This window comes from Loxodonta africana, chromosome 24, assembly GCF_030014295.1.
Source record: "Loxodonta africana isolate mLoxAfr1 chromosome 24, mLoxAfr1.hap2, whole genome shotgun sequence".
NCBI classification, from domain to species: domain Eukaryota; kingdom Metazoa; phylum Chordata; class Mammalia; order Proboscidea; family Elephantidae; genus Loxodonta; species Loxodonta africana.
In genome coordinates, this window is record NC_087365.1 from 26,358,538 (window position 1) to 26,427,394 (window position 68,857).

General features: G+C 51.8%; 4 protein-coding genes across 7 annotated transcripts; 3 read left to right on the forward strand and 1 right to left on the reverse strand.

The window, feature by feature from the left end:
* The first annotated feature begins 3,386 nt into the window (after positions 1-3,386).
* CENPB (centromere protein B) lies at positions 3,387-5,665 on the forward strand. The gene has a single exon (XM_064275824.1). The coding sequence runs from the start codon at positions 3,421-3,423 to the stop codon at positions 5,230-5,232; it is 1,812 nt and encodes a 603-aa protein (XP_064131894.1). The 5' UTR covers positions 3,387-3,420; the 3' UTR covers positions 5,233-5,665.
* Positions 5,666-5,690: 25 nt separating this feature from the next.
* On the forward strand, positions 5,691-12,595 carry SPEF1 (sperm flagellar 1). Its single transcript, XM_064275826.1, has 7 exons — positions 5,691-9,035; positions 10,390-10,501; positions 10,840-10,996; positions 11,193-11,232; positions 11,318-11,378; positions 11,585-11,708; positions 11,806-12,595. The coding sequence occupies exons 1-7, from the start codon at positions 8,927-8,929 to the stop codon at positions 11,911-11,913; spliced, it is 711 nt and encodes a 236-aa protein (XP_064131896.1). The 5' UTR covers positions 5,691-8,926; the 3' UTR covers positions 11,914-12,595.
* A 17,794-nt stretch (positions 12,596-30,389) lies between these two features.
* Positions 30,390-42,935, forward strand: ADISSP (adipose secreted signaling protein). 4 transcript variants are annotated; one of them, XM_023550052.2, is made up of 8 exons: positions 30,390-30,563; positions 30,980-31,184; positions 36,219-36,427; positions 36,870-36,986; positions 38,342-38,484; positions 40,910-41,048; positions 41,883-42,005; positions 42,267-42,935. In XM_023550052.2, the coding sequence occupies exons 4-8, from the start codon at positions 36,968-36,970 to the stop codon at positions 42,365-42,367; spliced, it is 525 nt and encodes a 174-aa protein (XP_023405820.1). In that variant the 5' UTR covers positions 30,390-30,563; positions 30,980-31,184; positions 36,219-36,427; positions 36,870-36,967; the 3' UTR covers positions 42,368-42,935. The 4 variants fall into 4 exon arrangements, with proteins under 4 accessions (XP_023405820.1, XP_023405821.1, XP_064131897.1 ...); XM_023550053.2 differs by lacking the exon at positions 36,219-36,427; XM_064275827.1 differs by lacking the exon at positions 30,980-31,184.
* On the reverse strand, positions 42,931-58,483 carry HSPA12B (heat shock protein family A (Hsp70) member 12B). Its single transcript, XM_003411609.4, has 12 exons — positions 58,233-58,483; positions 55,543-55,640; positions 54,370-54,494; positions 51,294-51,480; positions 50,785-50,889; positions 50,355-50,471; positions 48,337-48,511; positions 47,269-47,355; positions 46,760-46,864; positions 46,416-46,674; positions 45,827-45,930; positions 42,931-45,145 (listed from the first exon to the last, which is right to left on the reverse strand). Exons 1-12 carry the CDS (start codon positions 58,273-58,275, stop codon positions 44,490-44,492), a joined length of 2,061 nt encoding a protein of 686 aa, XP_003411657.2. The 5' UTR covers positions 58,276-58,483; the 3' UTR covers positions 42,931-44,489.
* Between the last annotated feature and the right edge of the window lie 10,374 nt (positions 58,484-68,857).

Genomic DNA, 68,857 nt, shown 5'->3' on the forward strand with positions numbered 1-68,857 from the left:
ACACTTTTCATAAAAAAAGTCTGCAAGGATATACTCTGAGTGGTGAAATTAAAGGTGATTAAAAGTTTTTACATTAAAAAATGTCTGTATTTTGAAAAAGTTTCCAAAAAACAGGTATAACTTTTAGATTAATTTAAAGAACGTATTCTATAGGAGGTTTCAGGAGAGATGAGGTATTTCTTTTGGTGATCTTGGGTCTAAACCATTCTAGGGATGTCCTCAGGTGGCTGGACACCCTCCTTCCTCCTTACTGTGTCTGTCCCCCATCAACATGCCTCAGTGTCTTCCACTCCAGGCCCATCCTTGGGGCCATGCAAAGGACATTAGCAGGGTCACTTCCAGGACAGAAGAGAAGCCACATATATGTGCTGATGGTATAATGATTTCCAGACACATGGTATATCTGCTGCCTGTATGGGGCCTGTTTCCATCCCATCTCAAGTGACCATTTTCCCCCCACCAATTCACCTAGGGCTCTGGGGTCCCTAGCCCACCCTCTGTGAGTCCCATCTTTCAAATTCTTACTTGAAAGAAGCCCATGGTCCACCCTCTCTTCTCTTGGCCCAGGCTGTTTGAAGCTACCCACCAGGCACAGTACCCATTCCACTTACCTAACTACTGTCCCTTAAGCCCCTCAACAAGCTTTCATTATTTCTTTCCATTTTAAAGGGCCTGTAAAAACCAAACACCCAACTAATTGCTGTAGAGTCAATTCTGACTCATAACGACCCCATATGTGTCAAAGTAGAACTGCGCTCCATAGGGTTTTCAATGGCTAATTTTTTGGGAAGTAGATTGCCAGGCCTTTCTTCCAAGGAGGCTCTGGGTGGATTTGAACCCTCAACCTTTTGGTTAGTAGTTGAGTGTGTAACCATTTGTACCACCCAGGGACTCCTTAAAAGGCCTGCCAACCATTGTTGTCCAGTCGATCCCAACTCATAGCGACCCTATAGGACAGAGTAGAACTGCCCCATAGGGTTTCCAAGAAGTGGCTGGTGGATTCAAACCACCGACCTTTTGGCTACTAACCAGGGCTCCTAAAAGGCCTGTAGTACTTGCTTATTAAAAAAAACTTGGAAAATTCAGCAAAGTAAGAAAAAAAAAAAAAAAAAGCCCACCCACAATCCATTCACCCAAATAGCCAATGATTATAAGCCCGGGAGGGTGAGAAGGCAGGAGGGAAACGCACAAGGATGAAACCTCCAGAATACAGACATAGTTCCTGAAGCTACGTGGCAAGGGGTCCTCAGCCTGGTGGTTCTTCATTCTCTCTACACAGTGATCATACACCCATCATGGGCCAGGCACTGACCTGGCCCCTACAGCAAAAGTCTCCCATGTTTTCTTCTAAACCTGTGATTAGAAGAATATTTTCTTTATATCTTCGGTGTGGGAAAGGCCTCTCTAAATAAGACACAAAAGCCAGAAGCGATAAAGGAAGAGGATTGACAGACTTACCTACTTAAGGATGAAAAATTTCTCATATCCCAAAGACTCCCTAAGGTAAGTTAAAGGACAAGTGGTGAAAAGGTCAACGATTACTCAAAAACAAAAATGAAAAGATAAGGGGACAGGGAAACTATAGTACCAGACACAGAACAATCGTGTGCAATTAAAGAGAATGTTGATACATTGTGAAAATTGTAACTGATGTTGAAAAACAATTTGTGTAGAAATTGTCAAATGGGAACCGAATTTGCTTTGTAAACTTTCACTGAAAGCACAATATTAAAAAAAACACGCAGGATAAGCAGTGGACTGGGAGAGAACACATGCAACATACTTAACAAAGACTTTATATTCAGAGCCTATGAAGCGCTCCTAAAGATTGAGGAAAACACAAATGTGGGTAAAGGACACCAAAACAAAAGCAAAAAAAAAAGGGGTTGCCACTCAGTAGATTCTGACTCATAGCGACCTTACAGAACACAGTACAACTGCCCCATATGACTGGAAAATTCACACAATTCCAACAGCCAATAAATAAATGAAAAGATGTTTCACTTCACAAGCAGGGGTGCTTTCACTTTCTTCCCATGGGGTCCAGAACCCCACACTGGCCTGATATTCCTTCTATCACATCAGCCCCTCCTCCCGAGTTTCTTGTGGTCCTTTCATGAGCCCCTAACCTTAGAGCACCCAGGACTCCACCCTTGGTCGTTTTCTTCTCTGTCAGTTGCTTGCAGCCAGTTGCTTGCAGCCTCATCCACCCCGGATCCTCTCCCTGGCCCCCTGTGTCACACAGCCTTTCCCTCTGCCTACTGCTTGTGTTTTGCTGTTTGCTCTAAGAGATTCTTAAAAATACCTTAATGCATTAACGGTTTTAAGAATTTATCATTTTTATGTGTTTTGAGCAAGAGGGGGAGGTTTCCAGGATTCATGCCTATATGTGCTTATGTACGCACGTGACATTTCTGTAGGTCCAGACACATACAGTTCAAGGGTACGCGCATGGAAAAGCCCGGAAAGTGACACGCTGAGATGTTACCAATGTTTCCGATTGTGGAATTACTAGATCTTTTTAAAATGCAATTTAAAAGACCATTAAATAAATTGAAAATTGTAATGCTGCATATAAAAATAACCTAAAGTATAAAAACAGTTGCACCGATTTTACAAGATTACAATATATCCATAAACTGGAACATCATACAACCATTAAAAATCATGTTGGCAATCATTACCAATATGGCAACATTTCATCACTTGATGCCAGGTAAAACAGCCCGAGGTGCCAGTTAGTCGAGACGTCTGATGCCAGTTTTATACAATAAATTAAAAAAAAAAAAAAAAAAGCTGTATGCGCCTAGAGAAAAGACTGGAAGGAAATGTATCAAAATGTTACCTGCGCACCTCCCAGGTGCTGGAGTGAAAGGTGATTTTTAGCTTTCTGTTATTTCTCCGTTTCCTCAATAAACGTGGGTTATTTTTACCTTAAAAAACAGAGCTGCTATTCTTTTAAAGCAGCAGTCCATGCAGTTGCCCGGCGGCCGCCGGACACCGGAGCCTCGGCGGGTCCCGCAGGCCGCAGCGCCCCCACCCGGCGGGTCCGAGCGGCGGCGGGGGGGCGCGGAGGGCGGGGAGGCGGTGCTCGGCGTCCGCGCGCTTCCCGCGAGATCCCGCTCCGCCCGCTCCGCCCCACTCGCCGCGCTCCCTGCGCCCCGCGTCGCGCCACTTCCTGCCTTCGGTGCCCACCCGTCCGTCCTCGCCTGCTGCCCGCTGCCCCCGGCCGGCGCCGCGCCCGCCGGCGCCCCCGGAGGTGCCCCGGCCCGGCCGGGTCGCCGCCCCGCCCGCCGCCCCCCGAGCCGCTTTGTCTCGGGCGGGGTGCGCGGGAGCGGCCGCCAGGTGCCCCCCGCCGCGGGCCCGGGTCCCCCGCCCCAGGGCGGCGGCGCCGGGCCCCGGGGCGGGGGGCGCGCCGGGATGGGCCCCAAGCGACGGCAGCTGACGTTCCGGGAGAAGTCGCGGATCATCCAGGAGGTGGAAGAGAACCCGGACCTGCGCAAGGGCGAGATCGCGCGGCGCTTTAACATCCCGCCGTCCACGCTGAGCACCATCCTGAAGAACAAGCGCGCCATCCTGGCGTCGGAGCGCAAGTACGGCGTGGCCTCCACCTGCCGCAAGACTAACAAGCTGTCGCCCTACGACAAGCTCGAGGGGCTGCTCATAGCCTGGTTCCAGCAGATCCGCGCCGCCGGCCTGCCAGTCAAGGGCATCATCCTCAAGGAGAAGGCGCTGCGGATAGCCGAGGAGCTGGGCATGGACGACTTCACCGCCTCCAACGGCTGGCTGGACCGCTTCCGCCGGCGCCACGGTGTGATGTCCTGCAGCGGCGTGCCCCGCCCCCGGGCGCGCAACTCTGCTCCCCGGCGCCCGGCGGCGCCTGCCAGCCCGGCCCCCGTGCCCTCGGAGGGCAGCGGCGGGGGCGCGGGCCGGCACACTTGGGAGGAGCAGCAGCCGTCGGTGGTCGAGGGCTACGCCTCGCAGGACGTGTTCAGCGCTATTGAGACCAGTCTGTGGTACGACTTCCTGCCTGACCAGGCCGCAGGGCTGTGCGGCAGCGATGGCCGGGAGCGCAGGGCCACCCAGCGCCTGAGCGTCCTGCTGTGCGCCAACGCGGACGGCAGTGAGAAGCTGCCCCCTCTGGTGGCGGGCAAGTCGGCCAAGCCTCGCGCAGGCCAAGGCGGCCTGCCCTGCGACTACACTGCTAACTCTAAGGGCGGTGTCACCAGCCAGGTGCTGGCCAAGTACCTGAAGGCCCTGGATGCCCGCATGGCCGCTGAGTCTCGCCGTGTCCTGCTGCTGGCCGGCCGCATGGCCGCCCAGTCCCTGGACACCTCGAACCTGCGGCATGTGCAGCTGGCCTTCTTCCCATCAGGCACTGTGCAGCCGCTAGAGCGGGGAGTGGTCCAACAGGTGAAGGGCCACTACCGCCAGGCTATGCTGCTCAAGGCCATGGCTGCGCTAGAGAGCCAGGATCCCTCACGCCTGCAGCTGGGCCTCATGGAGGCCCTGCACTTTGTGGCCGCAGCCTGGCAGGCCGTCCAGCCTTCAGACATAGCCTCCTGCTTTCGTGACGCTGGCTTCGGGGGTGACCCTGATGCTACCATCACTACTGCCCTCAAGAGTGAGGGGGAGGAAGAAGAAGAGGAGGAGGAGGAGGAAGAGGAAGAAGAGGAGGAGGAGGGAGGGGAGGAGGGAGAAGGCGAGGAGGAAGGAGAGGAGGAGGGTGGGGAGGGTGAGGAGCTGGGAGAGGAAGAGGAGGCGGAGGAGGAGGGCGATGCTGATGACAGTGATGAAGAGGAGGAGGAAGACGAGGAGGAAAGCTCCTCTGAGGGCTTGGATGCTGAGGACTGGGCCCAGGGAGTAGTGGAGGCTGGTGGCAGCTTCGGGGGCTATGGTGCCCAGGAGGAGGCCCAGTGTCCTACCTTTCATTTCCTGGAAGGTGAGGAGGACTCCGAGTCGGACAGTGAGGACGAGGAGGAAGATGAGGAGGAGGATGAGGAAGATGAAGACGAAGAAGATGATGATGAGGAGGATGGTGAGGAGGTGCCTGTGCCCACCTTTGGGGAGGCCATGGCTTACTTTGCCATGGTCAAGAGGTACCTGACCTCCTTCCCTATTGACGACCGTGTGCAGAGCCACATTCTCCACTTGGAACATGATCTGGTCCATGTGACCAAGAAGAACCATGCCAGGCAGGTGGGAGTGTGGGGTTTTGGGCATCAGAGCTGAACCACTGGGTCTAGCCATGCCCCCAATCCAGATGTGGCAGCGCCAATGCAGAGAGCAGCTGCTGTGGATGAAACCAGGGTGGGGAGCTCCCGATCCTTTAGTATTGCTTTCCCTGCCCTGTGACAGACCCAGTTTACCTGGGTAGGGTCTGGGCTGGAGCTGGGGTCAGCCTCACTGCCTGCTTGTTGCCTCTTTCTCAGAATCCTCTTCCCCCCTCTTTGCCCATGGGCCTGGGGGACCAGGTGAAGTGGGTGGGGAGCTGTCTGGTGCTACCACACCATGCCATCAATGGACTAGACCATAGCAGCACCCAGGGATAGGCCCTGGAAGCTCCTGGCCAGAGAGTGCCTGTCCCCTCTGCCATCCACACCAGGTCCTTGGTTGGGGGGGGACCCCAAAGCCATTCTGGGAAGGGCTCCCAGAAGAAGGTCCAGCCTAGGCCCCCCAAGGCTGGTAGCCCCACCCCGACACGCCGCCTTGAGAAGCACAGTTCTAACTCACTGCAGGCTCCTGAGCCTGCCTCTGCCTGCTTTCCCACCTCCCCAGTTCCCTTTCTGGCTCAGTCCATGTTACTTTGGCCTTTGGTTTTCTTTCCAGATTGGAGATTCCCAAGAGGCCCTCTAAGGGAGCGATAATGGGTACTTCCCAAGTGGGCAGCTACAGGCCCCATGCCTCTCATCCCTCTCTGGCAGGGCCCCATCCTGGGCAGAGCAGCCTGGGGCTGGGCCCAGAGTCCGGCCTTCAGCTGCTTCTTTCGCAGTTTGAATTCAATAAATCTGTCCACCGCCCTTTTGTGGGGGGTGAACATTTTAACAGCCAAAGGTGCATCCTTCATGGTCTGGGCTTGCGTCTGTTTTGGGGGCACGTCCTTTCCTGGTTCCTTTTGGCCCCTGCTCTGGTGAGATGTGGAAGCAAGTGTTGAGAGGGTGGCCAAAGTCTAGGTCCTGACTGGGGTGAGGGGCAGCGGGAGCTGTCAACATTGTCTCTAAATATTATGTGGGGCTTGGGGAGGAGTCTCTGGTACACCGGAGTTGGGCTTGCTTTGGAGTTAGAAGGTTGGGGTCATTTGGCTGGGATTGGAGGGAGGGCACTAATAGTCTCTGTCGGGCCAGATCAAACAGCACTTATCTGGGTACCAGGACTGCCAAAACCAAAAACTAAACCCGTTGCCGTCGAGTTGATTCCGACTCATAGTGACCCTATACGACAGAGTAGAACTTTGCTATACAGTTTCCAAGGAGCGTCTGGCGGATTCAAACCGCTGACCTTTTGGTTAGCAGCTGTACCTCTTAACCACTGTGCTACCAGGGTTTCCAGGCCCGCCAAGGCTGGCTAAAGAAGGCCCTTGCAGTAGGAGGCCAGAAGGACAGAAAGAAAGGGGTGTTGGGGCAGCAACTGTGGTCCAGATTATATAGCTTGGTGGGTCAGTGTTTAGTTTACCTTTAGTGCTTTACCAAACCAAAAAACCAAACTCCTTGCCGTTGAGTCACTTCCAACTCATATCGACCCTCTAGGACAGAGCAGAACTGCCCGATGGGGTTTCCAAGGAGTGGCTGGTAGATTCATACTGTCGAGCTTTGATGAGTAGCTGAGCTCTTAACCACCGCACCACCAGGCCTCCTTAGTGATTTAGGAAGGAGCTTTTTAGGCCTTTCAGTGATGGCATCTCCAGTCTGGTGGCCACTGTTGGGGGCAGTGACAGGAGAAAGGTGAAAATGCTGGCCCATGAAATTGGGGGGGAAAGATTACACCCCCAAGAGGCTGAGGATGAGTTGGCAATTCCCTGTGCAGTGTCCTCTAGGTGAGGGCCAGTCAAAGGCTAAGACAGGCCTTTCTTATCCTGGCCCTTCTGCTATTCCACCCCTGCTTTCAGACCCAGCCCCTCCCCTCCTCACCCTCCCTCAGCGAGGCCCTCAGCCCAGTGGTTCCAGCCTGGGGAGGGCCTGAGCCTGAACAGAGCAGGCAACTCTGGGCCCCCAAACCGGTTTTCCCACCTCAGCTGGGGCTGGCACGTGACCCCTGCAGTTCCTCCTCTCCCCACCCTGGAATGTTAGGAAGGGGGAAAGTCTAGGTCATCTTTTGTCCCTTGCCTGTGCTGGGTGTGTTCTCTTTTAGAAAGGCAAGGCCACCATGCATGACTTTAGAACAAGAATGTGGGTGATTGTCCCCACACCGAAAGGCCTTCCACATTTCTGGCACTTTGATCTCCTTCAGGCCTTCAAGGCTTCAAGACTAAATGACTGCAAAGCGCAATTGGGGTTCACTGAGCCATCGCCAACACCACCAATTTGAGCCCTGGGAGAGCAAGAAGTCAATGCAACCTAGTCTACCCCGTGACCTGCTCTGGAATAAGTAGGTGAGAACAGTGGCCTCCTCCAACCCAGGTCCCTCACCTCAAATGCCAGCAAGGCACATCCCTTCCATTTGTCTCCTGCCAATAACCCTCGTGCTGGAACTGAATGATCTCATTAATAATGGCAGCTGATGTTAATAGGACCCTCGCTGCTGTGCTAAGCATTTTAAGTGGATTGGATCACAAAGCCCCCATAAGGTAGATAAAACCATGAGAAAACAGGCACAGAGAGTTGCTGTAATGTGCCCAAAGCCACACAGCTAATCTGGTGGAAGAAAGTTTTCCACCCAAGCTGGCCCTGGAAGTGCTGCTAAAATTCTGTACCGTTTCTTCACTGAGGGGTCCATATTCCTAACCCTCATTAAGTGTAGTGCTGTTTTCAAATGGAAATGATTGATTCCAGTTGATTCCAAGTTGATTTGAATCAATTTCTAATCCACGAAGTATTGCCCTTGAAGGGGAGATGAAGGTTTTGGAAGTGAGTACAAGAGCTCTTGAAGTTCTTCAACCTTTAACCAACCCCCATTCTCCCAGTCCCCACACAAATACAGGTCTTCTGTAAAATACCAACACTTTTGTGGTTTGTAAAGCTCTTTTATTACCCCATTGGGACAAATAGGTAAGAACCATCCTCATTTCACAAAGGAAGAGCAGGGTTGAGGAGTTAAGTGACCTGCCCCCGGCACTAGCTGTGTTCTCTCTGGAAGTCTGAATGGCCTATTAAATACCCTACCAGGACACAGCTGGGAGGGAGGTGGCCACAGCCCTATGAGCACAGAGCTTTGGGGAGGGACACAGCAAAGAGGCATTATAGCAGCCTAGCACACAGTCCAGATTATTAACAGCAGATCTCGCCCCCCACCCCCCGCCACGCCCCGAAAGACAATCATGGGAATGTGAAGCTGCCTTCTCTGACTGCTAAAGGGCCCAGAAGGGAGATGTTTGCCCTGGCTGCTGCTAGCGCAGGGGTTCTTGGGGCCTTGTAGGCTTTGGCATGTCGCAGAGCGGGCCAGTGGCTGGACAGCAGGTGGCTTGGGCATAGAGGTGATGCCTTCTTGGGGAGGAGGGAGAGACAAGGACCCCTAACCACCTTTTCAAAGCTGGGGCCTGGGAGGAGGTAGCGGGAGAAAAACTACAACTCCCAGAAGCCCCTGCTCCCTGGCGAGTCGGGTGGTTGCTATGGTTTTGCAAAACAATATGGCCGCTCCCAGCTGGGACTCGGGTCTCTGAGTCTGGGCGAGTCTGGACGCCCGCAGCGGCTGAAGAAGAAGCGCCTGAAAGGTTGCGAGGTTAAGGCTGGCCACTGTACGGCTGGAACCCCCTGGCTTTGCCGGGGCGCCAATGGCGGGCAGTGTGGACGAGGAAGCACTGCACCAGCTGTACCTGTGGGTAGACAACATCCCTCTGTCCCGGCCCAAGCGAAACCTTTCCCGGGACTTCAGTGACGGAGGTGTGCGCCGTTGTGTGAGTGCTCGCCTGTGTGAGTGTGTGCGCCCGTGTGTGTGCTGTGTGTCTCCGTTGTGTCTACATGTTCTGTCTGTTATGTACGAGTGTAAGAGGTCTGTGTGCATACGTGTCTCTCTGTGCTTGGAGGGTGCGGAGAGATCTGACTGCTTCCTGGGACTTCAGTTATAAAGCTGTGTGTGTGTTTTCTTTGTGTATCAGTCGGAATTTGGACGTGTGTATTGAGACATGTTCTATCTTGTATGCATGTGTGCTGTGTGTGTACATATGTGTCTCTGAATGTGTGACTCTATGACTCCTTCCTGGACTTCAGTGACTAAGATGTGTGCTTGTTTTGTCTTTGTGCTTCTCTGTGTGTGTGCACGTGCATAGCTGTGTGTGTGTTGTATGCCTGTCTTGTGGAAATCTAAGTATCTGTGTATCCATATTTGTCAGCACGTTCTGTCCTGTATATGTATGTGTGGGGGTCTGTGGGCATATATGTTTCTTTGTGATTATGTGATTGTGTCAGCGTCTGTGTGTTTGGGTGGCTGGGGATTTCTTTGGGCATTTCAACGAATGTGTCTGTGTGTGTGTACATTTAGGGAGGCTACGTGCATATGAGGGAGCCCTGGTGGTGCAGTGATTAAGCCTCAACTGCTAACTGAAAGGTTGGCAGTTTGAACCCACCAGCCACTCCAGGAAGAAAGATGTAGCAGTCTGCTTCCCTAAAGATTTACAGCCTTGAAAACCCCATGGGTCAGTTCTATTCTCTCCTGTGGGGTTGCTATGAGTCGGAAGAGAGTCGATGGCAATGGGCTTATGTGCATATGTGACTTTTTGTGCTTGTGTATGTGTGTCTGGGCATATGTGTGTGTCCTGTGTCTACACATCTGTCCTATGTGTGTATCTGTAGGAAGGTCTCTGCTTGCATGAGTCTCTCCTGGGACTTTGGTGTTGGAGTGTGTGTGTGTGCATGTGCACACACCCACACACACATATGGGTGAATGCCTAGGTGGGGCCAGGATCCTGAAGGGCTCCCTTGGATACTCATTCTCCGCTAGCTGACCAGAGACCTCAGCTTCCCCCTGCTCTCAGTTAATGGGGGAAGGCATGCAGCTTCTCTGGGGTATGCTGGACCCTTTGTCTTCTCCCCCTGATCACTCCTTTTTTGTCCCCCTCCCCTCTTCTCCTCCACACCTCCCTCCCTACTGCTCTCCTCCTTTCCACATCTCCACCTTTCCATTTGGCCCCACAATGCTGCCACCCCTAATTTTCCCACTCCATCCTTCTCTTTTCCCACCTCCTTCTCCCTCATCCATCCCCCCACCCTCCATGTCTGCCCCACCCCGGCTCTTAGTCCTGGTTGCGGAGATCGTCAAGTTTTACTTTCCCAAGATGGTGGAGATGCACAATTATGTCCCGGCCAACTCTCTCCAGCAGAAGCTCAGCAACTGGGGTCACCTGAATAGGTAGGAGAATACTTGGGTCCCAGGTGGGAATCTCCAGCCCCTACTGCTCTCCCCAAGAAGGACCGCCCTAGCAGCTCCGCCTTCTGTGGGGGAGGGTGTTGATGGCAGGGTGGGGAGGGCCAACGCTGACAGAATTCCTCTGGTAACAAAATCAAGAGACGCTTCCACTGGGGAGGCAACAAGGAACCTCGGGACACCCAAGTAGAACGGCTCAGATGTGGCGTCCTTCAGCTCCCCCAGGGCTGCTTGCATAGGACTGAGACTGCTGCACCCACTCTCCATCCCCTCCCTTCATTACCCCAGGACCCAGTCCACCGTCCCCCCTGTCTGCCCCCCAGGAAAGTGCTGAATAAGCTAAACTTCTCAGTACCGGAGGACGTGATGCGCAAGATCGCGCAGTGCGCCCCGGGCGTGGTGGAGCTGGTGCTCATCCCGCTACGGCAGCGCTTGGAGGAGCGGCAGAGGCGCAGGAAGCAGGGCTTGGGCTCCTCGCAGGTGCCACCCCGCCTCCACATCTCCAACAGCTCAGCCTGGGGGCGGGGGTGAGAGGGGGCTTAGCAGGCTGCGAAAAGCCCCGCCTTGGTGATAAGTGCCTGGTTAAAGAGAGCCTGGCCTGGGGAATCACATAAGGGGCCGGGGCTCCTAGGGGATGGGCAAGCTCGGGCTCACAGTGGACCCGGGGTTCTTTCAGGAGCTGGCTCCCCAGGATGGCAGCGGCTACATGGATGTGGGTAGGCAGCCTCACTTTTATCACTCGTGAAAGGGGTGGGGCGGAGGGAGGGCAGCAGGGTCACTCCTCCACGTGCCTCCTCTCAGATTTGTCCCAGAAGGCCCGAGGAGAAGGTGCCCCAGAACCACAGGGAGGAGGACCACTCAAGTAAGGGCTGCTGTGGCTGGAGGTTCCTGACTTCACCAGCCCTGGTGGTCTCTGGGGGGAGGGGAGCCGTGGGGGGCATGCTGCGCCTGGGAGGAAGAAGGCAGGAAAGAGAGAAAGAGGAGCAGCCGCGGAGGCACTGGATGGGTGAGGGCGGGGGCCAAGGTCCAGGCCTCCGCTTAGCTGCTTCTTACTTGACCGCACCCCAGGGGGGGCCGGCTGCCTGCGCCCAGGCCTCCGGGATACAGCCAGGCGCTGCAGGGCGACCCAAGCTTCATCCTTCAGATCGCTGAGAAGGATCAGGAGCTGTTGGCCTCGCAGGAGACGGTGCAGGTGAGGGCGCACTGGGAAGGCACGGGGACTGGGGGCCAACAGAGGTGGGGGCAGGGGCAGTAGGTCGCCAGGCTTGACCTCTGCGTTCGTGGTCCAGGTCCTGCAGATGAAGGTGAGGCGCCTGGAGCACCTGCTCCAGCTCAAAAACGTGCGCATCGACGACCTCTCCCGGAGGCTCCAGCAGGCGCAGCGGAAGCAGCGGTGAGCGGTCGCCATGGGCAGCGCAGGGATGCCGGTACCGGAGCCAAAACACCAAGACCCACCCACTCACAGGCAGACGGATGACTGGGCAGGCGGAGCCAGTCGCTCGCACTAGCGTCCTGAGTCCGAGAGCCCACTTCCTTTGGGTGGGGTGAGGGTGGGAGGCGGCCAGACAGTAGCCTTTGGAGCCGTGCACCCGGACTGATCCGCCTCCTTCCACTCCGTGTGGGCCAGGAGAATAGACCGCTTTCTAGAACCCAGAAGCTGCGTGCAGAGACCTGGCACGCCCCCCAAAGCAGTGCCTGATGACGTCGGGGACGCCACCTTGGAGCTCCCGGCACTGGGCCTTGTAAGGCGGCCCTCAGGTTCAGTCCTTAGCCCCAGAACCGGGTTCCTGCCCAGCTCCGAGGACGGCAGTGTCTCCATCCAGTCTGGTTCTCTATGCTCTCGGCCATGCGGGAAGCTGCCCCTGGTAGCCAAGGGTCTCCCTCGCCCCTCCTGGGCTCTCACCTGGGGCCCAACTCGCAGCTGGAGACATCAGAGTTTGGAGAGGAAGGGGTAAGGAGTGGGCTCAGCCAGGAGTGGGGGAGACATGGCTGCACCTATGCCAATAGCCCTTCCCACCCAATGGGTACACTTGGGAGTGTCTAGGGGATGTGAGACCAGGATGCCTCTATTAAAGGTGGTGTGCTTTCTTTCTTGTGCCTGCTTTCTCTCTCTGCAGCTGTTCCTGTTCACCCTTCCAAGGCCCCCCCCCCCCCCCCCCACAGTGAAAGAGCCTTGTGTGGAAGAGCCTTATGAGTAACCCCAGATTGGGTCTCACTTGTGCGGTGACTAGGCCTGCGTGGCCACTGCCTGTTGATTGATGATATCACCAGGCATCAAGCCTTGTGCACTCTGACAGCCTGACTTCTAACCCTGGCCCTAGACCGATCCCTAAACCCATCCTCACAGTGACCTCCAATCCTGTCCAAATCCTGCCCAAAGCATAGGCTTCAGACTCTCCTCAACTGTGACCCCACACTCACCTTCAATATTGCCCAGGGACTGATCCCTCACTTGCCCTGTGTGTGGTTTCCGACCCTGCCCACAAACTGATCCCAAGTTCTATGGACTGAGGCCAAGCTTAGCTTCCAACCTGACCAAGACACTATGGCCACGGTGTGACCTTAACTCATTGTTTGCTGGCTACTAGTAATGTTGAATCCTGAGACCAAGCAGTTTCACTCCTAGACATATATTCAACATATACCCCAGGGGAAACTTAAGCTTTGCATTCTGGGAGACAGGATTGTTCACAGCAACTGTGTAATAGCAAAAGAATGGAAAAGAACCTCTATTATCTATTACTGTGTAACACATTACCACAAATGTAGCAGCTTAAAGCAACACACATTTATTGTCCCACACTTTCTCTGGGTCAAGAGTCCTGGCATAGCTTGGCTGGGCCCTCTGCTTCAGCGTTTCTCACAAGGCTGCAGTTAAGGTGTTGGCTAGGGCTGTGGTCTCATCTGAGGACTCAGCTGGGAAAGGAGCCATTTCTAAGCTCACTTGGCTGTTGGCAGGATTCAATCCCTTTAGGACTGTTGAACTAAGGGTCCCAGTTTCTTCGTGGTTGTTGGCCTGTGGCTGTCCTCACTTGCCATGTGGCCACCTCCAACATGACAATTCACTTCATCAGAGCCAGCAAGAGGGAAAGTTAATAAAGTCTGTGAGCAAGATGGTGGTTAACAATCTTCTGTAATATAATCATGGAAGTGATATCCCATCACTTTACTGTATTTATTTGTTAGAAACAAGTCACTAGGTTCAGCTTACCCTCGTGGAGGATTGGGTAGGGGAGAAGGAATGAAAGGATAAGAATCTAGGATCCTGGTTACTTCTGAGGAGAGGCAGGGGGCAGAGATGCAAGAAACACAAGCATTTTTTATTTTTCCTTTAAATTTTATTTATTTTGTTGTTGAGAATATACACAGCAAAACATATACTAATTTAACAGACTATACATGTACAATTTAGGGACATTGATTACATTCTTCAAGTTGTACAACCATTCTCACCCTCCTTTTTGAGTTGTTCATTAACATAAACTCACTGCTCCCTAAGGTTCCCTTTCAGCCTTTTGAGTTGCTGTTATCAATTTGATCCCACATAGATAGTTCTTAAAAGAGCATAATGTTCAAAGCAGACTTTTTTTTTTTACTAGTTAAGCTAAACTATTGTTTGGTTTTAAGAAGACTTCAGGGGATATTTTTGGTTCAAGTTTCAAGGATTATCTTGGGGCAACAGTTTCAGGGGTTCATCCACCCTCCATGGCTCCAGAAAGTCTAAAGTCCATGTGAATTTGAAAATGCAGAAATTCTGTTGTTCATATCCCCCCTTTTGATCAAGATTCTTCTGTGGAATCCTTAATCAAAATGTTCAGAAATGGTAGCTGGATCATCCAGTTCTTCTGGTTTCATGGCAAAGGAGGCAGTTGTTCATAGAGTCAATTAGCCAGACATTCCATATCCTCCTCCTATGACTCTCCTTCTTCCTGTGTTGCTCCAAGTGAATAGAGACCAGTTGTTGTGCCTCGAATGGCTACTTGCAATCATTTAAGACCTCAGGCACTACACAATGAACTAGGAGGTAGAACAGAAACATTAAATATGTCATTAGGCCAATTAACTGAGATGTCCCATGAAACCATAACCCTAAACTGCCAAACCAAGGAAACAAATCCCATGAGGCGCTTGGTTGTACATAAGCAGCCTCAGCAACTTCCCCCCCTCCGCCTTTTTTTTTAACAAATGAATTTATTCTCTCACAGTTTAGGAGGTTAAAAGCCCAAATCCAGGGCACCCACCCCGAGGGAAGGCTTTCTTTCTCTATTGGCTCTGAGGAAAGGCCCTTTTCATCAGTTTTCCCGTGAATCTAGGAGTTTCTCAGTGTAGGAACCCTGGGTCCAAAGGACGTGCTCCTCTCCCAGCTCTTCTTTCTTGGTGGTATGAGGTCCCTCTCCTCTCTGGTCCCTTCTCTTATATCTCTAAAGAAATTGACTCAAAATACAACCTAATCCTGTAGATTGTGTCCTGCCTCATTAACATAAATGCCTGTAATCCTGCCTCATTAACAACATAGAAGTTAGGATTTACAACGCAGAAATATCAGATCACAAAATGGAGGACAACCACACAATACCGGGAATCATGGCTTAGCCAAGTTGGCACACATATCCAGGGACACAATTCAAACCATAACACCATGTGACAGAGTAGAACTGCCCCATAGGGTTTTCTTGGCTGTAATCTTTACAGAAGAAGTCCTGGTGGCAGTGGCGCAGTGATTAAGTGCTTGGCTGCCAACCCAAAGATTGATGGTTCAAGCCATCAGCTGCCCTCCATAAAAATTAAAACAAAAAAAAACAAACAAACCCCTTGCCATTGAGAGAACCCCTAAGGACACAGTAGAACTGCCCCCATAGGATTTCCAAGACTGCAAATCTTTACCGAAGACTACGACCTTGGAAACCCCATGGAGCAGCTCTACTCCATCCCATAGGGTAACTATGAGTCAGAATCGACTCAATGACAATGGATTTTTTTTTTTTCCTTAATCCCTATGGGATCACCAGGTCTTTTCTCCCTTGGAGCCGCTGGGTAGGTTTAAAGCGCAATCTTTTAGTTAGCAGCTGAGTAACTTAACCATTGTATCACCAAGACTCCTTACAAGATGTACTAAATAAAACAATAGAAGACCCTCAAATAAAAAGCAAAATGTGGTCTTTGCTGGAAAAATGAAATCAATTCCGGGTTTGTGCTATCCACAATTCCTTGATATGAACTGCTGCTTGTAAGCAAAAGCATAAGCGTGACAATTTTTCAAAGGATTAAAATACATACTTTTAAATTTTAAGGAAAGTTGTTTTGCCAAATAGAGATAAACTACATGTGAAATCAAAAGTGATATACCAATAAAATATAAGAAAATTAGAGCAAGGAAGTGAAAGTGTTTTCATGATCTCCAAGGAGTAGATTCAGGGACAAATAATCTCAAAGTAATGTTGATAGAGATGATTTTCCAATCATTGTAGGTCAAGATATGGCCTTGATTGTAGAGAGAGTTGAACAAAGTAAGTACCATATTGAGGTTTTTGGTTTTCTTTAACCTAGCATTGGAAAATTTGAAAGATCTTAATAAATACCGCATGGATCTAAATATTACTACAAGCAAACCCAGCAAAAACCTACAAGAGATTGTAAAAATTATAAGTGATAACGATTTTTATGGTAAAAGTAAAATGGAGTATTTTCTGCAGTAACAATAACATCAAATGTGACCATTACAATATTTGAACACAATATGTAAAATTCATGTTTTATTTCTAAGTATGAGTATTGCTTTAAGAATTTTATTATCACTTCCAGCTCTCAAGTAGAGTGAAATTTCTTCAAATTGAAATTAGTTTAAAAAAAGACCTAAAATTATAATGAATCAAAAACAGTTATCCAAACAGTTATTGTATGATGCCAATTATATGGGATATCTAAAATAGGCAAATACATAGAGAGAGACAGTAGATTAATGGTGATCATGGGCTAGGGGTAGGGAAGAATAGGAAGTTGTTGCTTGATGGATGTAGTTTCTGTTTTGGGCTACTCTTTTTTTTTTAAAATAATAATGCTGAGCATCTTTTCATTTGTTTGGTGGCCATTTGGATGTCCTCTTTGGTGAAATGACTATTCTTATTCTATGATTGGGTTATTTGTCTTTTTGTTGTTAAATTGTTGAAGTATTATATATATTTTGATTATTAGATTCTTACTGGATATATTGTTTCCAAAGATATTCTCCCAGTTGGTAGCTTGTCTTTTCACTTTTTTGGTAAAGTCTTCTGATGAAAAAAGTTTTTAATTTTTACGAGGCTCATTTATTTATTTTGTCTTTTGCTGTTTGTGCTTTTGTTATTGTACTAGATAATCCATTGTTTAAAGCTAGGCCTGACAGCATTGCCCCTAATTTTTCTTGTAAGAATTTTATGGTTTTAGTTTGCACGTTCAGGTTCTTAATCCACTTTGAATTTGTTTTAATGTATGGTGTGAGGCAAGGATCCTGTTTCACTTTCTGTCTGTGGAAATCCAAATTTCCCAGCACCATTTATTGAAGAGACTCTTCTTTCCCCAATGAATGGACTTAGTGCCCCTGTCAAAAATCAGTTGATCAGAGATGTGTGGGTTTATTTCTGGACTCTCAATTCTATTCCATTGGTCTGTGTGTCTATTGTTATACTAGTACCGGGCTATTTTGATTACTGTGTCTGTTTATAATGTTTTAAAATCAGGAAGTGTGAGTTCTCCTGTTTGTTCTTCTCTTTCAGCACTGTTTTAGCTATTTGGGTCCTCTTGCCTTTCCATATAAAGTTGTGGATTAGTTTCCTATTTCTGTAAAGAAGGTTGTTGGAATTTTGATCAGGGTTGCATTGAATCTATAAACTGCTTTGGGTAGTATTGACATCTTAACAATATTAAGTCTTCCAGTCCATGACCATGGAACATCTTTCCATTTATTTAAGTCTTCCTTAATCTCTTTCAGCAGTGTTTATAGTTGTCATTATTTAAGTCCTTCATGTCCCTGGTTAGGCTTGTTCCTACATATTTTATTCTCTTAGATGCTATTGTAAATGGAATTGTTTCCCTAATTTCCCTTTCAGATTTCTCATTGCTGGTGTATAGAAACCCAACCTTGCACCCTGCAACCTTGCTAAATTCCTCTATTTGCTCTAGAAGTTTTCTTGTGGACAATTTGGGATTTTCTATGTATGGGATCATATCATTCACAAAAAGATAATTTTACTTCTTCTTTTCAAATCTGGATATCTTTTATTTCTTTTTCTTGTCTTATTGCTCTGGCTATGACTTCTGATACAATATTGAATAGAAGGGGTGAGAACGGGTACTCTTGTTCCCCATTTCAAGGGGAAAGCTCCGCTTTTCTCCATTAAGTGTAATGTTGGCTGTTGGTTTTTAATATATGCCCTTAATCATATTGAGGAGTTTACCTTCTCTTCCGATCTTCTTGAGGGCTTTCACCAAAAAAGTGTGTTGGATTTTAGCAAATGCTTTTTCTGCATTCATAGAGATGATCATGTGGTTCTTTTCCTTTGATTTGGTGTATTACGTTTATTGATTTTCTAATGTTGAACCATCCCTGCATTCCTGGAATAAATTCCACTTGGTCATGGTGTATGACTCTTTTAATATGCTGTTAGATTCTGTTTGCTAGTGTTTTGTTGAGGATTTTTGCATCTATACTCATAAGAGATATTGGCCTGTAGTTTCCTTTTTCTGTGGCGTCTTTGATTTGGGCATCAGGGTCATGCTTGCTTCATAGAACGAATTAGGGAGTATTTCTTCCTTCTCTATCTTTTGGAAGAGTTTAAATAGTACTGGTGTCAATTCTTCACTATCTATTTGGTAGAATTCCCCAGTGAAGCCACCTGGTCCTGGACTTTTTTTTTGTTGAGAGGTTTTTGATCACCGATTCCATCTCTTCATTTGTTCTTGGTCTGGTAAGACTATTTCCTCTTCTGTCAGTTTGGGTAGGTTGTGTGCTTCTGGGAATTTGTTCATTTCATCTAGGTTATTGAGTTTGTTGCTATATGGTTGTTCATAATATTTTGTTATAATTCTTATTTCTATCAGGTCAGTTGTAATGTCTCTTTCTTTATTTTGGTTATTTGCATCTTTTCTTTGTCAGTCTAGCTAAAGGTTTGTTAATTTTATTGATCTTTTCAAAGAACCAACTTCTGGTTTTATTGATTCTCTCTATTCTTTTTCTCTTTTCTATTTTATTCATTTCTGCTCTGATCTTTGTTATTTCTTTTCTCCTGTTAGGTTTAGGCTTAGTTTGCTCTTCTCTTTCTGGTTCCTGGAGTTGTCAAGTTAGACTGTTAATTTGAAATCTTCTTTTTTTATGTAGGCATTTATTTCTATAAGTTTCCCCCTGAGTACTGCCTTTGCAGCATTCCATAAGTTTTGGTACGTGGTGCTTTCATTTTCATTTGATTCTAAGAAATTTGTAATTTCTTCCTTGACTCTTTGGTAGTTTAATAGTGCATTATTTAATTCCATATGTTTTTGTATTTTCACACTTTTTTTCTGTTACTGTTGTCTAGCTTCACTCTGTTGCGGTCAGAGAAAATGCTTTGTATGAGTTCAATCTTTTGAAATTAATCAGGACTCACTTCGTGATCTAAAATATGGTCTATTTGGTAGAATGATCCATGTGCACTGGAGTAGAATGTATATTGTGCTATTTTTGGGTGGAGTGTTCTATATATGTCTGCTAAGTCTAGTTGGTTTATAGTGTCACTCATGTCCTCTGCTTCCCTGTTGATCTTTTTTCTAGATGTTCTGTCCAGTATTGAAAGTGGTGTATTGAAGTCTCCAACTATTATTGTAGTACTATTTCTCCCTTCATTTCTATCAGTGTTTTATATATTTAGGAGCCCTGATGCTGGATACCTATATATTTATGATTGTTAAATCTTCTTGATTAATTGACCCTTTCACATATAAGTTTTCGTAATGTTCTAGTTCTTGAAGAAAGTGGTGGGTTCACAGGTGTTCATAAGTGAGATACTCGTAGACAAATGGGATGACAGTGTCATGAACCAAGGATTATGTTTAGTCCAATTCTGTGCCCCTGAGTTCCTAAAATAATAAATAATAAAAATTGATGACTAATCCTGACCCTGATCTGATCCTCCTTTCTGCACTTAGCATGGTCTCAGGGCATCACTCACTTCAGGCTTATCCTCTACCTATCCCAAACTAACCACTAGCCCGGCCAGCTCTGGCACCATTATTTCTCCATAGTCTCCAGGGTTCCTTTCTCCATAGTCTCCAGGGTTCCTTTCTCTGAACATTTCTTCCATGCAACCACAGCTGTGGGCTCCTATGTGTGAAGCTAGTAGAGATGACTTGTGGAGGGGTCTGGGGACGAGGAGGTGGGGCAGAGCTTGGTTCTGCCTGGCAGGAGCACGGTGGGCCAGAATGTAGGTTCAGAGGCTGGGGTCACTCCCTCTAGAGTCTGCTGACCTCCTCCACCACAGAGGCTGGGCCAGATCCTGAAAGTTCTTCTTCCTTAAGCCCCCTATTCCTGGAAATCCAGGCATGACTGAGTCATTTTCAACCCATATTCCAAAACCCTACAAATCAAACTCCAAAAACAATGGAGAATTTCACTGAATGTTTCTTGGGAATATGAAGGTGGTTTACATCTCACATTATAACTCTATGATTCCTCTTTAGACATCTCTTTTGATCCCTGAACTTCCTTCTGACAGGTGCTGACATATTTCTTCCCTCCTGCTGTCTAATCCCCTCTCTCTTTCTGAGTCACACTAAATCTGATTTCCTCTGGTCCATTCATTCATTAATTCCTCAATTAAGAAAAAATTTTTTCTTGTACTTTAGATGAAGTTTTACAGAACAAACCAGTTTCTCATTAAACAGTCAGTACACACATTGTTCTATGACATTGGTTAACAACCCCATGAATTGTCAACATTCTCCCTTTTCAACCTTGGGTTAATTCCTCAAATGTTTATTGAGCATCTACTATATGCCAGGCACTGAACTAATGCCAGGAGCACAAAGATGAATGAAAAACATGATATCTATCTCCCCAGGTGTTCACAGTTCTAGTGGGGGAGACAGGCATATCAAAAAGTACTTAAAATTTGTGTTACTTAATATGTTTTCAATTGATAAAACATACACACAATTTAAAAAATAAAACACATATAAAAAGTGAAAGTCTCCTTGCCCTAGCCACACTTCTAATAGGTAACTTCTATTTTCAATTTTTCTGTTTCCTTCCAGAGTGTCTTTATGTAAATAAAAGCAAATATGCGCATTTATTGTTATCCAACCTGCTTTTTTTTCTTAGATAAAGGGCAGCATCTGTACAGTCTGTTCTGCATCATCTTGATTTTTCACTCAGCAAGATCTATTATCGACCTTTATCAGTACATTGAAAACTTCCTGTTCTCTCTTTTTTTTATGCTGTATAAAATTCTATTGTCTATATCAAATTCATTTAGCAAAACCTCTATTTTGGGGCACTTCAGTTGTTTCCAACCTCTTATTAACAACAGTAATGCAACAATGAATAACCTCATACATTCATGATTTAGTATTGTATCCAAGCACATCTCTATAATAAATTCCAGAATTGGGGTTGCTAGGTCAAAGGGTTCAATTGAAACATCTTGCTTGCTGAAAGTGAAAAGGACTTGAAGCACTTACTAATGAAGATCAAAGACCACAGCCTTCAGTATGGATTGCACCTCAACTTAAAACAAAAATCCTCACAAACGGACCAGTGAGCAACATCATGATAAATGGAGAAAAGATTGAAGTTGCCAAGAATTTCATTTTACTTGGATCCACAATCAACACCCATGGAAGCAGCAGTCAAGAAATCAAAAGACACATTGCATTGGGCAAATCTGCTGCAAAGGACCTCTTCAAAGTGTTGAAGAGCAAAGATGTCACCCTGAAGACTAAGGTGCGCCTGACCCAAGCCATGGTATTTTCAATCACATCATATGCATGTGAAACCTGGACAATGAATAAGGAAGACCGAAGAAGAGTTGACGTCTTTGAATTGTGGTGTTGGCGAAGGATATTGAATATACCATGGACTGCCAAAAGAACGAACAAATCTGTCTTAGAAGTATAGCCAAAATGCTCCTTAGAGGCAAGTATGGCGAGACGGCATCTTACATACTTTGGACATGTTGTCAGGAGGGATCAATCCCTGGAGAAGGACATCATGCTTGGCAAAGTACAGGGTCAGTGGAAAAGAAAGAAGACCCTCAACGAGTTGGATTGACACAGTGGCTGCAACAATGAGCTCAAGCATAGCAACGATTGTGAGGATGGCTCGGGGCCGGGCAGTGTTTCGTTCTGTTGTGCATAGGATCGCTATAAGTCAGAACCGACTTGACGGCACCTAACAACAACAACAACAGGTCAAGGAGTATATGTATGCGTAATTAAATATATATATATATATACACACATATATGTTATAGATTGAATTGTATACTCCCCAAAATGTGTATCAACTTGACTAGGCCATGATTCCCAGTCCCATGTGGTCATCCAGCATTTTGTAATCTAATGTGATTATCCTCTGATGTAAACCCTAACCTCTGTGATGTTAATGAGTCATGACTCAATCTACAGGATACGATTGTATGTTGAGTCAATTTCCTTTGAGATATGAAAGAGAGAGTCTAGCAGAGAGGAGAGGGGCCTCATACCATCCAGAAAGAAGCTCTGGTAGCAGAGCGTGTCCTTTGGGCCAGGGATCGCTGCACTGAGAAGTTCCTAGACCAGAGGAAGATTGATGACAAGTACCTTCCTCCAGAACTGACAGAGAGAGAAAGCCTTCTTCTGGAGCTGGCACCCTGAATTCAGACTTCTAGCCCCTGGACTGTGAGAGAATAAATATCTGTTTCTTAAAGCCATCCACTTGTGGTATTTCTGTTATTGCAGCACTAAATAACTAAGACAAAATTTTATTATGTTTTTGGTGAAAGTTTACTTAACAAATTTTGGTCCCATTTGACAATTTCTACACAAGTTTTTCAGTGACATTAGTTACCTCTTTCACAGTGTGTCAACATTAATTGTATTCTGGTTGTTCTATTTCCAGTGCTCTAGTTTCCCTGCCCCCTTATCTTCTCATCTTTGCTTTAGAGTGATTGTTGACCTTTTGGTCTCATGTGGATGGTTTTTTACTGAAGCACTGTACTCATGGGAAATATTCTTTATTTTGTGTGCCAATGTGTTAATTCACTAAAAGGTGACCTCAACGGATAGTTTTGTTTCAAGTTTTAAAGAGTATCTCGGGGTGATAGTCTCAGGGAGTCCTCTAGACTCAACTGGTCCAGTAAGTCTGAACTTTTTAAGAATTTGAGTTCTGTTCTGCATTTTTCTCCTATTCTATCAGGGTTCATCTATTGCGGCCCTGATCAGAATGGTTGGTAGTGGTAGCCAGGCACTATCCAGTTCTTCTGGTCTCAGGGTAGATGAGGCTGTGGCTTATGTAGGCTATTAGCCCTGTAGACTAGTTTCTTATCTGAGATTTTGGTTTCCTTCTTTCTCTTTTGCTCCTGATGAGTAGACACCAATACTTGTATCTTAGATGGCTTCTCACAAGCTTATAAGACCCCCGATGGTACTCATCTCACTAGGATGCAGAATATGAACTTTGGAACTATATTATGCCAGTTGACTGAGTTGTCCCATGAGACTACGTTCCTACCTAAGTTTTAAGATCCAGAAAAGCCATCTCATAAGGTGTTTGGTTGTATCTGAGAAGTATCTTTAACTGTGTCCTCTATGAATATACATGTGTGCACACTCTTATCTGTACTTACACGCACATATAGATATTTCTATCAGTACACACATAGGCACTCACCTGTACTTTCCTGTACACATATATGCCTACACACTTACATATGTGGCCATACACTTATGTTTTGGTTATTGTTGGTGTTGTTGCCAAATTATATATGTCATATTCTTTAGCATAAACATCGTTTTCTCTTGTGTGCCTCTTAGTGGCATCGTTTATTCTGGTCAAGCTGTGCTTATTACACCCACATTCTGTGCCACTTTTCCAAAAATAACAAGTATCTATTATCTAGAGAGTGATTTCGCCTCCCCCCGCCATCCCTGGTAACCACCAATTAACATTGGTCTGTGTGTATATATATATATATATATATATATACACACACACATATATATTCTTGTCTTCTTTAAAAGTGGGGTTATACAATATTTGTCTTTATGTGATTGATTTACTTCACTCAGGATTATGTGCTCCAGATCCATCCATGTTGTTTCGCGGACTCATCATTGTTCTTTACGGTTGTGTAGTTCCACTGTTCGTATGTACCATATTTTGCTTATCCGTTCATCTGTTGAAGGGCACTTAGGCTGTTTCCATTTTTTTTTCTATTGAGAATAATGCTGCAATGAACACAGATGTCCACATGTCTGTCTGTGTCTCCTTTATTAGGTCTCTAGGGTATATACCTAGGAATGGAATTGCTGGATCATAAGGTATTGTATTTATTTATTTTTTTTTTTATTGTACTTTAGATGAACGTTTACAGAACTAGTTTCTCATTAAACAGTACACATATCGTTTTGTGTCATTGGTTAATAACCCCACAACATGTCAGCACTATCCCTTTTTGACCTTGGGTTCCCTATTACCAACTTCCCTGTCCCGGCCTGCCTTCTAGTCCTTGCCCCTGGGTGGTGTGTTCTTTTAGTCTTGCTTTGTTTTATGGGCCTGTCTAATCTTTGGCTGAAGGGTGTACCTCGGGGGTGACCTCATTATGAGCTAAAAGGGGGTCATACTCTCAGGGTTTCTCCAGTCTCTGTTTGGCCAGTAAATCTGGTCTTTTTCTGTGAGTTAGAATTTTGCTCTACATCTTTCTCCAGCTCTGTCCAGGATCCTCTGTTGTGATCCCTGTTAGAGCAGTCAGCGGTGGTAGCTGGGCACCGTATAGTTGTACTGGACTCAGTCTGGTGGAGGCAGTGGTAGATGTGGTCCCTTAGTCCTTTGGACTAATCTTTCCTCATACAGTATTTCTATTCCTAGTTTTTTTGAGGAAGCACCATTCTATTTTCTATAGTGGTTGTAGCATTTTACATTCCCACCTGCAGTGGATAAGTGTTCCAATCTTCCCACATCCTTGCCATATTTATTCTTTTTTTTTTAAATCAGTGCCATTTTAGCTGGGGTGAGATGGTACATGCATTTTAAATTTCGATAGATATTGTGAAATTGCCCTCCACAAGGGCGTGGCTCAGAGCAGAGGCTTAACACTGGTGGCTTCTTGCCCTGCTTCGTTTGGTTTGCACAGTGCAGTGTTCTTTTTGTTGCTGTTTTCAGTTTAAGGTATCTTGAATTTATTGAGCTTAAGGTATCTTTGAGACTTACCCTTCATTTTCTATATGACTTCTCATTGCTCTTAGGATAAAGACCCAAATCCTTGACTTACAAGGCTGACTCCTCTCTGTATGTTCATTCTCATTTTGTCCCATACTCTCCTTTGTTCTCTGTGCTAAGTTATCATCTTCAGTTCTTTCCATCTTTCATGCTCTGTCTTTAGCACATGCTATGTTCTCTCCCTGGGCTTGCCTTCAGCACCCTCTTCACCTAGTTAACACTTTCTCTTTGTTCAGATCTCACTGCAGTCATCAGTGCTGGGGCATATTAATTAGAAGGAAAATTATTGAAGTATTGGAAGGAGAACATGCCGTGGGTTGGTTAGTAAAAATAGAGTATGTTAAGTCAGTGAATTCAGCTGCTGGAAAAAGTTAGACAAGTTGAGGAGGAAGAGACTGCTGGGTATTTATAATTTGGAGACCTGAAAAGTGAGATTTTTATGAGAAACTAATTTGTGTGGTAAACCTTCACCTAAAGCACAATAAAATAAAATATCATTGAGAAATAAAATTTACAGATCTTGGTGACCAATTTAAAAAAAAAGTGAGCTTTTTGTCAATAACAGAATTCTAGCAACTGGAACAGAGTGCCAGGTTAAGGTGGAACTAACCAGGTTGCACAGTGCAGGGTTCTTTTTTTTATGTCGATTAGGATGTGAAGCAATTGAAACTCTCATAGTCTGCTGATGGGAATATAAATTAGTACAACTATTTCACAAAACTGTTTGACAGTTTCTTATAAAAAAATTAAATATGCCTATGCTATTGTACCAGAGTTCAATCAGAGAAGAATAAGGATTTGTTACAGGGATTTAACTTCATGTAATTGTGGGAGCTGGTTGAACATTCTCTGTATGGCTGTTGTTTTTGCATCTGATGCTGGAGCTTAAAGTCCACAATTGACAAGAGCGGATGGATATAAATTTGTGGGAAGAGAGGACAAGTTTGAATCCATGAGCATAAGCCAAACCTCTGGAGGACAAACTGGAACCCATGTTGGGTCTCACTGACTCCAACCTCGGTGGTGTAGGTGTCCTACAGGAGAAGCTGGAAGCCTTCATCACAGAGCTAAACACATATCTGGCTCAGGAATCAGGTGGAGTAGTTGAAGGCCCAGCTACTACCCCAAGTCAATGAGGTTAGCCAGCTCACCAGTAACAATATGCCTGGGCCACAAAGCTTCTGCCCCAACCTTACAAGTGTAAAAAACAATATGCCACTGCTTTTCTTCTACTCTCCAAATCTCATTCAAGAATGTCTCTTGTGATCCGTCCTAAATAAAAAACATACATTAAAGGGCATTCTGGGAAATGTAGTTCACTCTACTCAAGATAAATGCACACACATTCACTTAAAGACACGTGCTAGAATGTACAATACAGTATATATTATTTTTGTGTTGGACTTCTTTTGCTTGATATTATATCTACAGAAGTCATCTATGTTGTTGTATGTATTCAGTAGATTGTTATTTGTTACTATTGTATAACATACCTGTCTTAGCCAGTGCTACTACGACAGAAATACCAGAAGTGAGTGGCTCAATGAAGAGAAATGTATTTTCTCACAGTTTAGGAGGCTAGAAGTCTGAATTTGGGACACTGACTCTAGGGAAAGGCTCTCTCTCTGTTGTCTCCGGGGCAATATCTCTTTCTGTTTCTGCAGCCCCTGCATTCCTTGGTTCCCTGGCAATTTCCACGTGAACCTACCTTCCCCTTCATTTGTGCTTACTTCTCTGTGCCTAATCTGCTCTATTCGTGTCTCAGAAATGGTTAGATTTCAGATACACCCTACACTGATAAGAAAACTCTATTCCCAAATGGGATTACAACCACAGGTATAGGGGTTAGGATTCCAAAATTTATTTTGGGGGGACACAATTCAATCCATAACAATACCTTTGTATGGATTAAAACAAACAAACAACCCCATTGCTGTCAAGTTGATTCTGACTCATAGCAACCCTATAGGACCAAATAGAACTGCCCCATAGGGTTTCTAAAGAGAGTCTAGCTGGTGGATTCGAACTGCCAACCTTTTGGTTAGAGGCCGTGCTCTTCACCACTGCACCACCAGGGTTCCAAGTATGAATAGAGCACAATTTATTTATTTTCTATTGTTGATGGATATTTGGGTAATTTCCAGTTTAGGGCTATTACAATAGCACTGCCATAAATACCTGTATACATGTGTCTTGCTGTATACTTAAGAGTGGAATTGCTGGGTCATAGGATTGGTATTTATCAGCTTTATTAGGCACTGCCAAACAGTTTTCCAAAGTGGTCATAGTTGTTTTTTATTATTAAAAGTAATAGAATCCAGAATACCATGCGTTTACAGCTGGGGAAGATGTCCTGTATGTGCTCAACTTACTCTCCTAACTCGGAGTGTTCCTAATTCCTTACCATACTGCCCCCATCTCAAGGAAGCCTGGCAGAGGCCTAGGGCTTCCCTCTAGCAAGGCCCTTTGCACAGGAAGTCCCAGGGCCTCAGCATCACGTTGATGTTGACACACCCTCTTCTGGGTACACAGGCCCATTGGGCAGCAGTGGGGCAACCATGTACATTAGACCCTGCACAAAGAGGTCATTTCCTTCCTTTTCTTTCTTCCTCTGGAGACTTTCCAGAACTATCCGTACCCACTGTGGCTCTGGGGACTTCCCTGGGAGCCTGTAGTATCCCCAGGCATGGGGAACTCAGTATTGCAGGTCCTTCCAGTTGGCCAGTGAACCAGACTGCCCACCACTTAGCAGTATGAAGAGTACTTGGAAGGGAGAATACCACGGCTGTTTTTGTGGGGTGTGCCTCCCACACGAAGCTGTGAGTGCTTTCAACTCCATAGAGCCTAGTACAGTTGCTTGCTTACCATATACACACAGTAAATATTTGTTACAAGGAATTGCCAGTAAGGAAATAGCCCCAGGCTGCTAGTCTGTGTGTTTTCCACAGCCCACACCAAAGATGGTTGTGAGGAGAAAGACTTCATAAAAAAAAAAAAAAAAAAGGTAGGCGTTAACCTGGATTTGAAGGAAGGGTGTTTTGTGTATGAAAGGAGAGTGGGAAGGGCATTCCAGGTGGGAGGGTAGTAAAAGGAGGAGGGCAGGATCACAAAGTGAAATGCCTGCACAGACCTGGAAGGAAAAACAAAGGTGAGGAACAGGGAGTGGTAGAGACTATACAGTAAATTGGGGGCCCATAGGGTCACTGTGAGTCTGAATTGACTCCATGGCAGTGGGCTTTTTTTTTTTTTTTTTAAGGTGGTACAAACTGTTAAGAACTGGGTTATTAGCTTAAAGGCTGGCCGTTCAAACCACCCAGAGGTACCTTGGAAGAAAGGCCTGGTGATGTTTCTGAAAGGTCACAGTCATTGAAAATTCTCTGGAGCACAGTTCTACTCCGATACACATGGAGTTGCCATGAGTTGGATTAGACACGGCGGGTAATCAGTTTTGTTATATAATAAATTGGAGTGCCCCTACCACTCAGGGCCAGAGTTTGGTGCAAGGGCAGAAAGTGAACCTGTGTTGCTAAATCTGGTATTTCCAAAGAAGCCTAGAAATCTGGAATCCAAAAAAAAAAAAAAAGCTCCAGGTAGGCTTAACAAAATCTGCAGGCTACTTTGGGCCCACTGTCTACCAACTTTAGGACTTGAGGAAAAGAATAAAAACCCTTTGCCATTGAGTCAATTCTGACTCATAGCGACCCTACAGGACAAAGTAGAACTGCCCCATAGTTTCCAACGAGCGCCTGGTGGATTCGAACTGCTGACCTTTTGGTTGGCAGCTGTAGCTCTTAATCACTACACCACCACGGTTTCTGAAGAAAAGAATAGAGATGGGAATACAGTTGGGGAGCACAGCAGGGCCCATGGGACAGGGGTGTAAGAGGGCAAAAGCGTCTGGCAGGAGTAGGTCACTTGGGATCAGGCCGTGGAAAGCTCCCAGTGTCGGCGGCGCTGGATGCCCACATCTCAAACGCCAGAGTGCGCACGATTTACCCAAGGTGCTGCTAAAAAGTTTGCGAAGCTCTGCTAGCTAGAGACAGTCGGGGGACTGTTTGGAGCCGGGGAGGGTGGCGGTGGAAACAATAGCTCAGGAAGATTAATTTGCCAACTGCATGCAGGCCGGAGATTGGGATATAGATTAGGGGCCGCAGCGAGCCAGAGATCCAGAGGGTGGAAGCCTTGAGGGCTCTCCAAAGGCCGCAATCCAGGCCCTACTGAAAGGAAGCGGGGCCCCCAGCCGCCCAAGCCATCTCCCCCCTAGTCACGTTGGAAGGGGAGCCCCAAGCTTTGCGCAGCTCCCCGCGGGCTCTTGGGAACCTGTCTACAGCAGGCGGAACCGGAGGGCGGGGTGGAGGGGTGGGCTCACGGATGGGCAGGTGGGGCTGCTGTTGGGACCCCTGAAGATCCGAGAACCACGCCTCTCGTTCCCTCGCGCGGTGGAGGCGCCCACATCCCACCCCACGGCGCCGAGCTAGGCGCATCTCGCTGCCATGGCGACTGCCTCCATGGAGATTGAGAGCAGAGGCTGAGGTCCCCGGGGGCGCCTGCACAGTCTCTTCCAACCCCCACCCCCACGTGCTTTCTTTGTTCTGAAGCTTATTCCGGGCCGGGCGGGGCTCCGAGGACTTGTGTCAGGTCCAAGCAGGAGCGCCTCCTCCGAGGCAGGTGTATGGGGTGGAGGAGGAAGAGGCCGAGGGTCACAGGGGGAAGAATGGAGGGTTCCTCAGGGCCTGGAGGAAACCCTGGTGGTGTAGTGGTTAAGTGCTACGACTGCTAAACAAAGGGTTGGCAGTTGGAATCCACCAGGTGCTCTTTGGAAACTCTAGGGGCAGTTCTACTCTGTCCAATATGATCGCTATGAGTCGGAATCGACTCGACGGCGCCGGGTTTTGGTTTTTCAGGGCCTTTTGGGACAGGACCTAGTGATGCCCGTATCAGTTGCCGAGGAGGGCGTGGGAGCCTAGGGAGAAAGGTGACCTGCCTCTGAACCTAGCATTTCGGCCCAAGCTTTGTCCGACTGCCGCCCGAGGGTACAGGGTCCACGGAGGGCACCTCCCAGGTGGAGGCCAAGGCAGGAGGTGCAAGCTGCACCGCCGGAGGTGGGGCGGGGGCGGGGCCTACCGGGAGGCTCCTCCCACCTCCCTTTCCTTCTGCCCCTCCGGGCCCCAGGCCTGGTCAGGACGGCCCGGCTGTCTTCATCGCGAGAACTCGCCGGGCCTTGGTTGGCTCGGACTCGCAAAGCGCAGTCGCGGCGCCTCCGGCACGTGACTCTGGCGGCATATCGCCTGTTGGCGGTTCTCTGGCGCCTGCTCATTGGTCGGCAGAGGCTCTCGCCCAGCCCCTCGGACCGACCAATGGGCGTAGGCGGAGGCGTGCCGGTGAGGCGGGCGGCGCGGCGCGGGCTGTCTGCTAGTGCTCTGCGCTGGGCCCCCGCCGCTGCCGCCGCTGTTGCCGCCGCCGCTGCCGCCGCCGCTGCTGCCACCGTCGCTGCGGCTGTAGTCCTGGCCCAGCCCAGCCCCGGGGTGTGCCCCGCTTGGCGAGACTGACCTTTCTCTGCCGCCTGCCGGTTCCGCCTCGCTCGCCGAGATCCCCTCCCGGTCCCGGCCCCGTCCTAGGCAGAAGGTACTGGGGACCCCGTCGGCTGTCGGGGAGGGACTGGGGCGGGGGGCTCCATTGGGGGGGCCGGGCTCTGGAGAGCTTCCCGGGCCCCTGAGGTGGGGAGATGACGGAACCCGGAGACGTGAGTGACCGTTAGTTGGTGGGGCAAGGGTGTTCTCCGCGGGGCGCTGTTGGGGGCAGGGGTGTCACAGTGAGGGCAGGGGCGTAATGGGGTCAGCCCCGACACCCCCCCGCCACTGCCACCGCCTCTTTGTGTGACCTTGGACGAGTAGTAACTCTGAGCCTCCGCGGTCTCGGCACCCCTGGGAAGGGGAGCGGTGATATCGGGGGACGGGAGCTCCCAAGACTCCTGCGTCAGCCGAGGTGAAGGTGGGAAGCGCCCCGGGTTATCTCTGAGGGACAGAACCTCTACCTCGCAGGGGTATAATGAGAGGACGTCCAGCGATTCTGTCTGCGAGAAGATGATAATGGGGCTGAATGGGAGCGCCACACCCACCAGGATGGCGGCGGGAGAGGCAAGGATACAGGGTCCTACGTCCGGGGCTCCTGGTGCCACTGCCGGCTCCTGGTGCCACTGCCGGCTCCCTGTGTCATGCACCAGAAGGGATTCGAACCCGTGTTGCGGTTAGTTGAGCAGGGGTTCTGCTGGACGGAGAAGATAGGCTTTAGGTTCCTTTCCTCTTGAATCTTGGCACTGGGGAATCAGGAAGGGTGTTTCTCTGCCCCAGGGGCTGAGGAAGGTCAGAGGCAGCTGTTTCCCCCTTCCCCTGACCCCTGGCCTGGCCTCTACTTGGGTCCCCAGGACCACAGGCCCAGGGAGGGGCCTGGGAGGGGCAGGCAGTCTGGAGGCTAGGGGAACCTAAGCACCCTCTAGCTGGGGGTGTGTTTATGAGGAGATGGAAGCATGCTGTACAGAGGATGGCAGCGCTTCTTGGGGAGACAGGAGGGTGTGGGATGGGGAGATCCTTTCCCCAGTTCAACATCCCCCCCCCCGCACCCCACCTTTTGTGAGAGAGAGAACACCCATACTTAGCTTTGCACCCTTGGCTTATCTGGAGGAAAGGGGAAATGAGGTCGCATCAAGACTGAGTTTATGTGAAGCCTTCACAACTACACCTGACCTCCAGCCTTGCCTTTCCAGGCCTTGTTCTAGGTATACAGGGACCCTGTTGTGTGCCCAGTCCTGTATCAGATCCTGGGAGTCAGGAGGTCACTGTGACCCTGTCTCAAGTCCTCCATGGGCAGCGATCCCTTTATAGGCCTGAGATTTAATGGGAGGCTGGATGGGGCTTCTGCTGGACTGAGTGTTTGAGGTTGGGAGGGGAAGGGAGAGGTGAGAAGGGTGGGAGGTTATAGAGTTCCTGGCCCAAAGTCCTTGGAACAGGCTGAGAATGGAGATTGAGGAATAAATGAGGAGCAAGGCCTTGAGAGGTTGGGGGCATAGCCCGACCACACAATGGTGGGGAGGACAATCTGGGTTGCCCCACGATGCCTTGGATTTGAGAGCTGTCTCTGGGGCAGGTGGTGTGGGGAGTACAGCTATAGGGGTGAGCGGCGGCTTCCTGAGCTCTGCTTTGCTGTGGATAGACTGTTGTTGCTTTAGTCCTTCCTCCAGTCCGCAGCCTTGGGCCCAGCACTGGACACCTGCAGTAGCAACTAGCGCCCTCCAGGGCTGGAGTCTAGGGTGCTGAGAACTCTGGGTTCCTGTGTGACCGTCCATCTGTCTGCCCACTTGCGGTGCCTGTGAGCCTGTTCCTCAGGCCAGACGCTCCCCTGGGCCTGGCTGAGTGCTGCCTGGGCCGAGTAGCCTGGAACTAGCCTTTATTTCTAAAGCTCTCTGTCCCCCAGAGGGGAGTTCTTCCCATTTTCCTTGAGAGCAACTGAGAGCAACAGAAGCCCTTAAGGTCCTTGTCCCAACTTTCCAGCCCTTCCTATCTATGACTGTTTAGGGTCCTACCCTTGACCTGTTGATAGCCCATCAAAGGCAGGGGCAGTTGTCATTTTTTTTATTTTTTGAGGGGGGCACCATGTTCCTCCCTGGTGGCATTTCCTAGGATGCACATTCTCCACATCTTCCTTGTGATCAGGACAGAGGGTGGAGACCCAGTCCGGATGGCACCTGGATCCTCTGGTTGGGAGGAACAGGGGCTCCAAGCAGCCTTCTCTCTGGCCCTGCTGGGGGCCTGGTTGCCAGGAGTAGGGAGGGCAGGAGGAGAAAAGGAGGAGGGAGGTCTTTTCAATCCTTGGGCTGTTTTCTGAGAAGGCTGAAGTCCCTGGAGCCTACCCTGAGGGCCCTTCCTGGCTGTTGCGGGAAGAGCCTGAAGCACCTCTGCCAGTGCCTTCCTGAAGTTGTTGTTGCTTCAGAAACCAGCCTTTGGGGTTTGCTTTCACAGAGGTGGGGGGACACGCTGGGGGAACGTGTCGTTACAGAGCTTCAGGCAGCAGCTCTACTTGCCGCACCCTGTGGGTTAGTGTTCACTGAGCCCTGTGAGGGAGAGGCTGCCGCTTATTCCTGTGTTACAGATGAGGAAACCAAGGTCAGAGAATTGAAGTTATTTGCCCCCAGTCACGTGGCCAGCAAGGGCCAGAGCCTGAATTTGAACTAGGACTGCTGGGCTCTGGAGCCCACGCTCCTGATCATCTCCCTATTGCCTGGGGGTGGGACGGGTGGGAGGTGGGAAGGACTGTGCCACTTGTGCCAAGCTGAGGATTGGGCTGACACAGGAGGAGGCTGGAGGTAGGGCCAGGCTTGGGCTCGCTTGGGGCCTAGTGGTTCCCTGGACAAGTCTGTAGCAGGGAGAGGCCCACCCCCTCTATTCCAGCTTATAACGAGGAATTGTGTGTGGACAAGGGGCCAGTGATTGGCAAGGCCCTTTGCTGTGGAAGGAGGTTGGTCCTCTAGCCTTCTGGAGTCCCTGGGTGGCACAAGTGGTTAAGTCCTCGACTACTAACTGAAAGGTTGGCAGTTCAAACCTGCCAGAGATGCCTCGGAAGAAAGACCTGGTGATCTGCTTCTGAAAGGTCACAGCCATGAAAATCTCATGGAGCACAGTTCTACCTCTCAGGGCACACATGGGGTCTCCATGAGTCAGAATCGACTAGAAGGCAGCTGATTTGGTATTTTTGCTTTTAAGCCCCTGAAGTCAGCTGCCTCCCCCTGTCTTCTCACTATGAGGGTTACAGGCAGTTCCTGAGTGCTTGCTCTGCACTGAGCACTGGGTGCTCTGCATGAGGTGCGGGTCCTGCCCTTAGTGGGCTCTCAGTCTCTGTAGCAAGGCCAGAGGGATGCCCAGTGGGGTACCATACTGTGAAGTAGGGGAGGGGGAGCGATACTGAAGACAGTGTGAAGAATGCCCTCAAGGGCAGGGGTTGGCTGAGAGAGTGGGGTCTCATCTGACCATGCCACATCTGCCTGCAGGCTAGACCAAGGCTGCTCCCCTTATTTGACCTTTCATTCAACACATTTTCTTGGATACAGCGTTTTACTAGACATGGCTGCTCCCTGACAGGCACGTACTGGGTCTGGGGCACACAGGGTTTGGCAAAAACACAGCCTCTACTCTTGTAAGCTGGAGAAATGATCTCAGAAGTGAGGAGGTGGGTCCTTTAAAGAGTCAGGCTTATCCTGGGTTGAGGGGGCTTCCCTAGAAAAGTGATGTTGGGGTTGAGACCTGGGTGAGAGGTGGGATTGTTACTGGCAGAGTGGATGGCCTGATGGCCTGGGTGAAGGCAGCCAGGGCTTGAATTTTGGTCTCTAAGAGCAGTAGGGTTGAGGGGAAAGACAGAGAGGGGCCCAGCATGCACAGGGTGAGTGTTTTGTAAAACGAAATGCAGGGAGCATTTGTTCACCAGCTGCTGGTTAAGAGTTTTGCCCAGAAAGCATCCTGGGTGATAGGGGGATCTTGTGAACACTGGGTTGTGTCTCCCCCTGGCTGGAGAGGTGTGGCTGGAATGCCCTCTCTGCAAGGACTTGGAACCCCTGTGCTTGGCCGTTCGTTCGTCACATGCTAAGTCCACAGCTTCAGCAGGTGGATGGAGAGGTGGGGTGAGAGTTGTGGCTACTCTCCAAGGGCCAGGCTTCCTGGGGACAAGCTCAGCATTCCATGGCTGTCCTTCTGTGACTGACCCCGGAGGTGAGTGGGGGCGCAGATCCCTTGCTTGCACCCTGGACTGAGGCCTGGGAGCTAGCTCCTAAGGGGAGGGTGCTGGCCTGCGGCTGCCCTGGATGCTCCTGCCTTGCCCATCCTTGTCCCCCCTTAGGCCTCTTCCTGCTAAGGGGCTCCTGCTACCGAAGCCCTTCACCCTGTCCACAAGGCAGAATTCAGGCCTAGTGGGTGACTCTGCCACTAGGAAGTGGGGAGGGAGGTGAGGCCACGCATCTCCGAATACTTCAGTCTGTATCTCTGAAAGATAAGGATTTATTTCCGTACATATTACAATTCTGTTTTCTCAACTAACAAAATCAACTCTTATTTCCTAATATTATCCAATATTCAGTCTCATTCCCATTTCTGGATTATCCTTCATATGTGTTTTTTTTTTTTTATAGGTAGTTTGTTAGAACCTCTCTCTTCCATTTATTCTTCTTGCAATTGATGTGGAAAAAACAGGTCAGCTGTCCTGTAAGATAGTCTGCCTTCTTGGTCTTGTTAATCTAGAACTGGGGTTGGCAAACTTTTCCTGTGAAGGGCCAGGTAGTGAATATTTTAGGCTTCGTAGGCTATATGGTCTTCTGTTGCAACTACTCAAAGTGGTTTTGCTTTAGCACAGAAGCAGCCACAGACAATATGTGAACAAATGAATGCGACTGTTTGCCAATAAAACTTTAATAAAAAGAAACAACAGGGGGAAGACCTGCAGACCAAAGTTTGCCAGTCACCTTTCTAGAACAAACCTCTCCTCCCTCTTATTTTTCTTCTGGCAATTTGAAAAAAAAAAAAAAATCAGGTCAGTTGTCCTGTAGAATATTCTGCCCTTCTGGGTTTGTCTCGTTGCTTTCTCGTGGAGTCATTTAATTTGTTCCACTAGCCTCTATATTTCTGGTAAACAGGACGTTCGAGCTGGAGGCTTGGTTAGACTGAGGTTAAACATTTTGGGCCTGAGTCCATTGTCAGTGATGCTGTGACTCCACGCTGTACCACAGCAGGAGGCATCAGCGTGTCAGGTTGTCTCACTGCGAGGGAAGCTGAGGTTGATCATCGCCTTACTGGGTGATGTCACATCCCTCCATTGTAAGCTTGTCGGTCCCCTGAGGAACCTCAGATCATCTGTGAGAATCAACTCAGCTGTCAACCGTTCACCTCTGTGGTTTAGCATTCCCAGTCTCCAGCATTTGTTTCTTTAGGGATTATAGAATGACTTTGCATTCGGTCATTCCTTTGTTATTTAGTAGTGAGAATTCTGTAAAGAAGGACTTTCTGTCGATCACCCAGGACGGTTTGGTTACAGGAAAGGCCAAGAGGCATGCGGAATCATTTCTCTTTAATTGCCCATTTTCAGAGCTGAGAGAGCATTGGTGCCGTCAGTGGTGACAAATGAGGCCTTGGGTTTGTCTGTTTTGCTTTCTCTCTTCTTTTTTTATAACCATCGTGAATACTCTGATTTTATGTATTCCGTCTGTTTCCATCATTTGCACTTGTTATTCTCTTTGATGCTCAGATGGTCCCAACTCAGCCCATCGGAGCCCAGGCTGCTCACGCAGACCTCCCGGGGCCCTTTCCACTGCCCCTGCGCTGAGACGTCTGTTGGCCTGTGCGGCCCTGATTGCCAGGAGGGAAAGGCTCCAAGAACACAGTGGATCTTGTGCATTCCCCCATTTGTGCCCCCCACCAACCATCCTGACTCTGACCTGGACCCAGCAGCACTAGGTGTGTGACCTGAATGACATGACCTCTGGCTGTAGGACTGTACAGCCTGTGTGTCTGGGCTGGACCAGCCCTTGGGGTCATCAGTGCCAGAAATGGCTCTTGGAAAGTGTCAATGAAGTCCCCACCTTTGCAGGTTGCCTGCCCTGCCAGTCTTAGGCAGGCTAGGGCACCGGAGTCCTGTCCTGGCCCTTTAGCACCCAAGAAGCTGCCGCTCAGCACCCGTCGGCAGGTTCTGGTCTATAGGGCATCAGGCACGGCTGAGGGCTCTTGGTAAATTCTGGGGCTCTGTTGGAGGAGTAGGGGGAGGGGCAGAGGCCCTCTGCACTAGAGGGTGTGAGCAGCAGGGGCTTGGGTCTTTCCTAAGGGAAGACCCTCTGCTCTCCCCCAGCTGCAGGCCCATGGGTGGTCCTGACCCCTGCCCTCCCCTACCCTCATTTTTCAGGCTTCTGCTGGTGTCCCTGGAGCATGGGGGGCTGCTGAGTTTGAGTGGCGGTGTCCGGCAGGAGCTGCGTGTCTTGCCTCGTAGCAGGAAGGGTGTCCATGGCTGCAGCCAACAAGGGTGAGTGTCCTCCTGGCCTGACAAGAGCTTACATGAGGGCTTTCAGCAGGGCTGGTGGGAGGGGACATTGTTGCATATGGGGCCTGTGTTGGCTGTGTGTGTGTGTGTGTGTGTGTGTGTGTGTCTGAAATGTGCCAGTGTTTTGTGCCAGGGCCCACCTGGGGCTGACCCAAGCCCTAGCAGGGAACCCTGGGGACCCCTGCTGGCTCCTTGGTGCACTGGCCTATTGAGGCATGTATCCTCGTGCCCCAGTGTTCCAGCTTCTCTATCCCACTGTGGGGGTGGGGGCAAAGGGTGCCTATGGTAAGCACTGAGGCTGATGGAAGGCAGTTTGGATTTTGTTCACGAATCCAGAGAGCTAAAGAAGGGGTTTAGGCAGAGGAGACTTGGTAAAATTTGAGTGTCAGGCCTGTGGAGCTCAGCAGATCGTGGAACTGCCAGGCTGGCCCCCCTGGAGCCAGAGTGTCCCTCCTGGGTCTAAGAACCTAGGCCAAGGTTGGCCCAGGCCCTCCCACCAAAGACTCTGGGCAGGGCTCTTGGGAAGTCTGGGGCTGAGAGGCCACTCTGGCCCAGTCCCCATCCAGCTCAGGCCCTCAGCCCTGGACTCCACCCATTCCCCACCCCCTTCCTGGCCTTGGAGAAGCTGACCTAGCTCAGGGGCAGCCAAGGGCCTTGATAGGTAAGGGTATCTCTGGGAGGGTCTTCCCTGGGAGAGGGGTCTGGGAGGTTCCCTTGGGTCCTTCCTTCTTACCTGCTAGTGAACAGCCATGTGATGGAGTGACAGCTGTGATCTCCTAGGTGGGTGAGTATGTGTTTTGACCCCTTTGTTTCTCTCACTCTCAGGCAGATCCCATAGAGCCTGGTACTGCCTCTACCCTTGTCCCTGAGGTTGGGGTCATCAGGAGAGGCAGACAAGGGCCTCATGCACTGACAGAGCTGGGAGAGAAAGTCCTAGCACTGGGTAGCTTGGCACTGTGAGAGAGAGCAGTGGGCTGGGGATCCAGAGGCCTGGGGCCAAGTCCTGCATGCCTGGGGTTTGGCAAGAATCTAGGGAACTGTCCCTTCCAGTCTCTGGCTTTAGCTTCATCCTTTCTAAGTGAGGGGTCATATTAACCAATCCTTCCTTCCACCCCCTCTCGGTGGGCATTTTTCCTGGGAGGACTGGGCAGATAGGTAGGGGGCCTCAAGCCTCATGATCCCCAGAGCCCAGTAGCGAGGTGGCCTAGCCCTAAGAGGAGCCCAGCCAATGGGTGCTGGGTGATATCAAGGGCAGTCAGGAGTTGGTGGTAAGGGAGAGTAGTTTCCAGGAGGCAGGTGAAGCCAGCAACCCCTGGAGCCCTCTCTCACGCTCCTAGGCAACAAGCCCAGGGTCCGGAGTATCCGCTTTGCGGCAGGCCATGATGCAGAAGGCTCCCACAGCCACGTCCACTTTGATGAGAAGCTGCACGATTCGGTGGTCATGGTCACCCAGGAGAGCGACAGCAGCTTTCTTGTCAAGGTACGTGCACACCTCCCCCATCGTTAGCCCTACACCCTCCATCCCCTCCCAGATCGACCTGGTTCCCCTGGGCCTGTCTGTCCCATTTCCTCTAGGCTGGGTTCATAGGCACATCTTTGCTCCTTCCTGGGCCTGGTTCCCTATCTGCAGAATGGGTGGTGGTGAGATTTCAGTGAGATGAGAGCATTTAGGATGTTACATCAATTGAGGCGAGCAGAGTTGTTGTCTCAGCACCATCTGGGCAGCAGCCATGGAAGGTGGGCATCCAGGCTGTGGTGCCACAGGCCTGGGTTCAGGTCCAGGCCTGCCACCCTGACACAGTGACCGTGGGCAGATTGTCTGTTTGCTCTTCTGTAAAGTGGAGTTGGTGTGAGGATGAAATGGAAGAAATATGTGTGTGAGGTGTGTCACTGTTGACAGTTATGGTGATAACAAGGTGTGACTTTATTTACCCTCTTTGCCAAGCCTCTGGCTGATGTGGGCTCTTTGCAGTAGTATTTACCACCCCTGAGTTTTCTGCCTGGTGGAGCAATCACTTCTAGTGGCCACACCTCACACATCTTCCAGTGTGGCTCCTCTAACTTCTGGGACACTGTTGAATCCCACATCCACTTGGAAGGGGCAGAAGGGAGTCTCTGGATGGGAGGAATTGGGGGTTTGGGGGTTAAATGGGGAGTGAGCCATCAGGTTGGTCAGTAAACCACAGGCCCAGAGTTGAGCGGCGTGCTGGGGTGGGGGTGGTGGTGGTGGGAACCTGTCCATCAAGATGGCCCTGAGGAAGGAGGAGTTTGCTGTCCTGCTCGGAAGGGAGCCCCGGTTTGTACCCATTTCTGTCCAACTCTAAAATCCTTGCTCTTTCTCCTACAGCTGACTACTTCCCCAAGGGAATAAATGGATTGAACCAAGAACTTTTAAAAATAGCTTTCTCCCTGATTGCAAAATCCATTCATGTCTATTAGAGAAAATTTGGAACGCACGGAAAAATACAAAGAAATTTTAAAAAATACCCACAACCCTGCTATCTAGAAATAACCATGGCTATTATTTTAATGTGTCATTCCAGCTTTTTTCAATGCCTATGTGGAACTATACCTGCTTTAAAAAGCCAAAATCCCAGGCTCATGGTGTCTACGCTGTGTTGGGCTTGCTTCTGTTGTGAACCATCTCCCGTCTGTGTCAGTGAATAATTTTCCATGAGATTTTACAACTGCCTGGCATTCCGTTGTATGTGTTGTCGTTGATTTAGCTTGTCCCCTACTCCTGGGTGTTAACAGTTTCTATTTTTCCCTGTTATAAACAGGGTAGGGATGAGTGTTTGCACATCTCTGAGTATTTCCCCAGGAAAATTGTGCAAATGATGTAGCTGGGTTACAGGGTAGACACAGCTGGCAGGTACAAGCAGGAAGCCCTCTTGAGAGGTGTGCCCTCTACCAGCAGAGTGTGAGGGGGGCCACAGGGACCGAGATTTATCATGCCATGACCTCGGCCTGGTCCCTTGGAAGGGTGAATGCTCCAGTAAGCCAGTCCTAGCCCCTAAGCTGTGAACAGGACAGGAGCTTGTGCGCACACGGGAGCCAAGAGGGCAGCACGTGCACCCTGTGCCTTGTGGACTGGCTCTCTGCTCAGCCTTCCCACTCAGCAGCCACCCTGGCTTGTAACCCTTCATGTGACTGGAGTTTCCAAGGATGGCATCTGTCCCAGAGGGCATTGGTTGCCAAGCACTGTGTATGAGCAACAATTGCTTGGGCTGTGAGTAGGGGCCGTTGGGCACAGTGAGGTTTTAAGTGGGTGGGGAGGCATCTGTGTTCAGGTGCCAGCAGGGTAGGCAGGTCGATGGCTGGTGCCAGGCCCATGGGCCAGCTCTGGACTGATAACAGCTGGTCTAGCGTTTTTTCTTAATTCCATCTCGTCCCTCATCCCATGCTGTCTGAATTGCCTGGTGTCTCCACGTGAGTGGTTGGAGACCAGCGTCCCTGACCTTGGGCTGTTCACTCTGGCAGGCACTGGTGTGCATGTGGCGGGGTAGGGGGGCAGGTGAATGGCTTGTGTCATGGGACATCGGGCAAAGGCTGTTGCCTTGCTGTGTGCCATGACAGGCAAGATTGGCCAAGAGGTCTATGGAGGACTCCACCCTGTCATGCTGTGTGGCCTCTAGCCAGCTAGTTTTTTGTCTATAAAATGAACCACTGAGGAGCTGTGAGAAGTGGGTGCTGAGGAGTGTGCTCGCTGAGCTGTGGGGATGAGGCCCTTAGGGCTATCGGGCTGGGGGTGTGGGCCAGCTGGGGTGATGGAGGGAGTAGCACCCCTGGGATCTCTAGGAAAGCAGGTGTTCAGGCCCACAAAGATCATAGGTGGCATGACCTGGATGGGCCCTGGGGGAAGCAGCGAGTGAAAGTGCCTCCCTCCCTTTTCCCTCCTGCTGCAGGTTGGCTTCCTGAAGATCCTCCACAGGTATGAGATTACCTTTACCCTGCCTCCGGTGCTCGGGCTGAGCAAGGATGTCCGTGAGGCACCTGTCCCCAGCCTGCACCTCAAGCTCCTCAGCATCATGCCCATCCCAGAAGGTGTGACTCCCTGGGCTGCTAGAGTCCTGCCTTCTCCAGCAGGGCCAGGTGGGAGTGGGAGCGAGAACATGGGGCACCTTCCCCCCATCTAAGGCAGAAGGACAGCTCAGCAGTGGACATGGTGCCTCTTTGTGGCCTTGCTGTGTGGCATCTTGGCAGGTCCCATGCCCAGGCCTAACTTACTCCCTGGACAGAAGTCCCAGGCTCACACTGTAGGCCCGCCTCTGTCCATCCTGTGCTGTCTACCTCAATGGGATGATGGGAGCACGGAGGAGCTGGCATTGCCTCCAGCCTGCCCTCCTGCCTTGCCCCTAAAGAAACACATGCTGGAGCCTTGGAGACTTTGGGTGGCTAACCACTAACGCCTGCCAGCCCTGGGCCTTGGCTTGGAACTGCTTCCTCCTGCTCTGCTGCCCTTGGTTCCTTGACCACCCCCGCCCCAAGCCTGCAGTCTGGCAGCTTCCGTTTCACACCCCCACCCCGTTCTCATGACTGTGCCCTTGTCCTTCAGTAGATTGAACAAGACTCCTTAGGCCTTTGCCTCTGCCACCTGAACCACCTGCCCAGGAGCCCTGCCTTCCTTTGGTGGTGCGGGGGGTCCTTCTGGAAGCCTGAGTTTGGTCAGCTTCACCCTTAGAGCTACATGGAACCCACTGAGGAATGGGAAGTTCCCCAGGACTGTGGGGGTGGGGTGTCCTCTGGGTTCCCAAGGGACCATCCTTACTGCTTTAGAGGAGGTTAGGGCATGTCTTGGTGATAGGTGGGGGCCAGTGAGTGCTGGTGGCAGGGGCCAGGGGCTGGGAAGTGCTGATCACCGCCCCCACCCCCGGGCAGGTTATAGCGTCAAGTGTGAGTACTCAGCGCACAAGGAGGGCGTCCTCAAGGAGGAGATGCTCCTAGCCTGCGAGGGCGGCACTGGTGCCTGTGTGCGCGTGACAGTGCAGGCGCGCGTCATGGGTGAGAGTGGGCGCCTGGCGGACCCATGGGGTGTAGGTCTGGCTACAGGAGGGAGGGGCAAGCTCGGTGAGAGAGGCTTCCTCCCTTCCCCAGAGGAGCCCGGTTCAAAAAAGGAATCCTTGCCCAGGCCTGGAGTTCCAAACCTCTTTGGTGGTTCCCCCTAACCAAGCCCTGAGGAAAGGGGTGGGGTCCCCGCAGCGGGCTGTGAGGGTGGGGCCAGGGCCCAGCATAGTGACCAATCTTCCCTCTTGGGCCGTGCAGACCGGCACCACGGCACACCCCTGCTGCTGGACGGTGTCAAGTGCGTGGGCGCCGAGCTGGAATACGACTCGGAGCACAGCGATTGGCACGGCTTCGACTGAGGCCCTTGCACCCGCCTGCCACGAGGCCCCTCAGCCTTAAACCTCACCTCGTCTCCCCGCCCTGCTGCGTGATGGTGTGGCTTCCTCGCCTCTGCCCAGGGCGGCGTGGGGGCAGTGTCCAGGGGCCTCCAAGCCGAGGTTTCGCCCACACCTCTCACCTTTGCCTTCATTCGTGCCACCGCCCTGCCTCTCCCGTGGCCTGCTCTCCCACTTCTTCCTCTCCGTGTGCCTCAGTCTCCTGCTGGAAGTAGTGGATTGAGCCCCCAAGGAGGCTATCTGAGGAGGGGAGGGAGAAGGCCAGGGATAGGTTCTACCTCCCCCCACCCCGAGCCATAGGGGCTCCAGCCCCGGCTGGGGAGAGGAGGGAGCTGGCTCTGGGATGCTGTTGCCCCATTACCGCTGCTGCTGCCTGGCTTTAGCCGACTCTCCCACCCCTCTCTTCCCTACTGCTGTCCACGGCGAGTGGGAGGGTGGTGCAGTCCCCAAGCCCTAACCCCCAGGTCTGTATTACTTCGTTTTTAAATGACCGGTTGGGATAAAACCCTAAAGAAATAAAATTTACAATGGATACCAGAGGCCAGCTGACCTTTTGTTTTCCAGGATCCTGAGAGTGCTCAACCCTTCACAGATGGGACAAGGAACAGAACTGGGCAAACTCATTCTCTGAGGTGACTAGGGCACTGTATGGTATGACAGCACCTACCTCCAAAGGCGGTATGCACAGGTGGTGGCTGTCAGGTCTGGGAACAGTTGCCAGTTGTTAGGTGCTCTTGAGTTGATTTAGACTCATAGTGACCCCATGTGACAGTAGAACTGTCCCATAGGGTTTTCTAGGCTGTAATCTTTATGGGAGCAGACTGTCAGGTCTTTCTCCTGCCAATCCATTGGGTGGGTTCAAAACACCAACCTTTTAGTTAGCAGCAGCACTTAAGAAGTGAACCACCAGGGTTCAGATGTCTTAGGGACTTACGGAGTTCTATTTGGGATGCCTGAGAGGGAAACTCTAGCACCCCCTTCTGGTCAGTTCCCAGCCCTGGGTACAGCTGAAAGTTTTCTCCCTTGTCTTTCTAGAACCCAGGCCCCTCTGCTACTCCACTATTGGGCTCCCTAGTCATGTGGTACCAGCAGACTGTTACTTGACCTTGAGCATAAATGCTTTATTGTCACCTTAGGGTTCTTGGGAAGGTGGGGCTGTTGCATGTCACAGCTGGAGGGAGGTACCAAACATTTCCTACTTGGCCCATGGGTGGGCAGAGAATGTCCTAATGCCACATTGAGTTGATGGAGGAGCTAGGACCAGCCCCCCAGTGCTCCTTCTGTCTTCCCTGTTCCCACCTGAACTGCCCTTTCATGTTTAGGGTGAGGTAGAAGTGGGTCATTCACAGGCTGGCCCTTGAAGCCTTACCATGAGTCATATGTCCTGAATGAAAGGCCCCCTAGCACACTCTCCTACATCCCCTCATAACTGTCTTCACCCTGATAATGTGTCCCTCCCCCCATTAGCCAGCTACTACTTCTACCATTAACAGCCCTACTTGGGCCAGTACCACCGCCAGGAAGGCCATACGACCCTTGTCCCTCTAGTGCCTGCTTTCCGTCACTTTCCTGTCCCGACACGGTTGCTCTGCGGGGCTTCCAGCGTGGGCTGGACTCCGGCCCTTGGTGTCCAGGTGAACAACCCCCTTCCTCCTGCTGCTCTCCCTTCATCCTACCTTGCTTGACCTTTCCCCCCAACCCCTCCACCCTCAGTTCAGGTCAGGGCTGGCCCAATCTTCCGGTATTTTCTGGCTTCGGGGGTTACACATTCCTGTAGGGCTAGGAGCACCGTCTTGGAAACCTCTAAGTAAGTCTCCTTTATCTGCCCCAGATTTCGTCCAGCTTTTCTGTCAGCAGACCAGGGCCCAACCTCAAAGCAATGTCTCTGGATGTGTCCCCACCCACCCTCCTGTGACCTCATCTCCCCCGGGCAGAGGGCGGGGAAAGGGGCGCTGATATCTGAACAAGCAGATTTAGCTGCCCCAGCCCGCTCCCCAGACCACGAGACCGATAGAGGGCGTTTGGCAGGCGGAGCTCAGGGTTGGCGGTGCCGCGCCCTGCGCCCCGCCCTGTGCCTAGCATGCCCTCAGTTGGAAAGAAAGTCGATGGCCGCGCGCACAGAGCGATTTGTGCTGACGTCGACGGCGGTGACCTTAATCTCGGTGTCGCCAAACTGCATGGCGGCGCGAATCTCGCGGCGGCCGGGGGACGCGCCGGCGGGGTCCGGGCCGCAGTTGGCGGGCTCCAGATCGAGGCTGAGCGCGCCGCACTTGCGCACTCCCGGGTCGGTGATGAAGCGCGCGTCCTCCGCGGCGCAGCAGTACAGGTTGATGAGTACGCGCCGCTGCCCTGGGCGTGCCGGGCAGTAGCTGCGCCGCACCTCCTCGCCTAGGGCCACCGACTGCTCGGCGGCCACGAAGCGCTCGAAGACGTCGGTGCACCAGCGGCGGCCGTCGCGAACCAGCAGCTTGTCGGGTGGGTGGCGCCCGGGCACAAAGCGGTTAAGCACGCCCACGCCGTAGGTGAGCGGCGAGCGGCGCACCCGCACCACGCCCGGCGCCTGCCCGAAGAGTACCGCACCCTTGAGGATGGTGAGGCTCACGTCGTGCGGGACCACGACGCGCAGGCCGCGGGCGCCCAGCGCCGCCTGCACCGCGTGCTGGAGCACGGCCGACTCGGCGAAGCCGCCCACCAGGAACAGCAGCTTCACGCCTTGCACCTCGGGCTGCGCCAGCAGCGCCTCTGCGGGACGGGGGACCGGGAGGAGAGAGAGAAAGGGAGGGACGAAGGAGGGAAGAGGAGACGGGAGAAAGCGTTGAGGCCGCCACTTCACGGCCACTGACGCCCCCTATCGCCCCGCAGCCGTCCAGCTTCCCGGGGAATGGGAATGTACTCTCCAGGCAACTAGAAAGTAGCCATTTCAATTATAAAACCACAGCCCCGTTCTGGTGGACAAAATGAAGAGAAAACAATGAGAGCTTTCACTGGGGGCTCCTGGCAATCCTCCGGGGCGCTGCCTCTCCAACACACTCCCCCGCTTTGTTTCCCACCACAACGTGGAGGGCGTGGGTAAGGATATACATTTTCCCGTATGAAACGCCTACGGTGTGCAAGACATCGTGCTCACTCTCTAGATACTTCAGCTCACTTGATCTCTGTGATAACGTTTTGAGAACCCAATACGACCACCTTATTTTATAGGCAGGGAAACCGAGGTACCAGAGGTTCTTTAACTTGGCAAAACCACACATTATCCCTCCTAGCTCTTAGTCACTATGAGCAGGGTGTCCCCCAGGTATTCCAGATGATTCCGGGTGCCATCCCAGTCTATGTGTGGGGGGGCTTTCAGGTGCTGATGGGAATTACTTCCGAATCGGGATGTGTATGTGGGGGTGGATATGGGACCCGAGCTCAGGCACTCACCTATATGCTGGATGATCCCGCTGACCGTGGGCTGGAAGAGCTCGTTCATAGCCTCGCAGGACATCCGGAGCATCCCCTGTGGGGACCACTTCACCAAGTTCACGCTGTGGGCGGTGAAGGGGGCACCGGTCAGGGCCCAGCTGCCTGCCCCAGCTCGGGTCCAGGGTGCCTGCTCCGGCCTCCAGGCAGATGGCGCCTGGGCAATGGACTGCGCGTTATGTGTGAGGGGTGATCACCTGGACCCTGACCCTTACCCCACCTCACTCTCCCAGGGGCTTTGGCACTGGCTGGCACGGTGTGTGTTGAGATGTATGCGAGCTGAGACCCCGGCCCTTTCTGGGGGCGGGGGGAAAGCCCGTGATCCTCCCTCCTGCCCCGGTTGGGGCTGCGGAATCCTGGGGTAGAGCCTGCCCCGCTGGGGTACTCAGGTCCCTCCCCCTGCCGCCGGGGCTAGCAAGATTGGGTGGGGGAGAAGGAAGGGGCGGATGAAGCGGACTCCACCTCCCACTGGGGCCTATGACCCTCCCTTGTGGGGGGGTGGCTTTGCCCATCCGCAAACCCTGCCAGAGCTTTCGGTCCCTGAGCCCACCTGCTCCTGCGCAGGGCCGTCTCCACATTGTGGCCTCGCTGCTTGCGGTAGAAGTCGATGAATGAGAAGGGCAGGGAGATGTTGAGGGCGCCGGCACGGTGCGGGCCCGCTGTGCGTTTACGAGCCTCGAAGGCAATGGTTAAATCCACCCAGGCTGCCGGCCGTTCCCTTTTGAAGGTGGCGACGAAGTCCTCGCCAAAGATGCGGCCCAGTAGCTGCTCAAAGGCCAGGTCCACGCCCACAGCACCATAGGGTCCGCCTGGTGTGGGGCAAGGGACGGAGGGGGCGTCAGCGGGGCCGGGGTGGAGCGCGCTGGGTATCAAGGGCGCTGCCTGGCTACTCACCTGACGCCTTGTAGAGTTCCTTGAGGGTGCCGTGAGGCTGCTCCAGCTGGTGCACGGTCAGGTCCACGGTGCCTCCCCCGCAATCCGCCACCATGTAACGGTCTCCTGCGCGGCAACCGCGGGCACGTACCCGTGGATACCCGCCCCCTTGAGCCTCACCCGGCCTCCAACCCTGCCCCCGGCCCCCAAGCCCTGCCTGCGGGGGGGCGGGCGGAAGGTATTTCAGCCGCTTGAACCTCAGGTCACCGGGAGAGGGGTGCAGGATGTGGAGGGAAAACAGCTCCGGGGGCTCTGCAATTCCCTCCGAAAGTCCACGGAGAATCTCCCAGAGGAGTGGAGTTAGGGATGTGGCTGTGGGTGCGGTGGGGTGCAGGTGACTGTGGGGCTGCTAGGTTAAGTACAAGGGAAGGAGCAGAAAGGGACCGGCTTCGCGGATGCCCCCCCCCCCATCAATGTATTATGGATTACCCCAGGAGCCGGGAACTATCTCCATCCCTCTCTCCACTCACCTGCTTGCAACTCTGCCCAGAGCTCTCCGACGCCAGACTCCACCAGGAACGTGCGGCTGTGGCGGGACCTTCGCAGCTGCTCTCGGGCTGGGGATCGGCAGGCAGCCGGAGAGTGAGATGAGGAGGGGGCACCCCAGCCACCGCGTTCAATCCACATCCATCCTCCAGGGCCCCCTGTGAGCAGCTGGAGCAACCAGTGCCCCTGAAACCCCTGCCCTACCACTGACTGAGAGACAGCAATGCAGAACCCCGAAGAGGACAGAGAAACCCACTGGGGTAACCTCAGGCACTGGAACAATCAGCTGGAGCAGAGGAAGTCTTTCTGGACACAGCCTTTCCCAACCTTCAGGGCTCAGGTCAGGGCAAAATCAGGGTTAGGAGGGTTTGGAGGAGCCTAGCTGGGGAGGGGGCACAGGCCCAGGAAGGTCCCAGGGGAGCTCCCTGTCACAGGACATGGTATCTGGGTGGGTGGCTAAGGTTGAGCACAGCTGTCCTTGGCCTCAGCACCTGGACCTGAAAGCAGGAACCTGGGCCCCATGTGTGTGTGGGGGGGCGGGGGAGGGGAACAGAGGGGGACAGATGGTGCAGTGGCTGTTTGAGGAAATGAACTGAGAAGGGTTTCTGAAGATCTCTCCCTTCAGCTCAGAGTGGGTGCTTTGTCCATAGCAGAGCACCCCCCTCAGGGCAGACTCTGTCTCCCTCACAGCCTCACACTGTGCTCCCTCAGGGCTGGTCTGAGTCCTAGCCCCACAGATTGTGCTCCCCAAGAGCAAGGTGAAATCTCTGTCCTCAGATTGGGGTCCCTCAGGTCAGGGCTGTCCTCCTCCCAAGACCTGGCTTCCTGGGGATTTGTCTCTCCCTCAGACTGGGTTCCCTTGGGCAGAGCTTTGTCTCCCCCACTCAGACTAGACTCCCTCAGGGATGTTTCTACCCCCTAAGATTGGGCTCCCCCAGGGTAGGGGCCCCACCCCTTCATTGTGGACATGGCTGTGTTCCAGCCTTAGCGGTCCTCTGACCCTCCAAAGGTGACCACCTCCAAGCTGGGCAGTGCCCCTGGGGACAGCTCACCGTGCCGGAAGCTGGAGTCGATGGAGCGGCGCTCCCCCAGGCGCCCACTGCCCGGGGTCCGGCTGCTCAGGTCCACAAGCTGGTGCAGACGCAGTTTTCGGCAGTAGACAGAGGCGGCCTCGGGCTCCAGTGCAATAAGTAGCTGCTCTGCATTCTCTCGGGACACCAGGCCGGCCTGGGGATGGGTGGCAGACAGGGCTGGGCAGCGCCATGGGCTGTCACCCCTGAGATGGCACCCTAGGGTGGGGGTCCAGGGCCTGTCCAGCTCCTACCCTCTTCCTACCTCACCTCACCCAGGCTAGGCCTCCCAGGCCCTTCCACGCTGCACACATTTGGCATAGCCCCACACCCACACTGTGACCAAGGTGCGGCCTAGGAAGCCTCAGGATAGGCCCCAGGAGAGACCCTAGAGTTCGGACGAGAGCGCCTGGATCTGCCCCTCTGAGTTGCCCAAGGAGGCAGGGCTGCAGCAGGGTCCCCTTTACTGGTGCAGGGCTGGTCATGGTGGGGAGTATAATGGTTGCATGATCGGTCAGAGTTGTGGACCCCCTTTGGCTCACAAAACCCTCTTCCTCCACCAGGCTGGCATTGGACAGTGGCCACAGGCCTTCCCTCTCCCAGGAGAACTCTGTAGGAAGCCTGGTATAGAGGGAAGCAAACTCTAACGGTGGAAATCCAGAAAGCAAGACAGGCCAGGTTGGAGAAGAAGACCACTTGGAATCTGCTATATTATTTCCTCTACCAGGTCAGGAGATCGCTGTGGGGAGTACTAGATGGTTTTGTGGGATCTCCCAGATTCTGACCAGGCAGGGGATGGGTGTGGGTGGGTATCTAGACTTCCTGCTCAGGACCAACCCTTCCTGAGCAGGCAGCAGGGAACAGTGTGGGAGGAAGCAGGTTGGGTGGATGGGCAGCGGGGCAGTGGGGTGGGGGCTGTTTGTTCTGACTGGGGACAATCTAGCTTTCATCCTGGTCCCCGTGGGCTCAGGGTTAGCTCCTTCCAGTGAAAAGCATAAGTACCTTGCCGACCTGGTTCAGGGGGCATGTCTGGCCCACAGGTGTGTGTGTGTGGAGAGGGGGCATCCATAGCAGGCCTGAGCTCTCATTTGGAGGTCCTAGGGTCAGTCTGTCTCCTAAGGCCACAGGGGCAGGACCAAGCAATGAGTCTTGCTCTGAGAGCCCGTGTTCCTTCTCTGGCCTGGGGAGGGCAGAGCCTGGACCACCCCCAACCCCAGCCCACCCATGTTCTGCAAACTTTGGGGTATTTCTTGTGGTAGGAAGACCAGCAAACGTTGGCCAGAATCACTTCCCTTCATAGTTTCACAGCCCTGTTTCCCCTGCCCAAGAACCTACAATGGGGAGTTCCCTGAAAATACTGGTGCTGGCTGAAGTGAATGTTCTTGGTGCCCTGCCCAGCTACTGTGAGCATTGTTGCTGCTGGCTCACAGCTGCCCCCTTTCTCTGCCCTCATCTGAATGGGAACCACATCTCTTGGAGAGGTTTCCCTCCCTCTCCTCCAGCAACCAACGACAGATTTTGATAGGGACCACAAAAAGCCAGCCCCCTTGCCCTACCATGGCCAACTCTGTGGTACAACTCTTGCTCCAGAGCTCCCCCATGGGATCAGGCTGAGGGTAGACTCCAATTGAGACCACATCCCCACTTAGCTCTTCCTTCTGGTTCATGGTCCTGCCCTGCTTCCCTCCCTCACCTTTCTCCTAGGAGCCCTTCTTCAATAGATTACGTGCACAAGAATTCCCAACTACTGCCGAAAGCTGCTCTGCTTCTAGGGACCCTGACTTACAACACTGGTTAGGCTGCGCTGTGCCAATCTGCTCTCTGTTTCTGCATGTCTACCCAGTCCTGGTGGCAACAACTCCCAAAATTCCCAGCAGGGGAAGTCTGGTGGTCTTTACACAGTGACTCTGTGGTCTCAAAGGTAGCAGAGGAGATGGGGGTATGGGTCATCTCTGGGGCCCTCCCGAGCAACGCTCTCTGCTTTGCCTGCATGTCCTCACCAGGTAGGCAGCCTCTCGCATGAACTGCTTGGCTGGCTGCTTCCAGATGGCGGGCACCGTCAACACCCAGCGCACAGTGTCTTTCTCTGGCATCAATGGGCACTGCTCCCTCAGCTCCTGGAGCAGGAGGAAGGAGTGAGGGGGGTGAGTGGCTGGGGGGGGGATCGGTCCTGTGTGGGAGCTGGGGGACTTCAGGAGGGACTCAGAATCCCTAACACCCTCCCACCCCTCCCCCCACACACCTGTATGGCCTGAGGCAGGCTCTACAGACAGAAAGGCAGAGGACTGGAGAAAAATGGGCTCTGCCAGTGGATATTGGTGGGGTGGACCGGGTGGGATGAGGGTGGCAGGGGGCGAGGGGAAAGGAAGGGAGTAGAGGGGCCTCAGGAGAGTCCCACCCCAGGCTGGCAGGTGTGGAAGTGCAGTGCACCTGAAGGGCATGCTCCTTGAAGAATCGCAGGGCATGGGCGAAAACCTCCAGGGCGGGCATTTTCTTTCCATTTACAGCCTCTAGCTGGGTCTTCAAGGTGAGATCCTGGCAGGCACACAGGGTGGCTCTGCGGGGTCCTTAGCTCTGTCCCCATTTCCTGAAGATCCTTCTCTTCAAATCACCCTATTTCCTTCCTAGTGCTTCCCTCCTCTATAGCACCAGCTCCCACTCTGGTCCCAATTTCACATAAACTCAGTTCTTACCCCCAGGCCTTCCTTAGACCCGCAGCTCTTCTAACGCCATCCTCACCTCTTAGCTCCGCCCTCGCCCCCGTCTCCTGTCTGAGCCCCGCCCACACGCTTCCTTCGTTTAGCCCCGCCCTCTCGCAGCCCCGCCTCCCGCCTCCCCCTCCCCCTTTAGCTTTGCTCCACCCCCACTAGCCCCACCTCTCCCCCTCCTGGCCCCGCCTACCTGACTGGAGCCCTGCCCCGAACCGGAATGTGACTCACTGTGGCGCTGTGGATTTTCATCTTGAATTTTTCGAAGTAGAGCCAGTCCCGAGCTTCCTCGGGGTCCAGATCATGGTAGTAGTCGCGGGCTGTGTAGCCAAAGCTGTGAAAGGCGCCCTCTGGGGTTAGCAGCAGGCAGGTCGGGGTCTTTTGGTGGGCTACGCCCGGGTCTCCGCCCTCCCATTTCCTGCAGAGGTTCAGGGCGGCAGGTCAGCGCGATTAGCCTCAACCGTCTTCCCCCCTCCCGCTCCCGTCCTCTTCAGGAGGTAGGAGGGGGGCTAGCTTTGGGGCTAGCTGTGTGATCTTGGGCAGCTCACTCAGCCTCCCTGAGCCTCAGTCTTCCCATCTGTAAAATGGGAATAATAATGGTACTTAAGTCTTAGGTTTCTTGTGAAGAGTAAATGTAGGAACACGGTGCCTGGCACCCACTTATATCCCCATAAATGCCATCCATGGGATCTTCCCCATCCATGGGATCTTCTCCATCCATGGAGCCACAGGTCCCACCTGACACCCTCAGCTTCTACACTGTCCCATGAAGTACACCATCTGGCGTTGCCTGTCTGCACCCTCGGGAGCAAACCGTCATCTGCCTTCCCCAGTCCTGCCTCCTGATGTGCCTCTCCGGGGCCCCTAGCTGGAGCTTTCTCCTTGCCAGCAGATTTGCCTCCTCCAGGCGATTTTCCACAGCCTAACTTCTTTAAAGCCTTTCATAACCAATTCTATCTGCACCTCTGGCAGGCCCCCCAAAGCCTACATGAAGTTCCGAACCTCCCCGTCTGCAGGCGCCATCCAGGCCTCTACCCAGAACTCCCTGCCCAGTTTGTTAGCCTAGCAAGTCTTTCTTCCCCTTGCTCCTTCTTCTCTGATGACCACCCTCTCCAGGCCAAGCTCAAGGTCCAAGCTCACTGCAGCAGCCTTTTGAGGAAAGAGCAAGGAATATAGGCAGAAGGAACAGCATGTGTGAAAGAGCTGGGGGAAGGATCTGTAAGCTCGCTCAACATGCAGCAGGAGAAAACACAGGGATGCTAAGGTCAGATAAGGGAGAGCACTGGATGCCATAGCAGAAGTCTATCTGGGTGTATTTTAAGTTGGGAAATCAAGGGGCAGGCCTTTAGAAAGGTTGCTGGTCCCCATGTAGCAAGAGTAGAGGTGAGGGAGGATGGAGAAGGTAAACCAGAAACCACGGGGGAGGATGCTGCAACTGTTTAGATGAAAGAGAGGGTGGGGACTGAACTGAGGTAGGGGTGGTGGCCATGGAGAGAAGTGGATAGTTAGGTATTCCTTGGACCCAGCACAGGGCTGAGTACAAAGTAGTGCTCAGCCACCTGTGCTGAGAAGTGTGTGCCAGATGGAATGCCCTGTAGCTCCTACAAGGCTGTAAGTGGCCAGAGCCTTTGTGGCCACCTGTGTATGTAGAGCAAGCAAAGAAAAAGGAAGGGAAGCATAGGCTCGTGCGGCTTAAGTCATCCATCTCTCCATCTACCCCTCCATCCAGTCTCCCAGGCCCAGGGAAAACTCATTTACAACCCCCATTTTGGTCTGGGTTGGAAGATTTGGGGTCTTCTGCTACAGCTCCACCCAGTGGCTGGAGCCCCACCTAAGAGGCATTCAAAGGGTCAGGCCCCCTAGGGCAGTGTTCAAACAAAGCCTGGCAACATCAGAATGGATTTTTTAAACATGTCTTTCATAAAAACTATGTGACTTGTCAACTCAGTCCTCTGGACCTTCATTTACTTGCCTTTTATTTGAGATACACATTTTTAAATAACATTTTATTGTGTTTTCAGTGAAAGTTTACACAGCACTTTAGGTTCCCATTTGACAATGTCTACATAAATTGTTCAGTGATATTAATGATATTTTTCACAGTGTGTCAACATTCTCTTTACTTGCGTTCTGGTTGTTCTGTTTCCAGCACTCTAGTTTCCCTGTCCCCTTATGTTCTCATCTTTGCTTTAGAGTGATTGTTGACCTTTTGGTCTCATATAGATGCTTTTTTTTTTTTTTTTTTTTACTGGAACACTGTACTCATGGGTAATATCCTTTATTTTGTGTGCAAATCTGTTACTTTGCTAAAAGGTGACCTCAGGGGATAGTTTCGGTTCAAGGTTTAAAGAGTATCTCAGGGCGATAGTCTCAGGGAGTCCTCTAGTCTGGACTTTTCAAGAATTTGAGTTCTGTTTCGCATTTTTCTCCCATTCTATCAGGGTCCATCTGTTGTGGACTTGTTCAGAACAGTGGGTAGTGGTAGCTGGGCACTATCTAGTTCTCCTGGTCTCAGGGTAGATGAGGCCATGGCTTGTGTAGGCTATTAGCCCTGTAAACTAGTTTCTTCTCAGAGACTTTGGTTTCCTTCTTTTCTTTTGCTTTGAACGAGTAGAGACCAATAGTTATATCTTAGAAGGCTGTTCGCAAGCTTTTAAGACCCCAGATGGTACTCACCTCACTAGGATGTAGAACATGAACTTTGTGGTGCCAACTGACTGAGTTGTCCCATGAGACTAAGGTCCTAAGCCTTCAAACCTAGAAAACCATTCTTAAAAGGTGTTTGGTTTTTGTCTGAGAAGTCATTTGAGATCCACCTCTAGGAATCTATCCTGTGGAAATCTTAGCACCAATTTTCAAAGAAGGGTATTCACCACGGCACTTTTGGTAACAGTAAAAAATGAGAGGGAACTAACAGCAGGGGTATACTATGCACCTGTTAAAGTGGTAGCTCTGTAGTACTGACACGGAACATCTACAAACTCATGCTGAAAGTTTAAAATAAAGCAAATTGTATGATATCCCACTTTTATTTAAAACATATATACATGTATGTGTATGGTTCGTATAAGCCCAGAAAAAGATTTGTGTATTTTACTGTATGTTTATTATATCTCAATAAAATGTTTAAAATTAAAAACAAAGCCTGACATTTCCTGCAGAGGGCAGGGAGCTGCTCCAAATGAGGCAAGGATCTCTGGACTTGGGGTACAAGGGGCTCTCAGAAGACCTCATGTCTCCTCAGTGACAGTGTTTCTGGGACCAGACCACCCTTTCCCCTCCAGTCTCCCAGCCAAGCCCCCCTCACCTCATCATGTGGATGGCTTCAGGGTCACTGGCAAAGCTGAAGGCATAGCCACTGGATGTGGTGCCAAAGTCAATGGCCACCACCACGGAGAAGAGGGCCTGCTGTGGGGCTCGGGCCTCGGGCTTCTGCAAGGGACCTGGAGTCAGCAAGCAGCCAGCAGGGCCGGGCTGACTGCCCTTGGCAGCCCCGCCTCTCTGCTGACTGGGCCCAGCCCAGCCCTGGCCCACACCCACCTACCCACCTGCTGGGCTCCCTCCGCTCCCTGGCTCCAGGCTGAGCCCTGGAGATGCCAAATGCTTAGAAAGCCCCAAGGGCTCTCAGCCCTGTGCAGTTTCTGGCTCATGCTGCTACTTTCCTGCCTCCACTTCTCTGCTCACACTCTGTCTAGCTCCTGCCTGAACTGCCTTCAGACTACCCCCATCTCCACCATCTTCCAGCCTACCACCAGTCTGGGCCTAGCTGGGAGCAGCTTTGCTCCTCCAGGCAGCTTTATAGCTCATGGGCCCATGTAGATTTCACTCCCTTGCTCTTGTGGCCATAGTGACACAAACAAGCTCTGGACAATTCTGTGGTAGAGAGGAGATGCTCCGTGCCCATGGGTAGAGTAGCCCCTGCCTTCTCCCAGGCCAGGCTTGGGCTCCCTGAGAACAGACAGTCCCCGAGCTGGATCACCAGGGGGATGTTATCCAGAATGGGGTGACTCGAGGAGCTCGAGGGAGTTGTGTCCTGGATACCTCTAGCTAGTAGTTCCCAAACTATTTTTTAGCAATGTTGTCACCCCCCTCCCTGTGATTAAGATGGGGCTATGGTTGACAGGAGCGGGGTGGGGGGTATTCTGGGAGTCCTAGTGCTCTGGGGATCTAGAAACATCTCATGCTCAGAGGTACACCTGCCCCAGCCAGGCTGACTACAATGGCCCCAGGCGTCATCTGGGGGTGACCTCAGTAGAATTGCAACCCCTACAGTCTAAGGTCATCCGAGGCCACCCCTGTTGTAGGGACCATGGCTGGAGTATGCAGGAGCAGGATACATGGTGTCCCCCACCCCAGCCCCTCCTTCTTCCCAGCTCAGGCTTTGCCAGGGCTCTGCCAGGCACCAGGCCTTGCTCTCTGTAGGCACAACCCCGTTCTGCAACCCCAGGCCACCCACCACCCAATCCTTGTGAAGGCTTACTGGAGACTGTGATGGTGTGAGGGGGGCAATGCCACAGCTTTCCTGGGTCCTCGGGGAGCCGGGCGGGCTGGGCACCGGAGACCGCTCTGGGCTGGAGCCTAAAGAGAAAAGAGGGCAGGTCACCCTGGCACCATCAGAGCAGGGGGCAGGTGGCCCTGTCCCAGCCCTGGCACTGGAAGTTCTCCATCAGTCCCTGCTAGGCCAAGGCAAGGGGTGCCTTGCTGGGGGAAAGACTAAAGAGGGAGGGTAGAAAGGACATGATGGGGGATGAGGGTAGGACCCTAGACCTGGGCTTGAGTCTTGGCCCTATAAGCGTGCTGACAACTCTGCTGGGCAGTTTTTGGGGGAATTGGAGGCCTTACCAGGGAAGTGCCTGGTTGGCTGTGGGTTTCATAAATGGGGTTGGGGCCTGTTATCAGTTAGAGGCAGCCCATTTCTGGAAGGTGACTGAAGCTTCACTTGGGGGCCTCACTGTCTCCTCCCAGCACCCCTCAGACACACAGGGTGGAGGGAGAGAGACAGAGAAGCACTGTGATGGGGGAGCATGAGTTCAGAGATGTAAGGGCAGGAGAGATGGGGAGGGTGAGCTCCTGGGTGTGGGGGTGGGCGTGGTGGAGGGTGGAGAAGCTGGAAAAGGTGGGAGAACCACAGGCCCAACTGGGTGAGGGGTGGGGCTCCTGGGCCAGAGATGGGGCTGCTCCCTGCCCCTCTAAAGTCCGGCCACATGGTTCCAATCAGGACTTGAGGGAGCCACCCGCTTCTCTCACTTCTTGCAAAGGCCACAGTCAAGTCCAGCTGGCTGCTTGGGGAGGATGGTGAGAGGGAGGGCAGCACCTCCCCTACCCCAGCCCTGAGCTGGGGGATGTCCACAAGGCTGGGAAGTCTGATGCCGCTGCCCCGACAAACATACTCCTGGAGCCAGGGCTGGATTACCCAATAAGCAAAGTACGCACGGCCTTACTTGTGCGTACTTACTAATCTGTAGTGAACGATTTCACCTGTTTTTCACCACATCAACCCCATGTGAAATCGTTCACTACAGATTAGTAAGGGAACACAAGTAAGCCTGTGCGTACCTTGCTTAATGTAAACTGTGGTGCATATCTCACTTACTGGTTCATCTGCCCTGCCTCCAGCCAGCATTGGCTCAGCTTCCTGCCCTGCTGAGACCATCCTGCAGGCCTAGGACATCAAGCAGCCTCTGGAAGGCAGCTCCAGGCCTGGCTTGGAGGACCCGGCAGGTCAAGGGACAGGAGGCTGGCTGGACATCCCCCAGATGTGGGCTGGTGGCTGGTCACTATCCTACTGAGCTTGGCTACGGCTCCTGCAAGGGACTCTGGGGCTGTGCGGTGGTCTGTGGAGGGCCTGGGAGGCTGGCCTGGAGGCTGGCCAGGGAGGCTGGCCAGGGAGGCTGAGTGGGGTCTGGCACAAAGGTCTGTGGACAAATCAAGCAGGCTGTCTGGCTCTAGGCTGAGTCAGGGCCTGTACTGTCTCAGCCACAGCTGTGCCTTGTGGTCCTAGACAGGTCCCAGCCCTTGCTGGCCCTGGGCCTAGACAGGTTCCAGCCCTTGCTGGCCTTGGGGTGCCCTGGGGACACACATCAGGGGCCAGGCACAAGGGGGACTCTGGGAAGAGCCTGGACAGGGCTGGAGTCTGTCTAGAAGTGCCAGAGGGGCAGGAACATGGTGGTCACATTCTGAGGGCGCCCTTTCCTCAGGCAGCCGACACAGGCTCGGGCCCTACCACCAGCTTTAGCTTGAGGGGCCAAGTTGCTGTGGTTTGAGCCTGGGAAAGGAGGCAGGAAGGAAGGGCCCAGCCCACCAGGTCTTTTGTGAATCGACTTCCTGAGGAGTGTCCCTCCTGCCTCCCACTGCTGCATAGAACCCAGAGCCTATTCCCAGGCCAGGCACGGGCAGAGGTGCATGCGCCCACACAGAATTCTTTGCACACAGACACACCTGCAGATATACACACTCTCACACAGGGCTCTGTGCACAGGGACCTAGTGCAGGAAGACAGACAAACAGATAGATACACACACTCACACAAGGTTCTGTGCACCGGACCCTGCACAAAACACACCCACCCACACACACAGTCCTGTGCACGCAAACCCTCTCTGCACACACATTCATACAGACACTCTTACGTACAGAGAGTCTTGTGAACACAGACCTGCCTTGAGCACGTACACACACACACATTCACATACCCAGTCCTGTGCACAGACGCTCCCTGCACACACGTGCATACATACATACATGCACACACACACACACACGGGGGTCCTGTGAACACAAACCTGCCCTGTGCTTACATACACATATACACACACGCTCACATACACAGTCCTGTGCACACAGACTGCAGACACACTCACTCATACACACTTTGGCTAACACAGACCCACCTTGTGCACACACACACAGTTCTGTGCACAAACACACAGTTCTGTGCACACAGACTGCAGACGCACTCATTCATATACACACAGGTGGTAACACAGACCAGCCCTGCGTGCACACACGCACACACAGTCCTGTGGACACAGAACCTATCTGCACGCACACACTCACAGAATGACTCTCAGGACCTCTACTGGGAGAGGCCTATGGGGACAGACTGGGGTTGGGTGTCAGTGTCAGGTGGGTGAGTGGGGGTGGTGGGTCAGAGTGGTAAGGGGGTCTTACCAATGTATAGCCCCTGCAGGCTGGTCTCCGGGACAGCCAGCATCCTTGCAGGCCCTGTGGCTATGAACAGGAACCAACAAACAGAAGGTATTTATTTGTTTCTTGTACCCTCACTGAATGTTTATTTATTTTGTTTATTTACTTCTGGCTGGAGTCCTTAGAAGCAAATCCCAGACACCATGTTGCTTCACCTGTAAATTCTTCAAATGACCTCCAACGGACAAAGACTTTAAAAAAACACATTACCACAACAGCACTATCACGTCTAACAGTTAACAGGAGCTCCTTCATGTCATTGAACGCTCAGCCCCCTCAGAGAGACACAGTCTGCTGGTGGAGGCCAATCGTAACCAGATACCTGTAAGAGTGAATTTAAGATCACAAACGATGTTGAGAGTCATGCAGGTGGGGGAGGAAGGGCACAGTGGGATGCAAGGGGGGCAGAGGCGAGCCTGGCCCGAGGTATGGCTGCAGGAAAGGGTGGGCTGGGCGCAACCCTGCAGGCAGACCCTTGGGACCCTATATGAAGGGTCATAGCAAATCTTAAAAGCGTCTAAGTGGCAGAGTGGCAATAGGGGCATGACTAAATTTGCACAGGGAGAGGACTGCAGAGGAGCAATATGGAAACAGGGGGCCCAGTCAGGCCACCGCAGTCATCAATGCACAGTGAACAGAAATGCTGCCCCGATCCTGGGCTTATTTTTGGAAGTAGGTCATCAGGCCTTTCTTCCTAGTCTGTCTTAGTCTGGAAGCTCTGCTGAAATCTGTTCAGTATCATAGCAACACCCAGGTCTCCCCGACAGATGGGTGGTGGCTGTATAGGAGCTACATGGAACGTGAGATTTCTACCACGGAACCGCCACTGCCTCAGAGACATTTAAGAGATAGAAGTTACAATCAACAGGGCTGATGGAAGATGGCTGGATTTGGTATGGGGGGTGTCATGGATTGAATTGTGTTCCCCCAAAATATGTGTCAACTTGGCTAGGCCATGACTCCCAGTATTGTGTGATGGTCCACCATTTTGTTATCTGATGTGATTTTTCTATCCTATCTCTATGATGTTAATGAGATGGGATTAGTGGCAGTTATGTCAATGAGGCAGGACTCAATCTACAAAATCAGGTTGTGTTTGAAGTCAATCTCTTTGAGATATAATAGAGAGAAGCAAGCAGAGAGACGTGGGGACCTCATACCACAAAGAAAGAAGCACTGGGAGCGTAGTGCATCCTTTGGACCTGGGGTCCTTGCATTGAGAAGCTCCTCGACCAGGGGGAGATTGATGACAAGGTCCTTCCCCCAGAGCCCACAGGGAGAAAAAGCCTTCTCTTGGAGCTGGCGCTCTGAATGTGGACTTCTAGCCTACTAGACTGTGAGAGAATAAACTTCTGCTTGTTGAAGCCATCCACTCGTGGTATTTCTGTTATAGCAGCACTAGATAACTAAGACAGGGGGTTAGGAAGAAGAGGGTGTCAAAGGTGACATTGTCTAGTTCAAGCTACAAGACGGATGGTGAGATGGAAAACACTGGAGAAGGGGCAGGTTGGCAGGGGGAAGGAGCAGTTCTGGGTGTAGCTTTGACACTGCTAAGAGAACATACCAAGTAGCCAGATGACATATGGTCTGGAGGTCATGGACAAATCTGAGTTGCAAGGTTGGTTTCTTTTTATCATGGTAGGTTGAGAGAGAAAAGTGGGGGGAGGAAAGAGAGCAAAACCTATGCATAAAGGCTAAATAGAGGAAGATGGATTGGCCAACGAGATTAAGATGCCTCCTGAGGCTTTGTGAAGTTCAACATAAGAAAATGGTGTGAAGCTAGATGTCTTTGACAAGTCAAGTTAGATAAGACTGGAGGCACCTGTTGTTTTACTGGCCCAAAGTAGGCGTTGCTGTGGAATGGTGGAGATGGGATGGCAGGTAGGTGAGGAGTGAGCAGGAGGTGAGAGAATGGAGCTTGCACTTCTGAGTAGCTTGGCTGAGATCAGGTGCAGATGTAAGGGCAGTAGATGGGGGGAGGTAAAGCTTGAGGGAAGTGAGGAAGGGTTTATATTTTATTTTCTAAGATGGGAAGAACTTGAACTTGTGTCTGTGAAGTTCTGGGAACCAGGCTATAGGCAGCATCCCCCTAAGCCGTCAACAGCTTTGTTATCTTAGTGTGGTCTCAGGATCAGTGTGGTCTCAGGTTTGGTGTGGTCTCAGGATCAGTGTGGTCTCAGGGTCAGTGTGGTCTCAGGATCAGTGTGGTCTCAGGATCGGTAGCGTCAGTATCATCTGGGAGCTTGTTAGAAATGATATATCCCGGATCTGAATCAGAATTTGTATACTAACAAGATTCCTGGTTGATCCAGGTGTATACATTAAAATTGGAGAAGTGCTGTTCAGCTGTAGACGTTGGGCCAATCTTCAGATCACTGATGCTATTGATTTCAGCTGTGGGCCTGGCTGCCCCCTGAGCAGAGGTGTGGGCTGCCCACTCCCTCTATGTAGCCAGTAGCCTGATCAGAGAGTTTTGCAAACAGAACATAGACAGAGAGAAAGCTGGGCACAGTTTACACAAACCCAGACCCATGGTGAACAGACACCTAGGCTCCCACACACTCTTGTATGTTCAGGATGCCCCTGCCTGATCAGCACCATGGAAATTTCCAGACACATGCAGTCCTGTTGTCATTGGAGATACACAGTTGGATGCCCAGAAATAAGAATCCTGGCTAAGATGGCGCCTCATTGTGGGGACTCATACAGCATTTGGGTGATGCTGAGAAGAGGGAAAGCCAATAGAGGGGGTAGGGATGGACCTCGGGAGCCAGGGAACAGGAACCCAAAGGCTTACAAGAGCTAAATTCTGTGCATGTCTTCTCAATTCTGTATTCAGTGACATCACATTGTTAGCTTGAAATTGCCGTGGTGGGAGTATTTACACCACAGAAATTGGCAAACGCTACAAATCACTCTGTTCTCCCTTCTGAGGTGTTGATTGCAAAACATGTATCAGCATACCACTGGACTGAGGCGACCAGGGAGGAGCTGGCAGCCCTGTTTGTATGTTGTTTTAATTCTTTAGCAAACGCTTGAGAATTTCTTTGTGCCAGGCTCTGTGCTAGCTAGGGAAAATACTTTGCTGAATGGACGAGTGGGTTTACTGGACCAAGGCTATTGTACATGGATGAGAAACAGTCTAGAAGCCTGAGAAAAAAAGACTTTGGAGTTGTCACTCTGAGCTGGATTTCATGTCCAAACCGTGTGCCATATCTGGCCATGTGATACACTGAATGCCCCTACACTGGGGTCTCAGAGATGGCAAAGTCCTGTTATGGCATCTAGCTTGAGTGCATCATGTCATCTCTGTGTGCGTCTGTGCCCTTTCCTATAAAATGGATCACAATCACACGTGGGCTTATGAGGACTAACAAGCCCAGGAATGGAAGATGGGTGATAAAGACAAGGAGTTGGACAGATGTGAGCTGCGTTCTTTCCCTTCATGGTATGACTCTTGAATCATTTCTTGTTGGAAGTTTTTGGTCTTATTGAGACTTTTATTCTGGTTATCCTGAGTTCTTTAGGGAGGGAGGTAGGAAGGACCTGAATCAGTTTGTGTTAAAGAAGGAGGATCTTGCTGGTACGTTGATAGGTGGAGGCGGAAGGGGGTGGCAGTCACATGAATATGCCCACATGCCCCCCATGTCCTTGGGATGCCCCCCACCAACATACACACACCCACAGATGTTCAAGGACAATGCCGACCTTGGGGCTCGGGACACCAACCCGCAAAAGCTAGGTCTGGGCAGAATCCAGGAATGGAAATAGGGGTAGGGGAGAGGCAGACCCCGACCCTGGTAGTTCACTTAATTTAGGACTGGTGATGCTTACGGGTTTGAGAGAATTGGCTGGAAAAGTTTCATTTACACAAAAATTAACTCAGTTTCCTGGCTACGAGCACATGCCAAACACTGACCTCAGCTTGACCCACATCCTTCCCATAGACAGACCCCACTAATCCTGCCCATGAACTGACCCCTAACACTGCTCACGGGCTGACCCCAAACTGCCCATGGGCGGATCCTTAATCCTTGACCTCATTACTGACCTCTAATCTTCAGCTTCCCCTGATCCCTGGCCCTGACTTTCACTCAATAGGCATGACCTATCGGTCATAGGGGGCTAGGACAGAGTGTGGCTGAGTCAGGACTCACAACCAGAGACCCCCATCTCAGAGTGCTCCTCAGGCTCACAAAGGCCTAGGACTTTTTTGCCTGGTGGAGAGACTCCTTTGAGGATTTCTTTCTGGGGTGAGGGCATTTAGGCTGAATATTTATGCCCTCCTAGACCACTGGGGATAGGTGGTGTTGCTGGGCTTCAGACCTTCACATATGCCCATGAGGACAGACAGCCCACCCAGAAATGCACCCCCCGACCCCGCAGGCTTCCTTTCCTGTGGGTTCCTGCCTCTCCCATCCACCATACTCCACTCAGCATCCTGCTAGCCCCTCAATGGAACAGGACTCCATCAGCAGGCAAAGTGAGGCCTCGAGCATTTCTCCCCAAGCTGCAGATTGGGCCAACCAGGGCCCAAGGGACAGATCAGCAGCAGCACCTAAGGGCTGCCTCTCTCTCTCTCTGTCTCTCTCTCTCGGCATTCTCAAGGAGAGGGGACCCCCAGGAGGGAGGCTGAAGTGGGGAGGCTGCCTCTTCCTGTGCTAGGCCAGTGGGTGACAGAAATGGCCTCTTGTGGCCCCTCCCTGTCCTCAACTTTCCTTTCCATACATCCTGCCCCACCCCCTTGTGTCCTCATCAAGGGAATAGTCAGTTCATAAACAACCTCTGTCCAGCAGCCCCTCCCATACTTGCCCACCAGGCCCCCTTACCTCCCTCATGTCCTGTGGCTCCAGTGCTGGGTTTGCTCTCACCAGGGGTCCAGATTTTAGAGCTCCCTCCCTTCTCTCTCTCACAGGCAAGGCTGCTTACAGAGACCTGCTCCACAGCCAACACTGTGCCCCACCTAGACACCCAAACTGGCCCCACAGAAAGACATAAGAGGTCCAGGCACCTGGCCAGTCCACAGCCTCGAGACCCTGGCCCCGCTCTTGCACTTCCCACACCACAGGGGGCCCCTGAGGCCCCCCACAACTCCCAGGTCTCCACCTCAGGCCTAGGCACCGTGCCCTCCACAAACTGGCTCCCTGTAGCTGGCCCCAGCCCACTCCAGCTCTAATGTCAGCACCCCAGGGTACGGGAGACTCTCCAACCCCTGACCTTCCGCGGAACGCGCGTGGGGTCCCAAAGCCCGGATGGGAGCCAGGGTCCCCGCCTTTCCCTGCCTTCCCCAGCCTGTAGTCTCGCTGGAGAGCAGGCCTTGCAGATCTGACCCCATCCGCCCCCCTTGGAATCAGAAAGGCTTTGGTAGGGTCTCACTGACGCCCCGAGAGGCAACCCCCGACCTCTCTCCTCCCTGGTACCCACAGGGAGGAGATCCACAGCCCCAGAACTCACCTCCGCTCTCACGACAGCTCGCCTCTGTCCAGCCGGCTGGATCCCGGGCCGCAGCCCTCGACGTGCGCTCAGCCCCGCGGCCCCCGGGCCCCGCGTCGCCGCCGCCCCTTCCCCGGTCCGGATGGCCGCCCGGCTACGCCGCCGGGTCGGCCTGCGCTCCTGGCCCAGATGTGCGAGGCTGGGGCGGGGCCTGCCTGCGCCGAGGGCCCCAGCCCGCCTGTCCTGCGCCCCGCCCTGCGCCCCCCCTGCGCCTCCCGGACGGCGGCGCCTCCCCCGCCCCGCGAGCAGCCCGGGATGGGGGTGGGGGAGGCAGGGTGAGGAGGAGAGGTGGAGGGAAGGAAAAGGAATTCCAGACCCCTCGGCGGCCTCCTGCGGCCCAGCTGCGGAAGGGTTCCCCCTCCCCGCCCCAGCAGGCCCACCTAGGGGCTCGGCCTAGGGCGGCCCATCTGCTAGGGCATAGCCTGGGGAGGGAGGGCCTGCTGGCCCAGACCCCTCACAGTCCCCGGCCCAGACCCTCCCCCTTTCAGCCCCCTGCCCCTGCAGTTTCCCTGGCCGGGTCTTAAATGGTCAGACAGAATCCACAGAATTGGTGACGTTTGGTCAACGAGGGAAGGGTTCTCACAGGCTGGGGTCCCTCTCTTTGCAAGGGGCTCACTCCGAACACATTCAGCCTCTGTAGAAGGGGCACCCAGCCTCCTTCCTGTCCTAATCCGGACCTTCTTGGGGATCCAGGGATGTAGTCTCCAAGCAGGAGGTTTGTGGGCTTGGAGATGAGGGACCCCACCCCCACCCAGCCCCAGTTCATCTAGGCTCCTCATGGAGCTTCTTAAGGCATCTGACCTCCCCCCCTCCTGTTCTAGCAGGGCCTAGGCCCCCATCTGCTGTCTGGGCAGAGTTGTTGCCCCCCCTCTGTCCACTGTGCCCCCACAGAGGCTCAGGCTGGAGGTGGAAGGCAAGGATTTTTTTCTCAGTCTGAATCTCTGTGCTGGGAAGGCCAGCCACCTGTCTACTCCCTACCCCCATCAGACAAGGCCTCACAGTTCTCTGAGCAGCACATTTGCCCTTGGAACTTTTGCAAGGACCAGTTTCCCTCCCTAGAATGCTCTCTGTCCTCCTCTGTGCCAATCCAAAAGGCTCTCCAGCTAAGGTGCCACCCCCCCCCCGCCATTGTCAGGGCCACTGCCCCAGAGGGCTCCTGCAGTGAGATGTGGGGGTGGGGGACACTGCAGCAGACAATGCTCTGTGCAGGTACCCAGCTGGGAAGCCAGCAAGATATCCAATCCGCAGTCTCCTCTAGGCTGGCTGCAGGTGTGTGTCTGTCTTAGTCATCTAGTGCTGCTATAACAAATACCACAAGTGGATGGCTTTAACAAAGAGAAATTTATTTCTTCACAGTAAAGTAGGCCGAAAGTCCAAATTCAGGGTGTCAGCTCCAGGGGCAGGCTTTCTCTCTGTGTCGGTCTTCTCATTAATCTTCCCCTGGACTAGGAGCTTCTCTGCCCAGGGACCGGGGGTCTAAAGGATGCGTTCTGTTCCCGGCACTACTTTCTTAGTGGTATGAGGTCCTCCAACTCTCTGCTTGTTTTCTTTTCCTTTTATCTCTTGTGAGATAAAAGGTAATGCAGGCCACACCCCAGGGAAACTCCCTTTACGTTGGATCAGAGAGGTGACCTGAGCAGGGTGTTACGTCCCACCCTGATCCTCTTTAATCACAGGCAGAGATTATGGTTTATAACACATAGGAAAATCACAAAATGGGGGACAACCACACGGTACTGGGAATGATAGCCTAACCAAGTTGACACATATTTTGGGGAGGGGGACACAGTTTAGTCCCTTACAATGACCCTGTGAGTGTGTGCATCTGTTAGTCTGTCATCTCTGTGGGGTTTTTGGTTTTGTTGACTGTAAATATGACCCTGTCAATGGAGCCCTGGTAAAGCAGTGGTTAAGCACTCAGCTGCTAACTCAAAGGTCAGTGATTCAAATCCACCAGCCGCTCTGTGGGAGAAAGATGTGGCAGTTGGCTTCTGTAAAGATTATAGCCTTGGAAACCCTGCGGGACTGGTCCTACTCTTCCCTATTGGGTAGCTGTGAGTCAGAATCAACTGAGCGACAACGGATCTGGATATAGGATTTTCTTTTTTTTATGTTAATGAGCTCATACTAGAATAGGGTGGGCTTTAAACCTACTCACTTCTGAGGTAAAAGAGAGCAGAAGAGACCTGGAGACACATAGAGCAGGAATAAGCCACGTGAAGACAGACACACACAGCAGATGCACCTACAAGCCCAGGAGCTCCAAGGATCACCAAAAACTAGAACCTGAAAAGGGAGCCCTGGTGGCACAATGGTTAAGTGCTCAGCTGTTAACCAAAAGGTCAGTGGTTCAAACCCACCCAGCCACTCTGAGGAAGAAAAGACCTGTCGATCTACTCCTGTAGAGATTTACAGCCTAGGAAATCCTATGGGGCTGTTCTACTCTGTCATACAGGGCGGCTATGAGTTGGAATCCACTGGATAGCACACAGTAGAACCTGAAATAGACAAAGAAGGACCTCCCCTTATAGCCACACCCTAAATTTGAACTTCAAGTTTCCTAAACTGGGAGAAAAGAAATTTCTGTTCTTTAAAGCCACCTAGTTGTATTTTTTGTTACAGCAGCCGTAGGTCACCGTAGGTAAGCAAAAGATCTGCTTCTGATTTCTTTTTCTCTTCCACCTCTGGTTTTTTCCTCCGTTCCCATCCCCGATCTGAAAATTGGCTCCTCTCTGAGGGCAGTGGGCTCCAGGCAGGAGTGAAGACTCATAGGTTGAGGGTCCCTGGCCCTCAGTGCCTTCCTACTTGGCAGCTTCCCGCCCCTGCTCCCCCTTCAGTCCCCCTTAGTCTGACCAGGAGTCATAGGCTCCACCCTTGGGCAGCTTCCAGCATGACACAAGAGAAGGACAGGGAACAATTCCAGTGACTCTTTGGTCCCCATTAGAGGAAGTTGGACTCAATGGTCATCAGAAGGTATGGGCCCACGTGGGCATGGCGGAGAGTCCTGCAGAGCCCCTGCCCTTTACTGTCCTCTCTGTGCCCTCGTACTACCCTCCTGCCCCTCTCCCAGGCCATGTGGACCCACCCTCTGACCTCACCGGCTTCCTGCTTCTCCAGGATGGGGTGGGGAAAGCAAGAGGAAGGACCAGCTCTGTGTGTCTTTCCCAGGAGCAGCCTGTCTCTGAGCCAGGCTTCCCTTCTCTGGGCCTTTCTTTGCTTAGGATCTTCCCCTCCCATGAGAAGCCCTCGCTCCCAGCCCTGCCCTTCCAATCCATTTCTGTCGTGCAACAGGAGGAGACTGTCAGAACTGTAACTCTGGCCTGGCACTTCATCACTCGTACACTCTGCATGGCTCCCTGTTACCCTACAGGAGAAGATCCAAGTGATTCAAAGCTTTGACTTCCCTTAGTTGACCTCTTACACTCCCCTCCCTAGCCCTAACCTACAAACCTACCTTCTGTTTCTGGGGCACACCTGCATCCTGTGCTGCGGGCCAGCCCTGACCTGCTCATCAATATCCTTCTTCCCTCTAGGAGAAGCTGGTCCTTTGGACCCTGTTGTGGGGGCTGTGTCTGCTCAGAGAGCCTGGGTCCTGATCACCACCAGTGGGTCTTTAGGAAGACTGTGTTTGGAAGTCAGGAATGGGGCTCCCCTTTCCTAGTGCCCACTGCCTGGCCCCATGTGGCAGGGAGGAAGTTGGCTTTAGGGCATGTTATCTCCCCACCTAAGCCTGTGTATGCTGAGGTGCTGCCGTGAGAACTTCTCAGGTCTCTCCCCTCCCTCCTGACCAAGCCTGGCTGCTTCCTCTGCTCCAGAGCTTGGGGCAGACACAGCATACACAAAACCCACGCCAAGGGCAGGAGCCCGGTGACCTGCCTGGGGAGGGAAGGGAGGGCAGGCAGAGGCTTTTCCACTTGTTAACTAGACCTCACAGTGTGATCATGCCTTGCAGAGTACCTTACCTAGCCACTTGGGTTACCCACACCACACCCTGATGGGGAAGGACTCTTTTTTTTTTTAATTTTTATTGAGCTTCAAGTGAACGTTTACAAATCAAGTCAGTCTGTCACATATAAGTTTATATACACCTTACTCCATACTCCCACTTGCTCTCCCCCTAATGAGTCAGCCCTTCCCGTCTCTCCTTTTGTGACAATTTTGCCAGCTTCCAACTCTCTCTACCCTCCCATTCCCCCTCCAGACAGGAGATGCCAACACAGTCTCAAGTGTCCACCTGATACAAATAGCTCACTCTTCATCAGCATCTCTCTCCTACCCACTGTCCAGTCCCTTCCATGTCTGATGAGTTGTCTTCGGGAATGGTTCCTGTCCTGGGCCAACAGAAGGTTTGGGGACCATGACCGCCGGGATTCCTCTAGTCTCAGTCAGACCATTAAGTATGGTCTTTTTGTGAGAATTTGGGGCCTGCATCCCACTGACCTCCTGCTCCCTCAGGGGTTCTTTGTTGTGCTCCCTGTCAGGGCAGTCATCGGTTGTGGCCGGGCACCAACTAGTTCTTCTGGTCTCAGGATGATGTAGGTCTCTGGTTCATGTGGCCCTTTCTGTCTCTTGGGCTCATAGTTATCGTGTGACCTTGGTGTTCTTCATTCTCCTTTGATCCAGGTGGGTTGAGACTAATTGGTGCATCTTAGATGGCCGCTTGTTAGCATTTAAGACCCCAGACGCCACATTTCAAAGTGGGATGCAGAATGTTTTCATAATAGAATTATTTTGCCAATTGACTTAGAAGTCCCCTTAAACCATAGTCCCCAAACGCCCGCCCTTGCTCCGCTGACCTTTGAAGCGTTCAGTTTATCCTGGAAACTTCTTTGCTTTTGGTCCAGTCCAGTTGAGCTGACCTTCCCTGTATTGAGTATTGTCCTTCCCTTCACCTAAAGTAGTTCTTATCTACTAACTAATCAGTAAAAAACCCTCTCCCACCCTCCCTCCCCCCCCCCGTAACCACAAAAGTATGTGTTCTTTTCAGTTTCTACTATTTCTCAAGATCTTATAATAGTGGTCTTATACAATATTTGTCCTTTTGCCTCTGACTAATTTCGCTCAGCATAATGCCTTCCAGGTTCCTCCATGTTATG

Coding starts and splice junctions, on each gene's coding strand:
- ADISSP (XM_023550052.2), top strand. Junction 41,049..41,882: donor CATCATGCCCATCCCAGAAG/GTGTGACTCCCT, acceptor ACCCCCGGGCAG/GTTATAGCGTCAAGTGTGAG. Junction 42,006..42,266: donor AGTGCAGGCGCGCGTCATGG/GTGAGAGTGGGC, acceptor TGGGCCGTGCAG/ACCGGCACCACGGCACACCC.
- HSPA12B (XM_003411609.4), bottom strand. CDS start 58,275: ATGCTGGCTGTCCCGGAGACCAGCCTGCAGGGGCTATACATTG. Junction 54,495..55,542: donor TCACACCATCACAGTCTCCA/GTAAGCCTTCAC, acceptor GGTCCCTTGCAG/AAGCCCGAGGCCCGAGCCCC. Junction 51,481..54,369: donor GAAGCCATCCACATGATGAG/GTGAGGGGGGCT, acceptor GAACCTCTGCAG/GAAATGGGAGGGCGGAGACC.
- SPEF1 (XM_064275826.1), top strand. CDS start 8,927: ATGGCGGGCAGTGTGGACGAGGAAGCACTGCACCAGCTGTACCTGTGG. Junction 10,997..11,192: donor AGGGCTTGGGCTCCTCGCAG/GTGCCACCCCGC, acceptor GGGTTCTTTCAG/GAGCTGGCTCCCCAGGATGG. Junction 11,379..11,584: donor CAGGGAGGAGGACCACTCAA/GTAAGGGCTGCT, acceptor ACCGCACCCCAG/GGGGGGCCGGCTGCCTGCGC.
- CENPB (XM_064275824.1), top strand. CDS start 3,421: ATGGGCCCCAAGCGACGGCAGCTGACGTTCCGGGAGAAGTCGCGGATC.